Source organism: Crocodylus siamensis, chromosome 4 (assembly GCF_052110815.1).
Source record: "Crocodylus siamensis isolate JL-2025a chromosome 4, ASM5211081v1, whole genome shotgun sequence".
In the NCBI taxonomy this organism is placed as follows: Eukaryota; Metazoa; Chordata; order Crocodylia; family Crocodylidae; genus Crocodylus; species Crocodylus siamensis.
Window position 1 is genome coordinate 81305337 of NC_143398.1, and position 72089 is coordinate 81377425.

Here is a 72089-nt window from a genome sequence, read left to right on the forward strand (position 1 = left end):
ATTTACCGTACACAAACTGATTGAAAAGAGGCAATGTGTTCTAGTGAATGTAGTAACATACTGGTATCAGGAGGCCTGAATTCTAGTTTTAACATTGTCATTGTCACCTTTTTATGCTTCTGTGTACTTCTGACTCCTTGTCCACCTCATCCACTTATAACTTAAATTATATCTAGCAAAAACTATCCATCACTGTGTTTATTCAATGGCTACCATAGTGGTACCTCAATTTCACTTTAAAACATTTTGGCTCCAGTGAAATAATGATAATGACAACTATCCCCAGGCAAGAATTTTCAACATTTTTGCCAGAAAATGCTGATTCTTTCATGGGGATGTACCAGTTTTGACAAAGTTTTAGTGAAACAGATTCCTTAGATTCAGGGTTGCATTTCTGATCAAAGCTAGAGAAAGAAAGAAACTAACACAGCTAATAGCCTGGGGGTTAGGTTGCATTGAAGATGTAAGAAATCCAGATCCAAGGTCTTACTTTGCTCTTCTACCAAATCTCAAGTGAGTGCCCCAACCACCATGCAATTGACTATTCTGAGTTGCTTTTCCTTAATATTTCTGTTGGAGCTATTGCATCTTGTGTGAAAATTTAAATATTAATTGGATCTGGGATTTGCTTCTGATTATTCTACATCACAAATGAGTTTCCTAATTTATATCAAGTAAAGCAGCTCTAATAGGGGATACTCATCTGAAAAGGGTGAGGAAGAGGGGTTCAAACCTGAGACCACAAGATCAGTTGGCTACTGCAGGATGGGTCTCACTATTTTATTGGGAAACATTTTTGACAGTTTCCATTTTCATCTTCATGTAGAACAGGAACATGATTTAACAATTTAGAAGGACAGGAAAAGTGTTGCCTGCTCAGCTCCAATAATTTTTGTAACAGGGATTATACGTATTTGAGATGTAGGACAATTAAAGTACAAAGGATTCCCTTTTTGGACCTATTTGTAGTTGATTTGACCCAGCCTAACAATGTCCTCTATGGCATTTTTTGAAATTACTCAAAGGTTAATTTTGCCATCCTTCTATGACCAACTTCTCAGATCTTTTGTGGTAGGGCCCTGTGACAGGTGTGCCTCTTCGGGGTCTGTCCACTAGTGACCCCGCCCACCTGTTATGGGCCAACCACCTGCTTTCTCATCTGTCACGCCTTAATTGCTTAATTAGATGTTACGCTGGAGGCTGCCTATTTTACTGCCCCGATGCAAGGAGCACTATCTGAGGCTCCTTTCCTCCCCTTACACCACAGCCCAAGCCTTGCAGATGGTACTCACATTGGTAAATCTGGGCCTTGCTATATTCTGGCCCCCTTGTCCTCCCTGGGCTCTCTGTGGCCCTGCTCCACTGGGTGTTCATCAATGCTGCTCACCCTCTCTGTGTCTTCTCACTGCCCCTTTCTTGGGACTTCTCACTGTCAATACTGCCCATGTCTCTGGGGCTTCTCACTGTCCTCTCTCCAGGGCTTCCCAATGTCAATGCTGCCCCCTCTCCGGGGCTTCTCACTGTCAGTGCTGCCCCCACTCTGGGGCTTCTCACTGCCCTCTCTCTCTGGGGCTTCTCACTGTCAATGCTGCCCCCCTCTCTGGGGCTTTTCTCACTCAGGTGGGCTCAGGTGGCCATAGCTGTGCCTGGCCCTAACTCTCCTTCTTGGGGTCTTGAACCCTCGCCTGGCTCAGACAGCCTCAGCCTTACCTGGCCTCCAACTCTACACCCCTTCCCTGGACCTGGGGTCAGTACACTCAGAAGTGCTGGGCTCTCGCAGGCACTGGGGCCAGTGCACCTCAAATGCTGTGCCCTTGCAGGCACAGAGTCAGTGCACCCCCAAATGCTGCATCCTCACAGGCACCAGCCCCCCCCCCCCCAACCGCTACCAGGCTCATCTATGAGGCCTCCTCCAACCCCTAATAGCCTCACCCAAACCACCGGTTGTAAACAATAACAGAAAACTCGAGCCCCTAGGCTATAACATGAATCTCTGCCAATCAGCTACAATGTCATTCGAGCCCTCGCTGGTACCACATGGTTCAGCCATTCAGGCCCCTTCCTTTTCCTCACTCAGGCAGAACTCCTTCCCCTTCAGCTGCCATCAAGGAAATGCCTTCCTGGCCTCAGCCTGGGGTTATACGGGAGCCAGGCCCTGCCCCTTCCGGCCAACTGACTCCCATCGGTTACCCTGGCAACCCACAGCTGGATTCCTTCCATAAGTAACAGTCACCTCAGTGCCCTGCTACAGGCCCCTTGATTGTTCTACTTGCTCCCCTTTCACCTAATGCATATTTTAGACTAAAGCTTGTATTTCAGGTTGAAGCTTCTTGTCATTTCCAGAAATGTTTGCCATTCTCTGTTGTTGCTTTGGTTGGCCCTGCCTGAGCTGATGACAAACAAAGAACACACAGAGGGTTCTTCATGGTAGGAAACAGTCAGGGACCCCAAAACATGCAGACTTGGACCTGTTTGATCATTTCAACCAATATTTGAAACTGTGTGTCCCAGGAAAAAACGGGAGGAAGGACCCCAGATAAGAAAAGAAAGTTATGGGGAACAGAATAGATGAGAGGGAGAGGGTACAAACAAAAAAATTAAAACAAGAAAAAAACACTTACCTGCAGCAGGAGCCACAGCACAGTGGCAAGAAGGAGAGACACCCACACAGCTTGTCTGTCACTTCTTTATTCAGCTGAGGCTGGCCGTTGATGTCACCAGCAATCACTGGCCAACGAGAATAAAACTGGCGGACAACGAAATGAAAGGAGAGGGGAGAACAGACTAGAGGAGTGTGTGGCCTCAGGACCCACTCTGGGAAACCCTCAGGAGGGGAGGAGCATTGGATGAGGAGTCAGAAGAGGCTCCTGATCCTAGGCTCAGCAGCGGTGACAGGGAACATGTCACCAGTGCTGAGAGCAAACCAGAAGCAGCCCCTGTCAGCTGCAACAGCAGTAGCAGCAGGAACAGCAGAGGAGGACTTGCGAAGACCCACAGTACCACAGGTGGGAGTATTGGGAATGGTTGGGAGGAGGAGGAGGTGGCCCCAGTAGAGAGGTCCCAGCCAGAGCAACAGAGAGGACTGCGGACAAACAGGGCACCTACACTGTGTACAAAGAGTAACAAACCATACGTAAAGGGTCTACGAGGCTCTTGGACAGAGACCCTCCAGGAGGGAGAGAAGTGGGGTGGCCCAGGGCTCATGGAAGGAACTGATGAGGTGGAGAGAATGACCCAAGCAGGAGGACATGTGCATTCAACACCAACAGAAGAGGTTATTCCCTAGCTAGACTATAGGGGGACCAGGCTCCTGGTACCGTTACAAGGAATGAGGGAGGGAGACTATCTAATTTTCAGCAAAGCGACAGACGAGGTGCCTTGTGGTTTTCTTTTGTGTTTTTCCTTTTTGTTTCCCCAGGTGAAGGGGTTGAGATACAGGACAGACCTAGGTATATAGAGTAAGGGTAGCAGAGCCCTAGGGTATCTCATGGTGATTTGATCCTGGGGCCCGGATCACCGAACATAGAAGACCGATGAAGGGGTAAGCAAAGCAGGCTCCAGGGCTGATACTCCAGATGAGAAGAAGCCCAAGAGGCACCACAGCTACAGGAGAGAGGAGACGTGGCCAAGAATATGGAGGGATCCATCAAGTTGGCATGAGGTCAGGGTGTAGGGGTGGTGGAGCCCCACGAGTGACCATTGTGCAGACCGTGTGCCGCAGAGGGACCCCGGATAGTCAACCCCCCCGCCACTGGGAACATTCAAAGTCATGGCAGGTGAAATAAGGGAAGACTACTCCTGGAGTGAATAGGTACTTGGCCAATTACGGGAGTCTGTAAGACGTAAGTCGGCCCAAGGCTGCACGTGACTGGGTGTTGGAAACTCGGTGGTCACACTGTGATATCAGTCACTCCAGCCATTCTTCCGTTGGATTTAGGTTACTGTCACAAACCCATCAAATGTTGAGGTGTCTGTGGGGTGTCATGCATGTTTTCTTGAGTTTGTTTTATTGATGTCATGTGTGGTCTCAACACATAGGTGGCATTAAGCTGTGATCAACTGCAACACCCTTATTGTGGTATTCAATATAAAATGCATTTCTTATTTGTTATATAAGGCTAAGATTACATAATTTGATAACAATTTTCAAAGGTGTCATACCTTAAACAATTAATTTATTTTGCATCTGGGAAGGGTTTAAAGTCCAAATGTCTGAAGTGATCACCATAAATTAGCATCTGACCTGGGTATTAACTAGCTAACAATCAGACCCCTGTGGACAGCTTTTGGGCATATGAACCAGGCACCCTAGATAGCATTTTAAAGGGAGAGACCCTAGCAGGAGTATCACATTTCTCAGAGTGGGGAAATTAAGGGTGCAGACAGAAGTGACACATTTTGCTTGATCTGGCTACAGAAAGCAGTCTACAGCCATGCCAAACACAAGCGCATGGATTCAGACAGCTTAAAATCATCAATTGGGAGTGAGAATCGGAGGGGGGGAAAGGGAGGCAATGGAGTTTAGTCTGGGGGTTTTCCAGCCCCCCTTGAGGGTGAGGGGGATGTATTGGAGGCCCCCCCCCCCAGATGAGAAGGGTTCTAGTTCACCACCCCACTCTTCAACACCATCAGGGGAGTCCCCAAAATGAGCTTCCTCTGCTGCCTTTCCCCCCTTTCCCTTTCTGAAAACAACAAGCACTGGCAGAAAGTCATGGCTGTTGTTATGGGAACACAGCTGCAGGCTCCCAACCCACAATTAGATTTACCTCCCCCTGGAACTAACTGTGAACTTCTGTTTGGTCTGGGGTAATGTGGTAACTCAGAATGCTTTGCAGAAAGTGTTCCCAGTTACAGCTGCTGGGAGCTGCACTTCTGTCTGCACCCTAAGTGAGAAACTGTATGTTTTGGGTACAGCTAAAAAGTTGCAAATATTCTCCTCATCAGGAAAGTCTTCTAGTCTGGTAAACATACACACTGGAGAGGCAGGAAGTTATACGCATAATAGAGGTCCTCAAGAACCCAGCAGATGACAAAACATAAATGGTCAGATAAGAAACTATACTTAAGCCTTGCTAGTAGTGCAAGAGTTGTCTTTAGTTTCTTCAGGCAGTAGGTGGTACATTTTGCCTGATAGGAGAAGTGGTAAGAGGCCTTGGCAGAAAGGTCAGAGGCAGGAGCTTTGTAACCTCTGACTCTTCAGAAGTTGGACAGCAGCTGCATTCTTAAAAAGCAAAGAAAGATCAAATTAATGTTCTGATATTTTCTTTTGTTTGTTTATTCTTCTAACTATGTCTGTATCTCAACATATGGCTACTAATTTCTTGTTTTCTCTTGTTTTCATACTAAATCTTCTTCTTATCTTTTATGGCATATTTTTTGTCAGTGGTTAACTGTGAACTCAGAGCATTTGACCATATAAGTAGGCCTCTTCTAAGGAAGGCGGGAGCTATTTCTTTTGAGAAGACAAGGGTATGTTTCTTCTAGCTGGAAAAACACCTACTGCTAGGAGCTGACAAGACCTATGTGAGGCAGGTAAAACCGAGACACCATAGATCAAGAAGATGACCTTTGGAGCACCTCAGTCGGTTCTCAGTGATCAAACAGCAGACAGCAGAAAGGGGTTTGAGGCTGAAGGGCAACCCTGGAAGTGTGATAACACCCTGGAAATGTGTCTCAGAGGCACACCTAGCTGCATGTAGTCAGAGAGTGCCAGTTACTCTTTTTTCTTTAAAGACAGAACAGCAGTTAGAGACAAGTACTTATTGTCACAACTACAAACATCATAATGCAATTGCTTCTGCTATTACAAAGCAATTCCACAAAGGATTGTAAAGTACACAGCATAGCAGCATCATTTATAAAGATAAGTAAGCATTTGCTTTAGATAATGTGAAATTCATGCATACTGCAGTGCTTAGTCTGTCACTTCCTGATCATTCAGGAGTGGCAGCTATATAGTAGAGATCATATCCATATTCTTATGTGATGTACCTAAATGTATAACATACAGCAGAAGGATTGCAGTAGTGGAATACATATTTCAGTGATCCTTTTTCTGTCTTTCTAGCATTCAGTACGTACAGAAACTTACATTTCTCCACAAGTATACATATGAATTCAACATACTTGGATGTTTTACTCTTTAGACATTTAAATATTTCTTACATAGTTAAAAATAAGCTTATTTAATGAGGTCTAGATGCAAATTACCCTTTTGGAGCTTATGTCCCATCTACATAGAAAAATAGTTTCTTCAGTTCAATAAATCCCCTTTTGTAGGAAGAGAAATGTACATTATGCATTCATAGATTTAATCACAGTTCTTACCTAACATATATCTTTCAAAGAGATCTTGTTTCCTTCTTCCCCTCCAGCTGTCTATGTTTTATTCACAATGATTAGCTCCTTTTACCTTTTTTTCCCCCCCTCTTCTCCACCTCTGGAGAAACTTCACCCCATGGAAGGATGTTCCTTAGCATTACCATACTGTGGTGTCTTCCATGAATCTGTGATCATTTCCAAGTTCCATTTGAATGGCCCCCACTAGTTCTCTAACTGTTAAAAGATGTAAATCATTCTTTTAAAATGCCACTGTGCATTTAATTACTGCCTTGCTGTTATCATGTGTTTCATTATAAAACCAGTGTTAATCATGGTTTTATTGTTTATAAAGCGTTCATTACAAAGGGTTTTAGTGGGTATCTGTTAGCATTTAAAAATGGCATAGTGGTAATCATCTCTCAAAGGGCTGTATCTACCTAAGGTTAGCTAGGAAATGCAAGTCTAATTAGCATCCTAAATCACCATTCAGCCATCTGTTATCTGGAGGCAATGCTTGAATCTGAATCATCCAGAAAATAAAAGCACCATACAAGGAGTCCGGACACTTTTTTGTCACAGCCTTTTTAAGGATGATAGCAGTAATATGGCAAACAAACTACACGTTCAGGGTATGAAGATTTTTCATCTCCAAGTGCCTGTATATTGTGAAGGATGTACAGTTAAGAACTGTAATATGTCAGAACTATTGAATCATGGTACTGGTATTTCACATTTGTTTTTCCCCATGTGTAGTAAGAATGTGTAGTAAGAATAGGTAGAAAAGAAAACCAATAAGAAATTCAGATACAGTTCACAGAGGGTTTGAAAAAAAAAGTCTTTGTGACTTCAATTCACATGTGTTTGTAACTCCTGAGTTGTATATTACATTGAATGAATAAATACACTGGCAAACAACAAGTATGTGTTTTGACAGTTAATATTGCATCAAGACATATCCCACCCACATGAAAATAGATTAAGGTGAAAGACCTGTAAACTGTTTTTTATCTTCATGTTGTTCAGTATGGTATCATTCATACTAACACTCCAGGGGACTTTCATTTCCATCTTCTGCAGATACCACAATGTAATGCATATCCTTCTCATCAAATTTGCACTCTAAAATAAAATCTTAACCTTTAAAACTGCTGAAGTCACTGCTAAATTTTTGCTTTAGGGAAAAATGAAGCTGCACTGTTGACTATGTTGATATTCTTAAAGCAGATGTGTCAAACTCACCTCAGTCCCTGGGTCAGAACTGGACCATAGGACTCCTCCTATCCTGGTGCCATGGGGCAGTGGGTCCAACAGCAGGTCATGCAGCTGCAGGGCAATTGGGACTGCAGCAGCATAGCCCTCACTCACCCTCCTGATAATGACAACCATGTCCAGCAGGGCCCAGGTACCTTGAATTTTCCAGCAAGCTCCACCATCCCCTGGCTACACTCCCTACTTTCAGTAACCTGCTGGAAGTCCAGTGGGTTGGATGGAATAGCTCTATGGACCAGATATAGCACATGGATCATGTGTTTGAGACTCTTGTCTAAAATAATGTGAGAAACTGAGACATGTCAATAAATTTTTTGGGCTTATAATATTCCACTTTTGCATTTATATTATTTAAAAGGTGCTTATAGTAAGTACACCTAGAGAAATCTTCCATATTCCTCAATGATGACATAATTTGTCATCTGGCCTCTTCTCCAACTGCCTTATGTAGCTGGGGGTGATAACCTGAGATCCTAGAAACACCTACAAATAATCATGAGAAAAAAGGGAACAGATTTATTATGCATTAGCTACTGTATGATAAAGGTCTGCATGTCTGTTCTTACCAATAAATAAAAGCTAAAATTGTTAGCTTATCCCTCATTCACCACCTGGTAGGCATTATAAGATCATCTTTCATTTATCAGAAGGAAAACTGGGCCACAAAGGCTGATATAGAAGAGTAGCTGATGCATTGTGAAATTAGTCACTTGTTTGCCTTCTCCCTCTTAGGGTGCATGTAAGCCACTGAGCTGTGTGTGCAGTGTTGTACTGAGACACAGTGGACCCACTCTGCTCACACTACCCCCAAATGAGTAGTCGTAGAGGGGCGCATCTCCATGTACATTAAAGCACTTTTCCTAATGCACATTAAATTTAGTACTGATAGCCATAGGCTGAAACGTCCCCTGGCCTAGCTAATGGCAGCACATGCTCAGCGAGCCTGTAAGACAAAAGTCTGTGAATCTTTGAATCAACATGAGGTAATGATCTAGTTTTAGTCCTGAGCATGCCTGGCTTGTTCTACATTAGGTAACAGTTTTGGCACAGAAATGGCAGTGAGGTGACAGCTACCTTTTTTGAGGTGAGCAGTGGTTTGGTTAGTATGGTTGATGATTCACAGCACTTCTGTGAGGATGACTGCTCCAAAGTATGACTGACAGAGGTGGCATGATTGAAGGTTATAAAAGGTACCATGATCTGAGGGATCTGGATCTTCTGCAGAATGAATATGTTCCTTGCATGAAGGTACTGGTAAGCGCGTGTTGGTAATGCTGTGGCTGGAGGACCTGAGCAGCCAAAGGCTGACCTGCTCCAGCGCAATTGCACCTCATACATTTGGTGAGAGTGGCAGGAGATCATAGTTTTATACTTTCATAGTTTTTAGGATCAAAAGGGACCTGAACAGATCATCAAGTCCAACTCCCTGCCTTGGGGAGGAACAAATGCTGGGATCATAATACTCCATCATTGGACGGTTGAGCCAGACTGACTCTGAGAAGGGAGTCCATGGGCGCATCTACACAAAACGTTTACTGTGCATTAGCCTATCACAGCAAAAACCATGCTAACAGCCTACTGCACAGTGTTATTAGGCTAATGCGCAGTAAGCATCACTAAAAAACCATGAACCAGAGCAACTGTGCTGTAACTCTAGGTACCACACATTCAGTTAGGACTTCATTAAGGAAGTACTAAACTAAATGTGGAGTCTCTAAAATGCATTAATGAATGTGTAATGACCAGTATGTATGTAAATGTGTGTCTAAGGCTAAAGGGCCTGGAAGACCAAAGACACGGAGTGAGTGGCAACCCCATGGGAATGTGAGTGAAGGCCTGGGAGGCCAAACTCTTCTCCATGTGCTGGAGGTTGTGTATGTAGGGTGAAGGTCTGGTGACTGATATCCCTGTGGTATTCTGGTGGCTGGAGCAGCAGCCAGAATTGAGTGAATTTGTGTGCAAGTAGTGCTGCTGCAGCAACTGCTGGCTGCATATGAGAGACCGCTGATTCTCTCTAGCTCCCTCTCTTGTTTATATTGCATTGTCTTAGTTTATACTATTACGATTGTTGAATATAGTTCTTGTTGTTACCCCTTCTTTGTGTGACTGTCAATTTATTGCTAATTAATTACATTTCACTAATTAGAGCCCAGCAGTAGGCTTACAGTTAGTCAGAGATAAGACTCCACCCCTTTCGCAATGGGGTCCTTGCAAAGGATAGCAACCTGATTTGCTTAATTAAGGACTTTCCCATTCAGCAGCACCTCCAATGTGAGGTACTAAACAAGTGCGCATTAGGTTACTTTAAAAACCGCGCCGATTCATTACTACTCATTAAGTGATGGTTTAATACTCAGTATAATAGGCTACTGTGCATTAAAGCACATGTGTGGACATGCCCAAGCAATCTTAATGTGGTGCTGGGTACGTAGGCAAGCAAGCTGTAACCATTTTGCCCTATGGCCGAAAAGTTATAAAATGGGTTCTATCAACACTGGTGTAGAACTGATATTCTAGGAATCAGGACATGAGGAGCACCAATGTGGGTGGGAAACACATCCAAGACTGTTACAGATTGTTTGTAAAAGGGGTGTGAGGGGGAGCAAAGATAACTGAGATAACTGAGTGAAATATTACCAAGCAGAGTGATTTTTTAGCTCTTACAGTTCTGCCTGAATCAATCAATTTTTCATCAAGCTGTCATGAAAAAAATTCAAATAATGCTTCAAGTTTATATTACAGGTTTTTTCACCCAATTTCAGAGAGAAAATAAAAATCTTGTTAAACCAAAATCCGCAATGGGACTGCAGCTAGTACTTGTATCCCAATATCCAAAGTATTCAGCTATTCTGCTCATTCACTATAGGGTCCTGCAAGATCATAAAGGCAGAACACCCCTGTCAATTGAAATACTGCAGCACCATTGCCTCTCTGCTGCTTTGCAGCTTCAGTGAACCATTCTATGAAACCCCTGTCCAAGTGAAAATGGGGAATAAGGATAAGTAAAAAGCAGCCCAGCCTTTTTTTTTTTTTTTTTTTATTATGTGACAAAGGGTTTAGATATTACTAATAAAATTCTCTGCCCTGGAAAGGAGAAGGGTAAGCCTTCCAGCTGTTTCTTTAAGCTCAGTGCAGCACAGCAAGGAACTAAGAGGGAGACACAGAATAACTGAGAAGATGCTAGATGGGTGCTGATCCATGAATCAGTAGAGTGGGGAGCAGAATGATGACTCTTTACAGCCTGCTCTCAGAAAAGGGTGGGAGTGATTTGGACGGTAAGGGGTTGCAGATTTCATTAACTTCTTCCTCCCAAAATTTCAAATCATTCACCCTTGGCAAGAATAAATTGAAAATAAAAGAAGAATTAATAAAGAAGTAAGAAATGTAACAAAAAAACTGAAGAAAGAGAAAGTAAGCACAGAAAAATGAAGGCAGAGTAAAGGATAAAAGTAGAACAGAGAGAAGAAAGGATAATGATGATCACAAAATGCTTTTCATCCCCCCCTTTTACCACTCTTCCCAAACCATGGATGAAACTTAACTAGCTTACCTTAAAATATTTTCTCTCCTAAACCTTTGTGTCAGATTAACAACTGGAAAGTAGATCCTCTTATTCTGCTCTGTAAAACATCAGGAAAAAAAAGTTCTTCCAAATCTAATAAAGAAATTTTCTGCTTCTAAACCACAGATACAAAAAAGTTGTCTTCTGCACACCTTTCAAAATACACGTGAATATTCAAATGTTCCCAAAAATATTATTCTTCTATTCCCATTTGCACTGTTTTGTGGATCTATCATTTTTTCTAGTTGTAAAGATAAATGGTCTTGTTAGCATTACCTTTATATAATGCTATTTTAGCATGACATAACCCAGAAAGTAGTCATAAATGTGGATCCTGTTTCTTATACAAAGTTATTACCAAAGCATGTTAATTCTTGCTGTTATGTGGTATCTATTGTTTGTAAATGCCCAGAAAGTGACAATTTTTTACCAGGCTACTGCATTCTTTGCCCTCCTCTGCATAATTAAGTGAAATTAATGATGAATTTGGAATAGTAAAATACCCAAGGACAACTAATGTGTTTTAACCTGTGGCTGTGAGAAATTCAGAAGCAAGACACATTTTTTACTGCTTTAATCTTGTGTTAGTCCTTTGATAGAGCAATGAGGGCCTCTCAGTAACTGTCACCCATACCTATCTGTGACACTTCAAGATATACATGAATCTTCAACTCTGAAGCTTTCTAGCAGTATTACCAGGCAAGATAGTGCAGTGCCAGTAAATCAGTGTTTCCAGAACATTCCCGATAATATTATTTTATTATCCTTCTGAGAATGCCTGAGGAACACGGAAACATTCTTTGTTGGTAATTGTTGATCTGAGTTTCAAACTTTTACCCTGTATGCAAAGCAATAATATACACACACACACACACCCCAACCAGTGTCTTTGCCAAGGAATTTACAACTTCTTGAAAGTTATAAAGTTGGCAATTGCTGCAAGTTTTATAAATAAAAATTCCTCTCATGCTTCAGTTAATTTTCATAACTGTAATTTATAATACATGTAATACAGTGTGCGATTCCTAATAATGTAGATTCATGCTTTCCTGGTTGGGAATATTAACAAAAAAAAACCCAGAAGGCAGTAAGGGGTCATTTATTAAAACCATTTCTTAGAATTTAGAAATAGTTTTTACTAGTACTCGAAGTTCATTAGTAATTAAAGTATTTGAATAAATATGGAGTGGCAGAAAAGAAAAAAAAAAGGGATGTCAGTCTCAGCAGAAGAAAGGAAGGGTTGCCAGAGATTGCTAGGAAATGGAACACAACAATGTACGACTGATATACAGGGGAGTGTAGGAGAGAACAGGAGGATAATGAATTAAAGCTAGAAAGTCACACCAAAATAGTGAAAAAAAATGAAGGCTTAGAGTACAAAGGTGAGTGTATGAAAAATTAACGATAAGCAAACAACTCAAAAATTGAGGCTCTGAGGAAGGTTTCAGGAAGCTGGACAACTGAGAAGCATTCACACAAAGACTCCATCCAAGTACCTGAGTTATCGATTCCAGGATAAAGTCTGACATGATTCACAGGATATGGGAGCAGGTGGAAGATTAGAAGAGACTCATATGATCTCTATATATGGCCACAAAAATGACCCCTCAATACACTCTTCATGAGCCATCTGGAGGAAAAATATAGAAGACTGCACCATCAAACCTGCACTAGACCTGCATTACATAGATGATGATGACACAGCAATGTCTTCTTAACCTGTGCAAGAAATGTAATATCCTCCCAAAGGGACTCATCCTCTGCAACCCTATAACTAACACACACAACTCTATCTATGAACACAACTATGGAGAACTTTGGAAAAACTGAGAAACCATCTTTTTCATCTAACCTACTCCAAATGGATCAATTTAAATGGAAGATACCCATGCTACGAAGCGGAATGATATTAATTTGTAAAAATACCTGACTGCTATACAGCAGACTACCAAAAAAACCTGATGACAGCCATCCAGCATAGGAATCCACTCTGGAACTGGAAAATATTAAATCCTTCCCATGTCAGCTTTAGAAAAAACTGCTTCCACTTATCCCCCACACTGCCACCCCAGGATTTTTCTATATGCTCCCAAAGATCCACAACCAACGTAACCTTGACAGACTCATCAGGTCCAAGTGTAGTGCTCTCATTGAAGAGCTATAGAAACGATCCTGAAACCATTTGTCACAAAAACAGCAAGTTTTCTATGATGCAACCTATTTTCTCAACAGAATCCAGAACATCAACCACCTCCCTGAGTAGGCAATACTAGCCAGCATAGTTATCCACCAGCCTGTACACTAACATCCCAAACCATGAAAGCAGAGCTGCCTGCCTCACATACCTTGAAGTAGACTCTCATTTGCAACATGTTGTATAAATCATCCACTTTATCCTCACCCATAAAAACTTCACTTTCAACAATAGTTGCTTCCTCCAAACCATGGGCACAGCTATGGGCACAAAGATATGCCAACATCAATATGCCAACATCTTCATGAGCCACCTGTAGGGAAAATATCTAGAAAACATTACCCTCAAATCTGCACTATACCTGTATTACATAGATGACCCATCAGCATATCTCTGCTGCAACTACTAGCAATACTACCCCCATAAAAACCCAGCAGAATCCATGGTTCCTATACATGCCATTTCCAAAATGTGATATACATGATCCAATGTAACAAGTTCCCTTAAGGCAACTATGCAGGTGAAACTAAACAGCAAATGCACACCAGAATGAGCCCTCACAGAAAAAACAAAGCACATGCACACGCACACACACACCCCGTTAGGAGTGCATTTCTCACAGAACACCTACTTCTTCTCTGATCTCGCTATCCACATACTCAAGACAGACCTACCTAAACACCTTTAAAAGGTGGTACTCAGAAAGAAAAATTCCTAAGCTGACTGGGCACACAGAGCCATGGACTAAATGTTGATATTGGTTTCATGGCACATAATATTTTACCTAACTCCTGACTTTTTTCTACACAAGAAAGATTAGAATGACCCTCCTCCTTCTTGATAGGCTTTGATCTCCCAGTAATCAACTTCCTTTCTTCCATGAATGTTGTGACTACTACCCCTAGGATTTCTCTCACCCCCTCAACACCACTGTTTTTCACTATGTTGTGCCTAGCTCCTTGTGATCCAGTCTGAGGAAGCATGTCTTACTTTATCCCAACTACACAGTTGGTCCAGTAAAAGATACTACCAAAAAAATCCTTGCCTCTTGCATAATTTCTGGACCATCATGGCTGCAACATCATTCTTATACTATCTATATATTTAAAGCATAGGAAGAAAAAACTTAGTAAATGAGATACAGTAAGTACTCAAGGAATACCGTAATATGAGTATGGAAAGAAAGAAGAAAAGAATATTGATAAAAGCAGTAGTCAAGGAGGCAAAGAAGTCAGTGAAAAGGACTATACCTAATCTAGCAAATTAGGTGAGATCAGAAATAAATAAATAAGATTTAAGTATGCATGCAACAAAAAAGGCACTAGAATTTATTGGCTCAGGGGGTGAAAACGTCTATCATAGGGGTAGCAGACTTAGAAGAATAGCAACCACAACTGGAACACAGGTATTAAGGGATATGGCTACTCAGAAAAGGTAGAAATAATGGTAATGGGGAAGAGGTGATAAGCTGTAGAGAAATACATAATATTAGAATGGATAAAACAGAATTGATGTGGGTCAAGATTGCTTTGGAGAAGAAGTATAAGAATCTAAAATGCAGCAAAGAATCTTCTTTGGACTGTCAGGGTCAACTCTGTGTAAGAATATAGAGATCTCTGCAGTGTTATTAGTGCAAAAAATCATAATGGGAACTATTTCACTTTGGGAAACTTCCCAAAAGTTGCCTACAGAACAAATGCTTCTAACAATTGCAGGGATAACTTATTACTGACAGTAACAACTGAGAAATTTCTTCCCTAAATATTCTCTACAGGAAACACTGTTATTTACTTGATTTTAGTAAATAGTAGGGTGGCACAATCGAGCAGCTCATCATAGAAAATGACTTTGGATGAGGTGATTATAACCACATCCTGTTCAAATAAAATGGAAGGAAAAACAAAAACAGGTTTACAATTTGGAAATGGCACACTTTGAGAAAATAAATTGAATTAATTATTGAAGTTAACTGGACAAAAGTGACAGGGACTTAAATGTGAAGGTTTATAATTTCTTTACAAAGAGGTGCTAAGTTACCTGGAATTTGAATCCCAAACAAGGGTGGAAATATTCAGAATAATAAGTCCAGATCTAAGTGGATGAATAACCATTCAGAAAGAATGTCAGGAGTAAACATAGATCCTGCAAGGAATAGAAAAACAAAAGGACTGATTAGCAAGGAAAACTACATATTGAGTCAGAAAATGTACACGTAAAAAGCCAGATCCACCAAGGACCATAAAGCTCATCACTGTGATACCCAACTATTAGGTGCCTGACCTTTGTGGGAGAATCCACAGCCCCAGATTATAAACCTACATTCCATGTAAAATGCCTGGGCAGAGTTAGGCACTTTCAAATCATATCCACAAAAACTTTTCCTCAGACAGCCACTAAGAAGTACTTCTGCAGTGTTTAAGAACAGTGTTTTCTTACTGAAAATCCCTTCCTTCACTTAAAATTCTCAATCTCCCATCCTCTAGAAAATAAGTACCTCACATTTTTCCTTCAGGAACCAAAAAGGTTATTTCTTTGTATCAGGAAATGATTGGAGGAAGAGGTAATGGTGACTCTCCTTTCTTTTGAGGGGATTCAACTCTACATCACTATCATCTCAGGAGCAAAGCCAGACATCAGGCAATTAGACACTGTGTATGGGAGAGAACTTGAATTCCCACCTACTGAAAGTGTTTAATTTTACATAAAAGAGTTATACATTACTTGAACCAAGGGTCAGTGACTACCCGCAAATGCCGTCGGCACTGTCAGCACTGGGGTGGTGAGTGGCAACCACCTTGAGGTGCCACCGACAGTGTCCTCCGCCGACCTCTGTTTTTCAGGAGATGCACTGCCACGCTCAGGGGGTGCACGTGTGCCTGTGTACACCCCTTTTGCATTACCCCTGCTGAGCAGGGACCATCTGCAGGAGGCTGCGGCAGTGGCAGTGGCAGGGAGGGGCATGGCCAGACACAAAGCCTGGAACTGCCAGTGGCATGCCCGGAAATGCCAATGGCACTTCTTGGGGTGGGGGGCACCAGCACTCCATCTGACCCCCTCCCGCCCATTGCCTAAGCCAAGAGCACTCACTCTCAGGGGAGGCACCAGCACTCTCAGGGGCTGCAAATGCAGCCCTATGCACCCCCAATGCAGCGCCTATGGAAACAGTCATTGGATTTAAAAAAAAAAAAGTTTTTAGAATAGGAGCTGGAATGCAGACCCCTTCACATGCATTAGAGCTCTAACCAATGATCTATTGTGTTAAAGGATGTCACTGGCCTGGTTTTGAAGGACAACTGTGGTTGACACTGTATTTTGTGCAGTCATCATGTTCTGAGAATGCCTACTGGATCAAGTGAAGAAACAACTAGCTTGTGACTCTCAATAGGGTTTAGGCATGAGTTAGGTACCAGTATGCTCAGCACTGTCAAGACTTTGAAGTGCTTCTGGGCATGCTCCTAAGCTCCTAGTTCCCTGAAAAAAAATTAAAGTCAAAGCCTTAGTTGCCTCCTGGTATAGGACAAAAATGAGTGTTTGTGTGCTGAGGGAGGGGAGGAAGCAGGAAAAGGAACAAATGTTCATTATTTAAGTTTTGGATTTACATCCTTTGTGGACCTAGTCTAGGGCAACAACTTTGAAGTCAAGCTAAATTAGATCATGCAAAGGACATTAAACAAGAATATTAAAGGTTCATTAGCTTTATAAGTAACAAGAAAACAAAGAAGAATGGCGATACAGTAAGAACTGGATAGAGGTTCAGTACAACCTAGTAAGGATGGAAAAAAAAAGGAAGAGCATGCTTCAATTTTCAATAAGAACAAAGGTCTTGAATGTGGGTGCAAAGACAAGATGGCTAATAGGAATGAACATAATCAGAGATTACCATGACAGTAAAAGCAAAACTCAAAAAGTTTAATGTACTGAAGTTATGAGAACTGAATAATTTCCATCCTAAACTACAGAAAAAGGAAACTCTTTTGCTCAAAATTACCAATGCAATAGTAAGGCTTTTTGAAAAGTGTATTAGTGTGCATACATTTACCATATTCCTGGCAAATAGTAAACTAAATATTGATATTAAAGAAAGGGTAGTAAAAGTTATCTGAAGAAAGTGCACACCTGTTTGTTTAACTTCAGTACACATCATACAAGGCTCTAGAACAAATTTGGAAGGCAAGCATTGTTGTGGGCCGGTAGGGGGGTGTAGCAGGGCCCCTGCTACTAACAAGTAGTAATATGGGCTCAGCTGCCCATCACCAGGGCAGCACAGGTGTGGGTTGCCAAGACAACCAGTCTGGTCAGCTGACCAGAAGGGGGCAGGGCCTGGCCTATATAAACAGCGAGGCTGAGGCCAGAGTCAGTTCCCCTCTGGCAGCCAAGGAAAGTGGAGCTCTGCTGGAGCAAGCAGAGCAGGGAAATCTGATGGCCTGAGCTGCATTCTATGAGATAATATGGGGTGGAGGAAAACCTGATAGGGAGAGGAATGATGGATAGCCAGTTGGATGTGGAGTTTATGTTGTAACCCAGGAGTGGGAGTTTTCTGTTTTGTTGTTACACCAGAGGACTGGGCGAAGCTATAGGGGTTGGAGGAGGCCTCATGGGAGCTTCCCAGCAGTGGGGGGGTTCCTAGCACTGGAGAGGGCGCTGCGTTTTGGGGTGTCCCGACCCCAGCCCCAGTGGGGAGGACATCGGGAGGAGCCCTGTGTGGGCATAGGCAAGAAGACCCAGTGGGGTGTAGGACCTAGAAAGGGGGTCCGAGGGCCAGGTAAGGCTGAGGCTGCCTGAGCCCAATTGTGAGAAGCCCAGTGAGCGTAAGACCCGGGAAAGGGGTCTGGGGCCAGGTAAGGCTGAGCCCGCCTGAGCTCAGTTGTGAGGAGCCCAGCGGGTGTAAGACCCAAGAAGGGGGTCTGGGGGCCAGGTAAGGCCGAAGCCGCCTGAGCCCCGATTTGTGGGAAGCGTGAGCAAGGCCCCAGTGCGGGCCGGGAGCGCGAGGCACAGGCCCCGGTTGGGGGTGAGGGCCATGGGGAGACAGACCCCAGCGAGGGCTGTGAGGGCCGTGGGGAGACAGACCCCAGTGCAGATGGCAAGAGCTGTGAGGCCCGGCATGGGCGACCATATAGAGGCAGGCCCAGAGATGGTGACAGTATTGAGGCCCCAGTGCAGGCGACAGTGTGGAGGCCAGCCCAGGGAGGACGACGGTATAAGGGCAATTGTATAAAGGCACAGGCCCCGGTGAGGGCGGGAGTGCGAGACAGGCCCTGGTGGGGTGACAGTGTAAGGGTGAGGCCCTGGTGCGGGTTACAAGAGCCGCAGGAGACAGGCCCTGGTGCAGGCTACGAAAGCTGCGGGAGACGGGCCCCCCGGTGCGGTGAGGGCCATGAGGGAAGCATGAGGGTGCAGGCAGGCAATTGGACAGAGCCCCGGTACAGCAAGGTGCCATGCCAAGGAGAGCAGGAAGGCAGCCTCCCTTTAATGATATTTACCAGCAAGATGTGGCAGGTGAGATAGCAGGTGCGTTTGAGACCCAATTTGGCACAGTAGGTAGGGATACTAGGGGAGGTCACGGCACCCCCTAGGTCGGAGCTGCCACAGGGGGCTACTATGCTGACCCCCCTGCCTCACTGTGCCTGACTTAAACCCTGCTTCAGGTGTCTCCCCTGGGGTGCCTATGTCTAGCTGACCTTCTTCCTGGAGCACACCCACAAGATATCTTTATTGATCAAAGAGGGAAAGGGTAAGGAACGAGTACGAGACAAAGGTATATTAAAAGAAAATCACCTTGAGCAAACTAGAATGGGTGTGATGGCCCTTTTGATCTGCAACTAAAATTACTTAATCCTAAATTACTGGCTAAATTCCAGGTAAACTATTCACAAGTTCATCCAGACACGGAGAGAGAGAGCACCCGAGGAACATGCTTCTGTCTGTGTCTTTGTTCCCGATGGAGTGACCTTTTATAACCTTTTTGACCTCATCACTAAGTTCCAACCAGAAACAGGGACTATATGATGCAGACCAGTCCTTTTAAAAGTCATCAGCATCCCCAAGTGGAGGGACCAGGGTCTCACAGGTTGTTCAGCAGGAAACTCAGGATAAAGGAAAGGCAAGCTCCCCATTCCCAATGGATTTTTTACAACCCACTCACTTAAGTGACCAGGTGGTTCCTGAGTTTGAAAACAGTGGGGCTGGACAGACCCAAAGCAGGAAGCCTATTTTATAAAGAGGTATTTTGGACAATGGAAATTCAGGAGATCTAATCTATTCACCTTCAGCAAGGCATTTGATATAGTAGCATAATGTCATCCATGCAGACATAAACCAATGTGCATGCATATGCACACACACATTTTCTTTTACTGTTAACCTGGAGAAGATTAAGAGAATCGGTTCATATGAGGAAAGAAATAGCTAAATAAGAAACTACCACATATTCAGTTGAAAAGATAAACATCTGTCAGGAATACAGTTCATCAAGGACTGGTTATAGTATCAACCTTATCAATCCAGAGCTTATGGCTGCCAGGCGCATGGCTGCACATGCATTTGGGATCACTGCACATCACAGTTTCATAGTTTCTAGGGTTGGAATGGACCTGAGTAGATCATCAAGTCTGACCCCCTGCCATGGCAGGAAAGAGTACTGGGGTCAAATGACCCCAGCAAGGTGTACATCTAGTCTCCTCTTAAACACCCCCAGGGTAGGAGCCAGCATCACTTCTCTTGGAAGCTGGTTCCAGACCCTAGCCGCCCTGACTGTGAAGTAGCGCCTCCAGATATCTAGCCTAAATCTACCCTCTGCCAGCTTGTGACCGTTATTCCTGGTCACTCCTGGCAGTGCTCGGGGGAACAGGGACTCCCGCAGTGCCTGCTGGTCCCCTCTGACTAGTTTGTAACAGGCCACTAGATCCCCCCTCAGCCTTCTCTTATGGAGGCTGAACAGGTTCAGGTCTGGTAGCCTCTCCTTGTAGGGCCTGCCCTGCTGCACCCAATTATGCACGTAATCATGCCCCCTGATCACATTGAGCTGAGTCAGAGCATCCCCAACTAGCAGTTGGCCCCAGGGGTCAGCCTGTCAGCCCAAAGCTGCTTCCCCCAGCAAAATATACTGTGGAAGGGCTTGCTGAGGCACAAGGGTGCTTCAGTGCACTGAACATGGTTGTGTCCCAGCCAGTCCCTCCAGCATCTAAATGTGTGCAGCTGCAGTTTTTTACTCCAAAGTATTTACAAGTACTATCATGCTGCAGAGTAAATTAGTTTACTTTAGCTTAATAGGGGCGCACATGTAGATGCCAAGACATTTTCTGCCCAGCTAATTAGTCTAGTGTGCAGTAAACATTTCATGTAGATGTGGAGACAGAGAATATGCTTGCTCTCTATAAATGCAAAAGAGTACTGGTACAAAGGAGACAGGAAAGCATTTTAGGCAGAGGAATAATATTAGCACCAGCAGAAATAGATATAAAATAACCATGAATAGATTTAGGCTAGAAATTAGCTGCAAGTTTCTAACCACAAAAGTAATAATTTTCTGAAACAGCCTTCCAACAGAACTACTGATGGTAGAAATTTACTTCTGCTACTATAGAGTTTAATAAGTTTATGAAAGAAGTTTGTCTGATATGGTAGTCTGTGGGTACACATTTACACAAAATATTTACTGTAGAGTTACCCAATTAGCTCCGCAGTAAACATCTCGGCATCTACACATGTGGCCCTATTAGGCTGCAGGAAACTAATAAACTCCACAACAGGGTAGTACTTTTAAATACAAGTACTATGTTCCTATGGAGTTTTTTATTCCACCACAGCACACATGTGAATCCTGAGCTGGCTGGCCAGGGTGCTTCACTGTGGAGGCTGCCTGCTGGCACCCTTGTGCCCCAGACAGCCCTTCTGCAGCAGGTTAAGCTAGGTTGGAGCAGCCCCGGGCTGGCAGGCTGATACTGAGGGTCCCCTCACCACCAGGGCTGCTCCAATCCAGCTCAATATGTTGCAGTCCTGTTCACAAGTGCAAATGTGGTGCTTAGGAACAATAAACTCTGGCACAATATCTATCAGAGTTTATTGTGTAGCACTAATATGCATGTGTAGACACACCCTGTGATAACTTTGTCTAGATCATATAACCCAAGAGGCCCCTTTCAGTTCTGTAGTCTGTGATTCTATATTCATAAAATTCAGGAGAGTTTTAGGGGAACTATATTTAAGTTTCGATTAAGTTAAAATTGTTAGATACGAAATAAGTAAATACAATCTCTTTTTCTAATCATCTATTTCTGAGCTCAATTAAGAACACTTGAACTGTGATCACATCCTTAACTTTAGGAATATATTTAATCTCCTTTGATTTCAATGCTTAAATTCTCAGCTCAATGGCAATGCTCTCAGAATTGAAGTGCACGTGTATTCATCTGAAAACAGTAGCTGTAGACATGTAAATAAGGAATGGAGTACTAGAGACAGGTACTACAAAACATTTTCACTAATATTTTTGAGTAAATCATGAATTTACATCATTGGTATTTGTGTCCTTAATTAGCCGTCACCCATACAAGTACCATTTTGCCTAGGAAAGTGTACGTAGTAAAAAGAAAGTATCAGATACAAATCCTGGATGTTCATATGGCAGTCATAAAAGCTCTTTTTTACTGGGCTGACCAGACGTTCAAACAAACGCCAAAAATCTTAGCCCTTTTTTTCCAAGCCATTTTTTCACTATTAGCTTAATGGTCCAAATAAACACATTTGTAAAATCTTGAGTCAGTTTGTGGTTAGCAGAACAGAAACAGAGCCTATACTAGTCAAATAACTTTTTTGCTCCAATTCTAAATGTGATCCCAGGAAATTGTTTATTTTTCTTTGTCTGAGGATTATAATTATTTTTCTTCCATGATTCAAAGTGTCAAGGGCTGAAGGGTTATTTTATGTACAAGGTAGCATGTGTCACTGATATTCTAGGTTCAGCATTTTCTAGTTATAATAAATCAGTTCTATATAAATGTTAACTCAACTTGTCAATGCTCCTGCTTACCTTCTTTCACAGTTGCTGTATTCCCTCCTCTCTTTATCGTGGCTTGTTGTTCTGAGGTGTGCAGGTGTGGGGAGTGTTCCTGGCTGGCCTCCTGCCTGCTATTGCAGCTGATGGTAAGGCTTCTTGGGTCTGTGTGCTCTAAGGACCTTGCTTGTGACCAGTATTCTGGAGCCCAGATGCAACAACTGAAATTTGAGTTTGGTGGCAAAGGCACAGATAGGTTTATTGTCTCTTAGGAGAGTATACTAATGGGTCGGTATAGCAATCAGCCTAGCATAGAGAAACTGCAACTAACACCTCCTAAGTTGGTATAAGAGGGCAAGTCTCACAACCTTTGTATTTATAGCCAAGATGTCCTCACCCAATACTAATTCTTATTTTTCTCTCAGTTGAGATGTCCCTTTTTACTCATCTCTTTGCCAAGTACAGACACCTGCAGCTCATCCCCTGCCAACTGTAGTTTCCCCCTCCCCCCCGCACCAATTTTGGGCATCTAGAGCTCACTCCCTGCTGATTTCAGGCTTATCCAGCTCATGCCCTACTGAATTTGGGTAGCTCCAGCTCATTCGCTGCTGGGTGCAGCTCATCTCGTTATCTCAACTTTATTAATAGAGTTCAAAATTTTTATTCCTCATTTTGTTCAGCTACTGTTCCTTACTTTGAATTAGTATTTTTGCTCAGTGCATCTTTTATCCAGGGGCCAGTGAACCTGATACTCCCAAGGCCTATAGCAGTGCTTTAGCTTAACACAACTATAGCCTAGCATAACTTCAAAACTCCTGGGTTAGGGACAAAAGTTCCACATAAACTGGTTTAAGTGCTCAGCTTCTTGTGAACTAAGATCAACTGTAGTGACTGCACTGGTTTAGTACCAGAGCTGAACTGGATTTCAATGGCATTGTGTAGTCTGTTCAAATGCACTACAGATAGGACACCTTATGAGAGTCTTGTAATAGATGAACATGGGCCAGCAGTGTGGGGATGCAGTCAGGAAGGCCAACCGTACCTTGTCATGCATCCACAGATGCATCTCGAGCAGGTCCAAGGAAGTGATCCTCCCCCTCTATGTGGCACTGGTCAGGCTGCAGCTGGAGTACTGCATCCAGTTCTGGGCGCCGCACTTCAAGAGGGATGTGGACAACATGGAGAGGGTCAGAGGAGGGCTACTCACATGATCAGGGGGCAGCAGTGCAGGTCTTATGAGGAGAGGCTACGGGACCTGAACCTGTTCAGCATCCAGAAGCGAAGGCTGAGGGGGGATCTAGTGGCCTGTTACAAACTAGTCAGGGGGAACCAGCAGGCATTAGGGGAGTCCCTGTTTCCCCAAGCACTGCCAGGAGTAACTAGGAATAACTGTCACAAGCTGGCAGAGGGTAGATTCACACTAGATATCAGAAGGTGCTACTTCACTGTCAGGTCAGCTAGGGTCTGGAACCAAATTCTCAGAGAAGTGGTGCTGGCTCCTACCCTGGAGGTCTTTAAGATAAAGCTAGACAAACACCTCACTGGGGTCATTTGACACCAGTACTTTTTCCTGCCATGGCAGGGGGGCGGATCTGATGATCTGCTCAGGTCCCTTCCAACCCCACCAACTATGAAACTATAAACTATGTATTAGCTTCCCACTGGCCACCTTTCAGCAAGAGGATCTCAGCTACATGCTTACTCTGTGGAAATGAGGGACTCTTCCCTAGCTTGCTCCTGTGGCCATTGGCTGAGGGCAAGCAAGACTAGGGGTAATCAGAACACGGGTTTGTTGCGGGTAGGTCTTGTTTGACCAATCTCATTTCCTTCTATGACCAGGTGACCTATCACCTGAACAAGGGAGGAGAGATTGATGTCATATATCTTGACTTCAAAAAAGCTTTTGATCTGGTATCCCATGATCACCTCTTGGCCAAACTGCCTAGTTGTGGCCTTGGCTCCACCATGATCCGCTGGCTGGGAAACTGGCTCCGTGGTCGGACCCAGAGGGTTGTAATTGATGGAAGTAACTAATCGTGGTGCCCTGTGACCAGTGGGGTCCCTCAAGGCTCTGTCCTGGGACCCATACTGTTCAACATCTTCATTAACGATGTGGACATTAGAGTCAGGAGTGGACTGGCCAAGTTCGCCGATGACACCAAACTTTGGGGCAAAGCATCCACGCCAAAAGTTAAGCGGGTGATCCAGGCTGACCTGGACAAGCTCAGCAAATGGGCAGACGAGAACCTGATGGTGTTTAACACTGAAAAATGCAAGGTTCTCCACCTTGGGAGGAAAAACCTGCAGCCTTATAGGCTCGGCAGTGCTACATTGGATAGCACTACAGAAGAAAGAGACTTGGGGGTCATCATTGGCCACAAGATGAACATGAGCCTGCAATGCGATGCTGTGGCTAGTAAAACAACCAAAACGCTGGCTTGCATCCATAGACGCTTCTCGAGCAAATCCCGGGACGTCATTCTCCCCTTGTACTTGGCCTTGGTGAGGCCGCAGCTGGAGTACTGCGTCCAGTTTTGGGCTCCACAATTCAAAAAGGATGTGGAGAAACTTGAGAGAGTCCAGAGGAGAGCCACGCACATGATCAGAGGTCAGGAAAACAGATCTTACGATGACAGGCTGAGAACCATGGGACTCTTTACCCTGGAAAAGCGTAGGCTCAGGGGTGATCTGATGGCCACCTATAAGTTTATCAAGGGTGACCACCAGGATCTGGGGGAACATTTGTTCACCAGAGTGCCCCAAGGGATGACTAGGTCGAACGGTCAAACTCCTGCAAGACCGTTTCAGGCTGGACATAAGGAAGAATTTCTTTACTGTCTGAGCCCCCAAGGTCTGGAACAGTCTGCCAGCGGAGGTGGTTCAAGCACCTACATTGAACACCTTCAAGAGTAGATTGGATGCTTATCTTGCTGGGATCCTATGACCCCAGCTGACTTCCTGCCCTTTGGGCAGGGGGCTGGACTCGATGATCTCCCGAGGTCCCTTCCAGCCCTAATGTCTATGAAAAAATGTCTATGAAAAAAACACCAACCCTCCAGGCTTGGGCCTGCATGTAGGATGCCTGCTGATGGATTTGGAAGTATCTAAAGCCCCAGGCTGAAGAAGTCTGGGGCGGAGGACACTTGCTGGTGGCAGTGCCACGTACAGTGTTTGAATGATTGAATTTGATCAGTCAAAAAGATTCATAACTGATCTGGCTAATTTGACCTGGAACACGAAAAATTTTCCAAAATATATATATATTTTTAAAAGTGATCATGACCACACCCCCACCCCAGACCCTGGCTGGGTGCCTGTGGGAGGGGAAGCAGGGAGGTTTAATCCCTCCCTCTCACCCTTCATCTGAGTAGAGATATACACCTGAAGCTTCTGTAATACCTGCCTGCATCAAGCTTGCATTAAGAACAGGGAATTAAAATGATTCACAAGCAGATTAGAAAGAAAAAGAAAACAAGTGGGGCAAAAAAAGAAAGAATGAGGGTCTTGGACCCTGCAGTGACATGTTTATCTTCTTGAATCATACTGTCAAATGTTTTGGGCTGGAGTATGGTACAGGTGAGTCCATTGCATTACATTGCTACCTGCTTAGAAGGGAATAACTGGTCAGGAGGAAGGAGGGGGACAGGAAGAAGTTTATAAATAGCTTTGAAGTAAAAAAAAAAAAAAGGTTTTGCAGTTAAAAGCTTAAAAATGCTCATCTTCTTCCAGAAAGAGGGGGAGGAGGGAAGGGAAATCCCCACAATGGACCTGTTTTACAAGTTTCACTTTTTCTGTAAATAGATTGATTTGTTTGGTTTTTCACCTTCCAGAAAGTACTGATTGAATTGCTAGGCTTTGTTATCAGCCCTTTCCTGCTTAGCAATGTATTTTGAGTAGTTAAATAAAAGCCTATAATGCCAAATGTGTTTTAGATCATACTCTAAAGCACAGGTCAACAACATTTTTGGGCAGTGCCAGAAACACCCACAACTTCAACTTGTAAGATGTTGGCATGCCAGGGGCAGATGGCAGGGGAACCACAAGGGGCTCAACCCTTGTTGTGGCCATGTAGCTCTGGCCCAATCCCCACCCTTCATCCAGAGGCACGTGTACTAAGCAAAATCCCTTCAAGTGCCACACTCCGGCACCTGTGCCAGGGGTTGCCTACCCCTGGTCTCGAGTCACATTGAAAGCTGCTTTTGAAAAGCTTCTCTCTCTCTCTCTTCCTTCCTTTTTTAACTTTTTATGGCTGCCTGGGCCAGTGACTAGCCATGCTCCCTGGTGCTCTAACAGCCAGTGGGGGAAAAAGCTAGGCAGACCCCAGCTGGAGTTCAGTGCTGGTAGGAGGGGAGTCAGGGGGATTTACTCCCCTTTTCTTCTCCCCCTTGGCCTGAGGCATTGCCCAGGCCATTGGTTGTCCATGCCCCCCATTGAGCTTAGCTTCCCTCCAGCAGCCACTGCAGAAGGGAAGGGAGGGCTCACTCTAGCACCCCCCCCAGCTTGTGGCCTGAGCCACTGCAGGCATGTGGCTGCATTTCTGGAATCAAAAGTGAATGTGTATTCACTTGCTTATTGGTTTAATCTATGCAGGTTAGACTAACCTGCAAAAATTGAATCAATTCAGGCTCAAGATTTTTGATGATCTGTACTTAGCCCTGCAGTGCTCTTTGGAACCATCCAGTTTCAGTATTCTCTTTAAATCTCTTTGGAAAATGTGCATTACTAGGAACGTGCCTGCTTTTTTTTCTGTTTACCAGTCTCATTTTATCTTCCAACTCTCAGACAAACAAATATTAAATAATGACTGTAACAATGAAATGAATGAGAAACATAGAACCACTTGTAAAAATCACCTAAAAAAATTAGGAAAACAGGTCTTTCCCCAAACAGGTCTTCCCTTTCACTGTAACTCTCAAACAGGTTGTTTTTACTACTTACAACTGTTTGTCATTTTTCACTGTGCTGTCACTCTCATGACATCTGTATGCTCTCAGGGGCAGAGGTTCTTTTGAAAATGTTATCACTCTGTATCTTTCTATTTATATTTTATATGTCATCTGCACAGATGGTTTATAAAACAAATCATCTTCTAAAACAAAATATTTTAGTAAGCTTAGATTCCTGAATGCTGTAGGAATGATAGAGTTAAGAGAAGTATCCATATATCTTAAAGCAGGCTAATGTTCTGCAAAGGGCTAAGGTGTTTGAATGTATTAATTATAGCCTTGCCCTTGAGAGAATAAAGGAGATGTATTTAGATATGTATTGGTCTGCATGTGGATTTTTATAGCACTGCAGGCTAGTGTCTTAATAGCTTGCTGTAAAAAGTAACATTTAAGCCTGAATAGAATATAAAGAATAAGTACAGGATAAGTAAACAATTTAGAAATTCTATTTCATAAAGCAGAGGTAGTTGTCAAAGTTCTCCCTGTAAGGAAGTTTCTTTAACCTTGTTTGAGAAGTCAGAGGTTGATCAAAATGATCATTGGAAAGTTTGTAGTTACTCAAGTGAAAGTGCCTGATTACATAGGAACCAACATTCAGATTTCTCCAATTTCCAACATTCAGATTCTTCCTTTTTCATACAAATGATTTTAAGCAAATCTATTAAAACACTATTATGCATGGATCAATTTCACAATATTGACTGTATTGCCAGCACACTCATTGACATCAAGTGGGTTACAATTACACAGTAGAGTTTCAAAAACATGACTAAACCCCCCCCTTCAAATGTTTGAAATCATGAGATTTTAGATATAAAATAATTCATTGGGGGTGGGGGAGTAGAGATTTTAGGATATTTCTAAACATTTGGCTACAACCATTTCATTTTAAGAAAATGAAAGCTGATACTCTATCATTATCCCAAGCTCTAGAGCTGTCATTTCAAGAAAAACATCAGCCCTCAAAAGACTTAGCACTTTCTGGTTTCAGTGCTCAGTAAAATCTCCATGATTTACCCTATAAAAATTTTTACTTCTTCATAGGTAGAGGTCTCCAGTAGCATTTAGATTAGATTTTAAATTCCATCCATTTTAAAGCACTGTCCTTTTTTCATAATGCTTCTCTCTGGAACATTTTATCTATGTATGTACTTAAATATTAGATCTTTCAACTGAAACATTCTAAATAAGATAGAACTTTCTTTTGAAAAACTACATATTTCTGCCTGCCTTTTCCAAAAGGCCTTACTGGTATGCAGCTCTGTACCCAAGAGAATTCTCCCAAAATATTGCCAGGAGACAGTTTTATGTGATGCTGCTCTGGTCTGCAAAGCTACAAAGCTCACTAGAATATATCTATTAAATAGGTCATTGTATCAAGACTTATGTCTCTCTATTTCCCCACATTTAAACTGTAACCTTTTACCTCAGCTAATGAAGTTCCCAAATGTCATTTGGTGTGATTTTTTCCCCACATTGTGCTTCTTTCTGGATATTCTACATATGAATCATAACTCAGTTTTCAGCTTAAGTCCTCTTGACCTTTTGGCTAGGTACAGACATTTGAAAAGCCCAAAGCAGACTTGATCTAAATTACACAGTTTTCTGTAAGCAGTATAGTTTAGATTAGTAGCAAACAGAACATACATTCACGCTTTAGTGGGGGAGACAAATTTTACACAGGTTCTGACATTTTTAAAATAGTCTGTGTGCACCAGACTTCTGTTCTGTTACAGATATAAGCCAAGTTGTGTGCTAAACTTCTGTTCTATAATATGTATAGGCTGGATTCAGATCAATTACACCAGTAAAATTGTAATGTCTCTATGAGGACTTTGTCCTTTCAGCAGATAGTCTCCCACATTGCAAACTGGGATAAACACCTTCTGTGATATTTGTCACCACAGTAGATCTTTGTAGCTCCAGAGCTGAACAAAAAGGCTATTAAAATGTTGTTCTTGCTGGTACCCAAACTGAGCATCTCCTGTAACTGCACAGGGATAAAAGTTCTAATTATCTTCCTGTGCTGGTAACACATCAATGTGAACATATAAACATAGCACAGTTTCAGTGCTAACATCAGGTACTATCATAGCAAGGTATTACTTTGTTTTTCTTCATTTTCCAAAGATCCTTGTCGGTGTTCAATTCAGAATACAACTTTCTGTTTGTTTGGGTTTTTTTTTTTAATTTAAGAATACCTATTAATGATTTGCATTAAAAATTACTGGCCTGAGTATTAAGCAGACAACTTTCTATGGATCCTTAGGTTTAAATAAAGTATACTCAGCGTATGATTCTTCAAGGGGAGAGTTGGTTTTAGACTCCTATATACTGTATTTAAGTACAAAACAAGGTTTTTTTTCTCTAATTAGCATGGGGGGAATTCCCTTGCCTTATATTTGCATACAAAGAAATCTTTTTAAATACATTGGCTATTTTTTAAGTCATGGTGAGCCACTACAGTGAATATATTTTTACTTCCTCTTCAGTACCACAGCTGAGCTGTGCTTTTCTTTCCTATTTGTGATCATTCCTGTTTCTTCCCCAGCCTTAAGTGCCTGGCAAACATCACAAAATGGGGCCCCAAACAGTTTACCCAGAAGCCCTCTCTTGCCCCCTTTCTCAGCCCATTGCATTTGGTTAACATTGCCCCACCTTCCATGAGGTGAAGCCTGACCATGTTATCCTACACCTCATCTGCATATAATTTTTTGGAGCATCTCAAGACCCATGACAAGAACACCTGGTTCCAGTCATGAGTGTAGGGTTAATTAAGCACATGGATCCTTTGAGCAGTGCTGAGCTGTGGGGTCACAGCTTGAAATCTTGTTGACTCTGGTGGGACCCAGCCCAATGAATTATATGGTAAATCATGAGCCTTTTGGCTTTGGACATGCATACTTTGTATTATATATAAGTAGGTGCCAATGTGCTACTTAAAAGTGTGTTTATGGCATACCTGTGCTTAAACTTACAGCAGCTCAAAAATTGGTAACATACATAAATTCTGAATGAAATAAAGTCTATAGGCTCTACATGCAAGTTACTACAGCTATGTTTAATCCAAGGTCAGTGTTTTCAAATTTTCTCCTCACTTCCATGTGCTCAGGGAGAGCAGAGTATAACAGTAAGTGGGGAGGTAAGGGACTTCTGAAGATAAGAAGTTGGGGGAAAGAAGAGGACAAGGAGGTTATCTGACCTCCCAGATTTATTTTCCCTGCTCTAGCAGTGGGAGGGCAATAAATGGACAGCAAACTTCCAATAATTAGATTCTATACCTAGAAAATTATAATAAATGTATAGATTTTACATATAATAGAATCTAATTATTGGGTGAATCATCCTATATTTGAATAAACATGGTATTTCCATAACCAGTTTTTCAGGGATTTTGTTGTAGTTTTAGAAGCATAAATTCAAGATTTGCTGCAGACTTATGCCAAAGGCTTTCTTCAATCAGCTCTCCTATAAATGGATACCCATTCATTCAGGATAAGATGCTAGCTGCATGATGACTGTATTTGCCATAACCATGTTAGCCTGATGAATAACGACAGGCACAGGCACAAGCACAGGCATATTCTTAATTCTGAGTTGAGTATATGTTAACTAACTACATATGTGTCTATTTCACACAACCCTGTTATAAAATGCTCCACAATACATGAAGATGCTGATGGTACTAAGAGTGACTAAGTGGAAAAAGGGGTATGCAACCCAAGATTTCATGCACACGAGGGAAATCCAGCCTTATCCATATGGTAGGGCAATGTTATGGACATTTGGCACTGCCAGGGTAGTGCAAGGGTTATGCTGAGGGCCAGGCCAGCCCCCTGCCCAAATGTCCAGCAATACCAAAGCCAAAATTCTTCTAATGAAGATATTTCTTTTTATGTTTGTTTTTATAATTTAGTAACTACATGAAAGGATTATTAGAAAACAAAATCAAACATTAATTTTTTAATGACAAATAAAAATATTGTGGGGGAAAAAAGTTTGTCACAGCTAAAAAAATTTCAGACACTGCCGTTGAATCAAAATTCACTTGCTTGAATAAACATCCCAAATGAATGTCATATAAAACAAAATACTGCATTTGCTAAAATAAATACACGTTAAAATGAGTAGCTACAGATGGCTTCAATGCTTAGAGAAATAAATAGAGCTTAGACTAAAATAAATGTAAAATACTGAAAGAAGCATACAACTGTTTTACAGAACATGATAAAATGAATACTGCACCATTTAAAACTGATTGACAGGTAATGAACTATAAAATCTATATTGAAATGGAAATGAGAGAAAGAATAGCACAAGGCATCATCTCTACAGTCATAAGGTGGAAAGATGGGAAATTTTCTAAGACAACAGTTCACCAAAATTAAGCAAATTAAAGATTGATGAAAAATCTATGTGCTCTGATTGAATTAGCCAGTTGCTGAGAGACAGAACAGCACTGCAATTTAACATGATTATTAGACGGATGCTTCTGCTTATATGAGACTACTAGCATAGTTGAAAATGAGACATCAGGAAAATAAAATGCATTGTTGTGCATCTGGCCTTTTCATAGTTCTAATAATGTATGTTAGCCACCTAGTTTACAATCCAAGTTTAAATCTGGTAGGTACTTAATGTAGTAAACATTAATTTCTTCTGATTTCTAGGTTCAAGAGTTAATTTTGCTCAGCATCTGTTCTGAATTGCCTTACAAGCAAATCTTTCTCCCAGCCACTACAAACAGAATTCATAAAGTAATATTCAAATTCCTAGAATTCAAATTCCTAGAATTCAGCTCAATTAACACAGAAAAAAACTTCTTTGTACGTTTGATTTTTCTTGCAGTTTCTCACCAGGACAGCTCTCACTCACATGAGAGGACAGCTCACCCTCTCTCTCTTATGAGAACTTTTCTTTATCACTGGTGGATAAACAAGTTAACTCCTTTACGGAGGGTGGCAAAATCCACCAGAGTTTCTGACACAGAAACAACATTTATTGTCAAGTTGGGATGTTTCAGGAAAATACTGTCTCTTTGTTACCACAAAAGAACGTGGCATGTGTTTTGGTATCGACTGGACTTTCTTATGCTATTTAGAAAGAGCCTAATCCTTCTTATAGTGGCTTATCTGTTTCTTTCACTGCAAGAAAAATATTTGTGTAAGACCAGGGGTCATATTTAATACCCTGTCTATCTAGATGCTCAATAAAGCTGTAGTATCATTAAGAAAGAACTTGATAAACAACAGGCTGTCTATTAAGTGAGGAGGTACTGGACTCCCAAATTGTCATGAATCCATAGAGAATAAGACCAAAAGGGACCATTAGATCATCTGGTTTGAAGCGTTGTACATCACAGGCCATTACATTTTATCCAGTCAAACAGGTATTGAGTCCAATAACTTGTGTTTGGCCAAAGCATATCTTCAGGGAGGATATTCAGGATTGGCTTAAAGATTTCAGGAGACAGAATTGCCCACTTCCCATGTTAATTTGTTCTAATGATTGATTGCACTCACTGGTAATTTTTTTTTCTTATTTCAATTTGAATGTCTCTAGCTTCAAATTCTACCTATTGATTTTTACATATTTATAGGTGCTACGATATATAGACCTTTATTTCTAGTATTTTCTTTCCAGATATGTAATATAATCATACTGCCTCTCAACTAGGGATGTAATGACACCCCCAGACAACCAAGATAGATGCCAAACACCAGGGCAACACCAGCTTTTGGTTGCAATCATGCCACTGGCATAATTGTGCAGCTGTGGCAGCAGCTGTTTTTTTCTGCTCCCTCAAATTGACACCCAGGGCATTTGTCCCAGTCACCCCACCCTAGTTATGCTACTGTTCTAACCTTTGTGATAAGTTAAAATGATTGAGCCTTTTAAGTCTCTTACTTGAGCATTTTCACTAGACTTTCAATCATTTCTGAGCCTCCTTTCTGCAGTCTCTCCATTCTTTAACAATGTTAGCACAAAAACTGAATACACCATTTTCTTATTATTAGTCTCAGCAATTCCATATATAGAAATAGAAGCCACCTCCCTGTTTGTACATCCACAGGTTACATTAGCCCTTTTTGCTATATTTCGTTATTGTCCTTTGTTCCCCCCTAAATTGTTTATCAAGTAACTGCTTTTGAGAACATAATCCCCCTTTCTGTAGGTGTCTGATAGCAATAATGCATAACACAAGCCACTAGAAATGCATAAATGATGAATTCCTGTTGGGATAGAACATGCGACAAATATATTTACTTACAGCAACACTGCCATGTAAGATGCATTTTAAGCTAGGAAACAAAGCATATCTTACCACATGTGGGTCACATCTCAACTCCTCAGACCCTTGTATAGCGAGGGGATGAATATGTCTTTACGCATCTGTAACCCTGGGCATGACACTACACATGTCCTCACCTGAATGGTGGGATCCTGGGGTACCCAGTAGCCAGTAGCCCTGCCCAGACCCCCTGGGAAGCTGCTGCAGTGCCCCTGAGCAGAGAGCCTCCCCTTACAATCAAGCACCCTCACAGACAATTCTCAAACTATTTACAAGATTTAATTCTTTAAAACATAACAAATAACCATTAAATAAACGCATTGATATACCAACTAATATACCCTCAAGAAATTATTTACACAGTCTCTCACTTGCACACGGTGTCCTGGGCATCCCATGTGCACTGCCCCTGGCAGGGTGTCTCAGGGAGCAGAACCGTCCGTGTCCCTGCACATGGTCTGTGGATGCTCCCTGGTGCTGGTGTCCGTCTCTGTGCTCGTGGGGTCTCCAGGCATCAGGCAGCGGCTTCTCCTCTGCAGTCCCTGCAAAGACAGCCTTCCCCGGCCTTTCACCCCCTTCCCAGGCTCAACAGAGAGCAGTATCTGAACTGCAGGCTGTAGCAACTCTCCTGCCTCACAGCCTGGCAAATGCAGCCCCTCCCTGGGCTTTCCCTGCCCCTGGAGCCCCTCACCCCTCAGGGAAAACAGGGCAGATTCTGGCAGTACCCCCCCCCCCCCCGCTCTGTTGTGCTCACCCAGCCATTCACCAGGCTGCCGGCAGGTCTTTCCCGGGTTGGAGCCTCCACACAATCAGCCCCTCTCTGACCCTGCCTCCACAGGTTCCTGGGCTGGAGAGAGGAACTAAATACTGTCTCTCTCCCATAACAGCCTTTTCTGCTGCTCCTCACGTCACTCCTAGGGGCTCTTCGAGGAACCACTGTGTTGAGATTCTGTCTCCGGTCTCCAGCCTGTCCCTCAGCCCCACTCTCTCTCTCTTGTTCCCTCCTGCAGGAAAACTGCTCCCCACTTTTATCCAAGCCTCTCAGCCAATCCCAGCCCAGAGCCCTTCCCGGGCTTTTGCTAATGGCTCTCTTTCAAAACTTTGCTGGGGTTACAACAACCCTCCCACTTCCAACAGGGCTGCCTCTAAAGCAGCTTCACTTGCTCTCAAAGCCTACAGTGTCCCCACTGAAACAAACTCTGTCTCTCTGCCAGGCAGCCCTCTCCATTCTTTCAGGTGGGTCCATTTTTTAAATGTTGCTACACATCTGTCTGCAAAAATGAAAACTGCTGTCACAATTTGATACCTAGCAGCTGCATCTACACATGCTATTAATGAGCATATCTCTACATTGGGTCTTACTGCTCCAGAGTTTATTTATGCACAGCACATGGAGCCCAGTTGGAGTAGCCTTGGGCTGGCAAGGGACCCAGGGGGTCAGCTTGCCAGTCCAGGGCTGCTCCAACTGGGCTCCACATACTGAACAGGGGCTCGCTGAGGCATGAGGGTGCTTCAGCATGGGGATGCCTAACCCACTCTCATGCCCCACCCAGCATCTACCTGCGCACTGCAGTGTGTCAAATGACAGTGTGTCAAATGACACTGGCACAGGGTAGTTGTTGTGTTTATCCAGATTACCTTGTGGTGACATTTATTAATATACCACAACCTAATAAGGTCATACATGTAGATGGTGAATTATTGTGGAGCCAATTTGTCAGCTCTGCAGTAAATGGCTCATGTAGACACACCCAGTCTCTCAGACAAGTCTTAATCTGCAATGGAGGGTGGGTGTAGATAGAGTGTCTAGATTAGGGGTGGTCAACCTGCGGCACAGGTACGATCAGTGGCACAGGCAGTGTGTGTGTGTGGCATGCAATAGATTGGGAAGGGGACAGGCAGCACAGCAACAGACAGGACAGAAAGCAAAGCAACACGCTGGGCACAGAGCACCTGGAAGGAAGCAAAATTCAGAGCAGCAGATCAAGCGGGAAATGGGAGGGTGTGAGACTAATTTGTGGCATGCCTACTACAAAGATGACCACACACAGATGATCATGAAATAGTCAGTTTGCCGTGCATCAATACATGGGTGGATCTAGGATTCTGAAAAGCAAGGGTGCAGATATGTGCACAGAACATATATTTCTCTAGTTAAAATAAACTGGATGTTTTACTAATAAGCTAGAGGCCCAGGGCTATTGTTTGAGACTGAAGGAAAAACAAAATACAACATTACTGAATTGCGTATTACCTTGCCATATTATATATTATGAATAAGAAAACACAACAAACTAGGCAAAAATTTAGATTTTGTTTCATTAGTCATGTAAAATTAAACACACATCTACTTTAAGAATTGAAGATTAGTGGAATATCAAGACCATTAAGAAGGAGAGAGGGTCATTCACACCTGTGGAATGAAGGGTTTACAAGGAATCAGGTAGACTATACAAAGCCATGAAGCCAGGTGACTCACCCACTGCTGCCTGAATAGAAATGCTGCTGCCACTGATAAGTAGTTGGTTTTAAACTTTGGGTGGACCAGTAATCAAAGTGTGGGTACAACTGTACCTCCTTGGGATTGACCTCTGCAAAAAACAAATGCAATCTTTTAAAAGTCTTTTGAGTTTATAAAGAGCCCCAGTTTGACTCCTCAGGGGCCTTCCCAGCATATCCTGATGTAAATTAGCACTTGTTCATATGATGAGGAGGAAGAATATATATGCTATATCAAACCACCAGTTCAATTAAAAAAAACCCCAACAAACCTCTTCTTAAACAAGAATTCATACCACATCAAAGAGTACCAAATCCTGGCACAGAGGGATGTCTTACTGGGCCAGCAGCACCTTTCTCAACTTACATCACATTATTTTATTTATCCGCCGTTTAAACTACTCTTTTGTCTTTTTTCAAAGACTAAGTTTGTGAAGGCATTTGGATAGTATTCATCTCCAAATCCTCTGAGCCAGGCCTCATTATTTCTATTTTTTCTCCATAAATGAGTTATTGTGATTTATCTTTTTTAGTGTAGTTTACTACATTGTTCTGCATGTAGCTACATGCTGAATGTCATCAAATATTTTAATAAATGCTTTAAGTGAAAGAATATATTTTACCTACAATCTGTAATTCAAACCCAAACACCTCTTTTCAGATTAGTTTCTTTCTGATCAGTAGTTATTTCTAATATGTAAGAAATACCTATTAGAAATAATAGGTGAGAAGTGAGCTGTTTATGTATAATTACATAGATGGTTCAACACTAGCTATAATCATTTTCTTTTTTTAGAACATGTTAATATATTTCATTTTAAAAATACCTTAGATTGTTGTAAGAGTACATTTTCTCAGAGACTAAAAGGGCATGTCTCCAAGAAAGCATGGAATGAATAAAATCCATCTTTCTGTCACTGTGCAATGGATTATTTTTAACTACCTGTAGATTTTTCCCCTATCCAGTAATAGCCTACATGCATACACAGCAAATAAATCATGAAAAAGAAGGAAGGAAATGAACAAAGCTATTAAAATTGTATAGTGAAATACATTGTCCTTTCCAGTACAACTGAATGAATGTGGACTAATTTTACCCTGCTATTGTACTGGAGTAATAGTATGCAGAAGACTAGAGGCAATTTACAAAAATAACTGTGTAATATAGTGATAATATGCTGGGATTTTCAAAGACTTCCAACTTCAAGACTCTCTTCATGTTACCAAAGATCAGAATCTTCCACCAATGATAGAGGAATGAGATGATTTTGCAAACTGATAAAAAAAATGTTCCCTAGTGTGTTTGCATAATAAAAGCTTCATATAGATTGGCAGTTTTAATAGTATAGCTAAGGCCTAAATGAGGAAGAATGCTGGAGGTCAGTATTTCCTTTGGCACCACTGTGTGGTGAAGCTGCTTGCATTATGTCATGTACTAATATTGACTAGTCAAGTTTCAAATGGACTGGATTCACACTAAGCATGTTCAATAAGAGTGAAATATTGTTTTATGCTTGGTAAATGTAAGAAATATTCCAGCACAAGAAATAGGGATTAACAACTTCTTTCACAACTATACTGGATTTTATTGGGGTTTGCTGAAATATCAAGGTTGAAATTTATTTCCATGTTGGGATCATGCATTACTTAAGACTCCCACAGGAATTTTCCAAAAAGATGTGCATAGGACTGGAGTGCATACAGACATTTTGTACAAGGTTGAATTTCAAAGTAAAGGAGAATTGTGTTGATCTTTTCTAACACAGAGGTTCATAGCATTTTATGTTATGTGAAGGCCTCCATTTTTTATTGAATCTAGTCTTTAGAGGAAAAGAGACCTTGTGTATTCTCCCATTTGTAAGTGTAACAAACAAAACAAAGACACAAAAAGGAATAGGACTGATTCTATTCCACCTATTAGGCATATAAATTATAAGACTTATATAAGGGGTGTACTTGGTAGCCATGTTGGTCTGAGACAAAAAGACATACAAAAAACTAGAGCTCTTGGTTCCAAAATGACAACTTTTATTAGAACAACTGGAAAATGGCAAGAAAAGTTTCCTTTTCTGCAAGCTTGTACCATCTTGTTCCATCTACACTTTTCCCAGAACCTGAAAAAGAGACTTTGATCCTGAAAGCTTGCAGAAAAGGACACTTTTCTGCCAGGGGCAGCCTGACTGGTCTCAACAGAACCCATGCTGACGCGGGTTCCCCCCTAGGTAAGCAGGGGTTGACTGACCATGATCAAACCACACCAGTGGTACCCATCTGGTTGGTAAGTGGATGGGGTGTATGGGGAGGTGGAGCCCCATGGAACACCATGCCCAAACTGTGAATACTACTTTCCCCAGGGTCCCCAGAAAGAAGATCTCCACAGAACCCTCCCATTATCCAATTACACCAAGTCATGGCAGGCAAGTTGAGGGGAGATGCCCCATGCCAGATGGATAGTACGCCACTCAGGGAAGCCGCACTTAAGACGCCTTCCATCACAAATCCTTATTGGATTGTTTATTAGACATAGATCCAGCTTGACTGAAGTCTGGTGGGCTGATCAAAAAGAAAAAACTTATACGTAACTACACGGTAGGTATTAATTACAAAACGCTGTAAGTGTTTCAGAAGTTGGGGCCATGGGAATAAGTATTAGGGCGTTCAGTTCTTAAAGTTGCAGAAATGCCTGTCATGGAGGGCAGCACATATTGTGTCTAGTGAAAGACTGACAGAGTTTCCATTCCAACAGCCACTCATTGGAACAAGCACTGGAGGGAATGCTAGCTGAACTGGGCAGCATTTCTTCTGAATTCTTCCATAACAACATAGCTCCTCTTGTCCTGTCTACTGGCAATCCTGGTTAAACAAAAAAAATCACAATATACCCATACTACTATATATACAGATGTTATTCAGACTTAGAATGTTTTGTAAATACAACTGAAAAATATTAATCTCATAACTGGTGTTTTCAGACAATTCATGTTCTTAGGAACATGTAGCACTTGTTAGCATTATTAAAAAATGTTCTCCCACATCTGTAAATAAATGCAAAACTGTAGAACTGTTGGTTCAAAGATGATATTTTTATTAGACCAACTAAGAAATCACAGAAAAAAAGTGATTTCTTAGTTGGTCTAATAAAAGGTATCCTCTCTGAACCAAGAGTTCTAGAGTTTTGCATTTCTTTTTGTCTCAGACCAATATGGCTATCAAATACATCCCTCCTACATGTGTAGCTACTTCACAATGCTCTTCAAAAGGCATGCATAATAGGTGTACCAGGTACCAGGAGACCACCTTTCCTTGCAGAACCAAAAATAGTCTTCAGTAATGACATCATAGTCTTTTTGTTGTATAAGCTCACTGCCTCCTTCAGCACACAAAACAAATGGTGAATCAAAGTGCTGCAAGTTGAAACAGAATGGTCTCTTGTGGATTGGAACCTGTTCCACATTCTGCCACAAATTTCTTGTGTGACGGAAGTCCCAATTGTCTCAGAATGCACACTCACAAAAAAAAAAAAATAAGATTGCACGGACAATCTTAACGTTATAATTTTTTAAATGATCAATTTATTTTACAGCCTTACTTCTTTTGTGTGGAGGCATTTATTTTTAATGCAATTGTTATTTTTACTGTAGTAACACCTACTTACCCCAATCAGGACCCACACAAATAAAAATGCAGCCTGAGCCCTGAAGATTTCAATGTTTAATTCAGGGGCAAGGCTCAAATAAGTGGATGTGACAAAAGGATGGAAGGGGAAGAGATTATAAGGGTAAAAGTATAGGTTAACATTTTCAAAAAAGTATATACAAATAGCTGGGGTTAATCTAGAGCACCCTGTGAAGGCAACTTGCTTCTGAAGATTATTTCTAAATGCTTGATGCTTTAAATGCACATATATACAGGACCTTTAGTTTATGTAGCTAATTATCTCTATTAGCACTCAGCATGAATCAATTTGCAGTGCTTTTGGGAAAGGAAAAGATGAAATGTTTTGGCTGAAACACTGAAAACCTCATAGAACTCTAATATTTTGACTTTCTTAAAAGAAATCTTTGAATCACTTGGATGAATTGCTCCTGATATCCAAGTATTGTTCTCTCTGGTATTTTTGATATTGCCAGCATATTTCTGCAGCAATTTAACTGCATACATTTATTAAGTGCAACAAGATGGAGGCAAACTTGATCAAATACATTATGGTTCACCATGTCTGACAGAAAACCCCCTCTGAGATATATATACATTTCTTCTTGATCAGAGGACCATAAACTGTGTCAGGTCCTGGAAGCACTGACGCATATATGCTGAAATAATGTGAGAACATGGGTCAAAAGAAGACAGAACAAATCCTGTCTTATCATTACAGTCCTGCTGCTGTTAATGAAGTGGAGCATGATGTTCTTTTTTCAAAGCTACTTTCCTCTGTGCAAACAGATCAGAAGATAAACCCTGAACAACATGGAGCTAAAAAGCAACTGAGGTTTACACAGGGCAGGAGCTACTCTAAGTGGAAACTACCTGGAGTTAAACTCTGAAATCAATGCTGTTGATTAGACACCCCATCATATAATCCATTTCATGAATTTACCAAGCTCATCTTAAAGATATGTTTCTTGCTACCATTATTTCAACTGAAGGTTGATGCAACTTCACCCCTTTTACAGTTAAAAGCCTTCTAATTTCCAGTCTTAATTTTTTCATAGACAACTTGCACCTATTTAGCAACTTTGACCTGCAGCTTAAAAGCCTCTTTTCTCCCTGGTGTTTGCTGGTTTATGTATTTATAGACAGTAACCATATCTCCTCTCACTCTTTATCTTCTTAGTCTAAATAAATCAAGTTCTTTTAGGTTCTTTGGGTACATTTGTCCTATTCCTGCCTGTAATCAATGTAGTAGTCCTTCTCTAATCTTGTTCCTTTTGAGTTCATTTGTTTTGAACATGAATGGTATTGTATAGAATATACAAATAAGGTCTTAGTAGTACATTATACAAAGGCATTAATACTTCCCATCATTCCTGGAACTATTTTGACCTGAGCTATCCTACCACTGAACAAAACTGTATAACATTATGTAAACCTAGGTACTGATCCTGCATGTACATGTTCTTTTACATGAATGTAGACATATGTGTAAGAGTTTACAAATCAGAGCCTTGGGGTTATTTATAATGTACCTCAGCATCAGTTGAAACTGGCATGTGACAGTAACAGCCTTTCATAACTGATTGGTTACATGAATGACCAAGAAATAAAAACCAGTCTTATCAGTATCCTTGTGCATTACACCACCAGTCTACATTGTCACAAGAAAGTGAAGCACAACATACTGCTGCTTACATGTTTCCCACTTCTGCCCATCCAACCCTGTGGAGGGTAACTGCAACTGATTTAAGCCTAGGAACAGCTGTGCCTACTAGGATAAAAGAGCTACAGAGAGAAAAGGAAAAATGACATCAGCAAGAGACACATTTGCTTTTATAGTTCACAATACTGACATTTGATGACCTGGAAATAGTATATACTACATACTGAATATATATATTTTTTATTCCTATGAAAACAAAAGGAAGCTAAAATACAAGTATTGCATATTTATTGTAGCTAAAAAGTAATAAAGGAGGCATCATTTTCAATGACACAAACATATGCTATAGATTATGACCTACCTAGATGCTACTTCTGCACAATTTTTGATGAAACATATACTTCTTATGGAGAGACAGAGTTAGTTATATTAGTCTAAAGTCATCTAGAGGGCAGGGTAGGGCATGTTGGCACCTTAGAGACTAACCGGTTCAGAGAGGCATAAACTTTCATAGATGACAGCCTACTTTACCTAATAACTTTGGAACCAGTCAGTTACTAAGGTGTCTCCCTGCCTTTTTCCTCCCTACGGGGAGGACAGATGCTTACTGAACAACTGTATATATTCCTCTGTGGCCAGCTGACTACACAACTGGTGCTGTGAAGAAGGGTGAGGGCCTCACTTGGTCATTACATAGGTCAGCAATTGCTCAAAACAGCATATAGACTGCTGTCATAATGACCATGAATGGTACATGCAAGACTACACATGCATGCTTGTAGGGCATGCATTTGATGGCTAGAAAATGATATTTAGAGATTTGTTTTTAGGAATTGGCTTGTAGGTTGAGTAGATATGCATTAGAACAATGGTCCAGGGCAATGGCAAGGGTTAACTGGTTTGTAAAAACCTGTTTGTGACAAAGTTTCACAGCCTTCAAGGCAGACACTGTTTGAGGCCAGTGGACAAAAGGGGTGGGAAATTTGCAAGATTCCCTGAAAATCCATAACAAAAGATAGGCTTGTTGCATTGGAGCCAGGGACCAGCTGCATAGCCCCTGAGATTTCTGGTTTTGGTGGGAAGACCAAATTAGGAGGCCCAGCATTCCCAAATTAATGCTGGTAAATGACCAAATTAAGATGTATGCATGTGATGGATTTGTAGAAACAAAGCAATATACTTACAGGACAGAACATGGGCAGTATGATGACCACAGGGAAGCTAATCAAGGATGACCAGAAATTAAGAGTCACTGGGAAAAAAAGAATACTAAATACGGGATTTCAGAGTAGCAAAAGGGTCCCTAAGAGGGGAACCAAAGGCCATCATGGGCAGAGGGAACACCCCCAGCCCATCTCACCCACCCCATGCTGGGGTGGGCCTCTGCCCTTGACCTCCAAAGCTGCTGACACAGAGTCATAGAAAATTAGGGTTGTCAGGGACCTCAGGAGGTCATCTAGGCCAACCAGCTACTCAAAGCAGGACCATCTCCTACTAGATTATCCCAGCCAAAGCTTTGTCTAGCTGGGTCTTGAAAACTTTGAAGGATGGAGCTTCCACCATCACTCTGGGTAACTTGTTCCAGTGTTTTACTACTATCCTAGTGAGAAAATTCTTTGTGATATCTAACCTAAACTTCCTTTGCTGCTGTTGCTCCTTGTTCTGTTATCTGCCACTACTGAGAACAGTCTAGCTCCATCCTCTTTCAAACCTCCTTTCAGGTAGTTGGAGGCTGATATTAAATTCCCTCTCAATCTTCTCTTCTCCAAACTAAGTAAGCCCAGATCCCTCAGCCTCTCCTCAGAAGTCACATGCCTCAACACCCTCACCATTTTCCTTGCCATTCACTGGACTCTTTTTGTCCCGGGGACTGAGAAAGCAAGGGAAACTTACCGTGAGAGCAGGACAGGAAAGACGCCACGACGGAGGAAAAGCCCGCGCGGCTCGTTAGCCATTTCTATGTACACCTGTGGCCGGCAGATGACGGTTATGTCATCTGCCGGCCGGCGGATTTAAAAATGGTGGCCGGTCCTCCAGAGGTGACGGATAGCAAGGGGAGCAAATGGCTGTCAGGGCCATCCACGATGCTAGCCCCGCTGGACAGACGAAAAAGATCCAGTGTGCCGGAGAGAACTGTGGCTCAGAGGGGAAGAGTGACAACGAGAACACCGGCGGATCGACCCTGAAGCGACGGATCAGGTGAGCGAAGGAAGAATTGAGATGAGCCAGGAGGATTCAGAGGACCTCAAAGTAAGTGCCAAGGCAGTGGGTGAAGGCATTGCTGAAGAGGGTTGAGAGGCTGAAGGATCACCTGGTTGGTGAGAGATCGGGGCAGGATCGCCGCCAAGAATAGAGGATGCCGAGTAAGGGATCCTAGGCTTAAGGGTGCAACTCTAGAAATAGCCAAGAGGTGCTACTTCCGTGAATGATAATAGGGAGCTGGTGGTGGGTCAGCGAGGTAGCTGGTACGGTAGGACCCCTTTGAGGAGGCACGTAGCATGTGGTGTATAGGGTGACGGGTCTGTGGTGGGATATCTATTGTAGTAGAGGCTAAGGCACCGGTTCAGGCTGGTGTGAAGGAATCTACATCAGGGCAGGAGTAACCCAAGGGTTTTGAGGGAAACTCAAAGATGAGAACCATTATAGAAGCCTGCAGAACCATCACTGAGCGGGCATGGGGAAGTGGAGGCCACAGACGGCGTGAGGCCGGGGTGTAGGGGTGGCAGAGCCCCATGTGCTACCGATGAGCCAGACCCGGGCCACCGAGGGACCTGTGAACTAGCCCCGCCCCACTAGTGTAACAGCAAGTCGTGGCAGGAGAGAGCGGGGTTGGCGACACGGGAGGACAAATGACCATGGTAACACCCTAGCCCAGAAAAGGGAGTAGCCAATGACCCGGAGATCAAGACTCCCAGTAATGACTCACAAAGTCCCGTCGGGGACACTCTCCAATTTATCCACATCCTTTCTGTAGTAGGGGCCCAAAAGTGAACACAGTACTCCAGATGTGGCCTCACCAGTGCTGAACAAAGGAGAATAATCACTTCCCTTGAACTACTGGCAACACACCTACCAATTCAGTCCGGGATGTCATTAGACTTCTTCGCAACAAGGGCACACTGTTGGCTGCTGCCTAACTAGTCAGCTCCCAGGCTGTACTGGTGCATGGGATTCTTCTGTCCTAAGTGCAGGACTTTGCATTTGTCCTTTTTGAAGCTCATGACATTCCTTTTGGCCCAATCCTCCAATTTGTCTAGGTAACTCTGAATCCTAGCATTCCTCTCCAGCATATCTACTACTCCCCCCAGGTTGGTATCATCTGCAAACTTGCTGAGCATGCACTTCATGCCATTTTCCAGGTCATTGATGTAGACATTGAACAAAAGCAACATCTGACGTTCAAGAAAGAACCACAGTGTGTAGCTCATGTTCTAGCCAGATGTACCTTCTCTCTGTGAACCCTGGAACTAGTAGATATAGAATCTGGAGCAGTGTGGGGTTATTTTCTTTGCTTTGCCTGCATTACTCTTATCTGCTATCATTGTGTATCAGTAACATTTGCCTATTATCAAATGGAAGAAGTTGTGTTCCATCTGAGGGTTTGAGTCAGCTCAGAACAAGGTATCTGGGTCATAAATCCAGGGCCAACATGAAAAAAAAATCTTTATAGAATGTGTGCGTTAGATAAGTCAAGATCTGACAAGTTGTAAGTTGCACTGTAATTGTGTACAATGTGTTTTCTAGCATTTAAAGCTAGCCTGATAGTGTGTATAGTGTATCACTATACACTATACTAATTTAGTTTGTACTAATTGTCAAGGGATCCATGGCCTGTTAATATTTTACATATTTCTAATTTTTAATGGATGCATATATTTATTTTCAGTTTAATTGTATGGGGCTCTTTATCTAAAATACTAGCTTTAGAAATGCACCAATGTTTACACAAATGCATGCATGTCCACTCACACATGCACATGCATATATGCACATATCCACACATACACAAGCACATGTTCTGGCCTCACTGACACCCTAAGCCTTGTGGGCTAGATGCATTGTTCCAAAACTGCTCCTTTACCACTACCCATGGATCACAGGTTATATTTTAATGTTGTCTCTTTTGATGAGGCTGCAGTCTACTTCACCCTCCTGTCATTACTGGGCCTTTGGCTGTGCCCTCAGTTTCTGGGGTCTCTTCACCCCCTGTTGTGGTGCCCTCTGGCACTGGGGCTTTACATGGTGGTGTACCCCAATGAGGCCTCCTGCTCCCCAGTTAGCCTCACCCCAGTCCAGATAACAAGGTAATACAAGCCACTGGGCTATAACAACAACAACAACAACACTGAAGGTCATACTCTTCCCCTTTAAGGAGGCAAGCTTCTCTCTCAGCAATGTGTGTCTCCTAGTCCCAGATACTTTAGGAGCTCCTACAACCCATTAGTCTTACCATCGGCAGAACAGGCAACCAAACATTTCTGAGTAGAGTTTCTGCAAGAACTTCTTCCCCCTGGCTGCTGACAGAGAACTAACCCACTGCCAGCCCTAGCCCTGGGGCTTATATGTGCCCAGGGCCCTGTTTCCTTCTGGTACCAGATAATATCTTCATTAGACTGCTGCCAAGGCAACCTGAACCTGTGGAGTCCTACCTAATTCTCGGTGCTCTCTAGCTAAGCTGCCTCTGCTCTTGAAGGAGCAGGTACACCTTAGTACCCTGCAACACTCATTTTCAAAGATTTTCCCAGTACTACTCCCATTTGTAACTAAAAAATAAAATTACAGGAGGGAAAACCAACAAAAATTTCTCTGTACATAAAAAATACAAAGAAGTGTTTTGCTTTCATTGGGCACATGTACAAGACATTTCCTGCAGAGTCGACTAATTAACTCTGCAGTAAATGTCTTGCTGTCTACACATGCAGGGCTATTAGTCTGGAGTAGTAACTAATAACTAGTAAACTCCACAGTTAATAAATAATATGTTCCATAGAAAATACAAGTACTGTCCTGGTATGGAGATTTTTTCACTCTACAGCAGCACACATATAAACACTGTCCTGGCTGGTTAATGCATGAGGGTGCTTCAGGGATAGGGATGTCTGCTGGCCAGCTCTGCACTGGAGCATCCTCGTGTCCCAGTCAACCCCTCTGAAACGCATTGAGTCAGGTCAGAGCTGACCCTCCAGGGCTCCATGCCAGCCAGGTCTACTCTGACCCAACTCCTCAGTGTGCTATGATCCTGGGCATGAGTGAAAACTGGAACCCAGGAACAATAAACTCTGGCAGAATTAGTTTATCAAGTCGCATTAATATGCATGTGTAGACACTCCCATTAATATACATGTCAGAAGTAATGAAATTATAGTTTCTCTTATTTTGCAGAAATACATGCAGTACATGTGCTTACTTATGCCCAAAGCTATGGGATCAGATACTAAGTTAAAACTGACCTATTTAGCTAAAGAAAAAAAAAAAATCACATTTTTTCAAAGAGAAATTCCTGGAGGAAAAGAAAATATGGGTTCCTCCACATGAAACCCTTCAATGATTCTTTAATATACTTAGCCTTTTGCAGAAGTAGGTACCATTTTTTCAATATTTTACCTACTCTATTTTCTCTCTACTTTGGAAAACTATATTTGAATTATGCAAATCACTATCTGCTGATACAAAAATAGTCATCAAAAGTGCTTTGAAATAATATAAATCCTCAAAAATATATCAAAAGCAGCAGTGCAGAACTGTACAACTAAGCAAAACTTATTTTATTCCCTAGTTCTGTTTATGGGATAATATAGTTCAGCCTAGACAGTTGATTTCTTTGGTTCCTTATGCTTCTAACTATATAATGGGAAGAGATGGTTTTGTGCTGTGGAGTTGGGGAGGTAAGAAAAGCAACACTATTTGCTGTTACTCTTTAAAAATGATGAAAATTTTGTCTATGATATATTGGGAACACAAAGACATGATTATTTCTAGAAACAGCAGAAACAGGAGTAAGCACAAAAAATGAAGTAGACAACTGGCAGCCCAGCATTCAATTATTCAGCCTCCTTGAAACTGCTCTCAAGTTTGATATGTATTTTAAAGCTCTCTAGTTGTTAAAATAAATACTTAGATGCCTAACCTTGACTCAGTAAGGATAGGTACATGATAATGACAGCATTATTTCATTCGTAATCATAATCATAATAAACACTTTGAACAACTGGAAAGCAATGGTAGTGTGTAGGGAGTGTGCAATGCTTTTCTTTTTAGATAAGGGAATTTTTTTTAAGGCATGGGGGTGTGATATTTTTACACCCCTACCTGACATAGCTAAGCTAGCAACACTTTGCAGTGCAGAACAGGTCTTATTTTCACTGGTTTCAGATACATTGTTTCTAATGAAGAATACACCAGATGCAAAAAGACGGATCAATTCAAGATGACTTACAAGCCTACCCACAGCCCAGTCAAAACCCAAATCTCTTCTTCCAAAACAGAGTGTAGCCCTCAGTGTTGATCTTCCAGTCATAACAGTTATCCCACCAGCACTCTGAAGGCCCCTCTACATGTGCAGGTTAAGGCTCAATGGGATCTAATGACCAATCCACACAATCACAGTTCCCATCCCATAAAACAGCTCTCTCTGCACTGGCAAGAAGCAAGTTCCCATAGCTGACCCAGGCTCCCAGCCAGTAGCTGAAGTCTCCCAGGCATGAGGGTGCATGGGTCATCCCCACAACTGGGAGCTATGTCAGTTGGTCAGGACTGAGGCTGAAGCAGTTCACTGTGGGATACCTGGAAGACAGACTGACACACCAACCCAATAAGATTATCATAGAAGAACCATATTATAGACAACCATCATGAAAATGTGGCACAAACTGCTGGTAGGTCTCACTGAGGAAACATTTTTGGAGATTTGTCCCATAGTAAGCAGCAAGGAAGTCTATCTATATACTTGTGTTTAGTCTGTCACTGAGATTGTTTGCAGACTGTGATTATTATATTCAGGATGGGCATAAGGTCTATGAATGCTAATACAATTCAGAATTTCCTCTCTCACAACAGATCATCCAAATAACTTTTAAACTTCAGACTTATACACAGGATGAACCTCATCAAATTCCTCAAAAAAAAAAGTCAATAACAAAATGTTGTTTTACTTCAGTTTTGCAATATTGTCTTTAACGTATCTTCTCTCTCTCTTTTTTTTTTTCTAAAATATGACTATATCCAGCAGGGGTATAACCTTTGATTATTGTTACCTCCATTATTTCTAAAAGTAATCTATCATACATTCTATTATGTGAGCATTTGGAAAAGCTGTGATGTGAGGTGTGTAAATGTCTTCCATGCAGTATTTTTTATCATTTATTCTGATTTATGAAGTGCATACTGAATCTTGAAGTTTGAATTGATTTACATGTTATAAAACCAAATGAAAATCCACATAGTTCCACAGCTATAACAAATGTCCAGTCCACAAAAATAATTCTCTCTTTTTATTCATTCATATTTTATTCTGCCCCTTATCTATGGGAAAGCCAGGAAGTACTAATAGGTTTTGGAGAGTACCATGAAGGTCAATAAACATGAAGGTGCTAAAAAAAGTAGGCAAAAGTAGCTCAGAGGTAATTGTACTTCCTGCAGAATACCCCACCAGGCCTATTTAAGAGAAGAAGCTGTTAGGTCAAGCATTTCATCAGACTGTAAGCCCCATACCATTTTAGTACACTCTTCCTATATTACAGAATATGAAAATAACTATTGTGGAAATACACATTTCTTTTCCAAAATATAAATATTCCCAATATAATTTCCCCATATTATAACATCATATGAATGTCATTAAAATTGAACTTTGGACTTCTGTTAAAACCCTCTACTTGAATAAATTCTCTCAGCATAGACTATCCCCTACTAAAATAATTCAGTAGTACCCATTCTTGCAAAATAATCCATACTAATATAGCTCCTTTTACAGGCTACTCTCAATTATTCTATAGATATATCAAATAATTTGTAGTCTAGTAAGATGTCTTTTGGAAAGAAAAAGAAAAAGATAAAGTGAATATAGTAGAGGCTGTATGCAAATTATTTAAAGTGATCAGAGTACAAGAAAAATAATACTAATATAATACCTTAATACAAACCTACAATGCTTTTTATTAGTAGATCTTAAAGAATTAAGCAGAGGAGGTCAGTATTATAATCACTGTTAGGGGTGATACAAAATAATTACATCAATATCAAATGATACAGGTAACAGCTGTTATGATGCAAGTGCTCCACCTTTAACCCTGATTCATTCAGGTTTGAAGTATGAGCAATCTAGCTAACTTGTAGGCTACAGGATTATGAAGATGCAACAGACTGTAACAGCTGCTGTATGCTCCTAAGCAGCAACTCCCTATCCCCTTTTAAAGCGGCTAAAGTGAGGAAGGGGAAATTTAGGTACAGAGAACTGAAGGGACTTTTCAAGTTAATCCAGTAAACCAAAGGCTAAGCCAGAAGACAGCTGGTTTGCTTGATATCCCAGGACACTCTACAGGGTGCCCTAGAAGATCTCTCCTATGATGAATAGTAATGACTGAGAAATCTCATTAAAGTGAGAGTCTAAAGATTTCAAGGCCTAGTGAAAGTTAATCTGAATTTACCATGCAATACATTGAAGTTTGTCTGGAAATGTCTAATGTCCCAGTCTTTTGTTATTTTTTCTCTGAGTCAGAAACATGGTGATGGAATGGAGGGAGTTTAAAATCGTAGTATTTCATTGGTACTTCCAAACCTGAACAATTCAGACAACCCAAATTTGGTTCTGGCTTACACAGGGAAGCACAAATATACATGCAATTTTTATTTATGCTTCCCAAATCTTTGGCTTAAGATTCAGTTTTTGTGAAGGCTGAGGATGGTTCTTAATTCATCCAGTCACATCAATACCAAGAATTATAATTACTTTCCTTTTAGAAGCTAATAAAATGAACTCCATTCTACACAGATAATAATGCAGCAATTTTCTGTGATCTATCTACATATGCTCTCTCATTTAGTTGAGCAGAATAATGTCACATCTCTGAACCATCCAATAAGACGTTATCTAAAGACTGAAGTTTTTCTTTTGGAGAAAGAAACACACAAATAGATTTCAATAACCACTTAAGTTGCAAACTATGTGTAACTGACATCAAAAGGTTGCGTACCTGACCAGAGGGTGTCCCATGACAAGGCTTGTCCCTTCAGAGATACTGTATTAGGGCAAAGGAAATTCATCTCAACAGGGACCCAGTACTGAGGGCAAAATAAAGCTGTCCCAGACAGGGACATCTTGATAAAGGAAAAGATTGGAATAACCACCGTTAGGGGGTGGCAATCAGAGGGGGACGGTTAGGGAGAGCCCACAAAAATTCCAACCTCTAGATTGGCTGAGAGGTTTATTTAAAAGTGGGGGAGTTTTTCCCCACCCGGAGAGGAGGAGAGAAGGGTGCATACTGCAGGAAGAAGGGCATGCAAGCCTGGTCTCAGTGACTTGACACCCCAGAGCCATGGTAAGCTGCTGACAGGTAACAGGAGCACTCACTGCCCAGGACCCGAGCTGGGGTTTGGAGGGAGCTGCCTGAGAAGTACGTGAGCTTCCTTGTGGGGAATCAAGCCCCCCGGTTAGTGTTTGTGTGTGTAATTCAAGCAAGGGGGGGGTGTGTGTAATTCGTGGCCGCAGAAGCCAGGCCCAGCTCATCCAAGGGCTCAGACAAGGGAAGGCAAGACTCGGCGAACTAGCCCTAGTTCATTTGCATGCATGACCTAAAAGAAGGACATGGGCTGCGGGAGTGACACCCAGTGCACCTGTGTGTTCACCCATGGGAGAAGTGTATCTGCTTTAGGCTGCAGCCCAAGTTGTGCAGCCCATTGTGCAGGGACCATGGCCTGGCTCAGTGAACATTGTGAGTTGCAGGGACCCAGGTGTGGGAGCAGCTGCCAGCAGCACAGCAATGCCTGGGCCGATGTGGAAGGACCCCTGCCATGAAATGTCTGCTATGGTGTTGGGGGAGGAGCTGGGAATTGTTTATTTCCCCACCCCGCCTCCAATCCTTGACTCAGTGTACAAGTCTATATATGTAAATTCATTGTACCTAAAGGTCATTAGTAGTGTTTGTTAATAAGTATCTAATAGCTCATGTAAATATTAGGCAACTTATTTACTAGGGCTTTAACACTTAATTATTGTTTATAATTCTCCTTTAACTTACATCACACTTGAAAAGTTACCAGTTTGTGAACCCCATAGGAACCCAAGTAATTATCCCCATACCACTAGTGCTCCTTCTGAATACTGTATATAGAGTTACTTTGGTAGTAATTTGTCATTTGTATCTGCTGTAGTTATAGCTTATTCTGTATATAATTAAATATTTGTAAATAATTATATCGGTGGTTGCAAAGGGTGTGTAAATGTAAAAGGGCCTTCCCTGCCAGAAAGCCGTGTTTCGGCTCCCAGGAGAGCCAAGTGAAGCTTATGCTACTAGGCACCCAAGGATCCCAACACTTGGACGTGGCACGTGGGTAGCACCATGTGCTAGGGTTACATATACAATTCATCCGGGGTGAGAGAGGGGGTGTATTGTAACAGCTTACAGGAGAAAGGTATCAAAGGAACTAAATCACAAATAATAAACTCCAGCTCCACTACAGGATGAGGAGTTACAGCTTCATTTTAAAGGGATTGTCAGTCACTATTTGGTTTATTTGCAATACCAAACTGAAACGAGCCCTATTTGTAAACAGCAGGTCTGTGATACAAATTCAGAACCAAACATGGGTTACTCTGAAGTTTAAAAGATGGAGCAGATCCAATTTGTGGTATGGAGCTTGTTTTAATAAACTATTATACTGAATCCTATGTTAAGACTTATAAAATGCACTATAAAAAAATAGTTATATTTTGTGTGTACACCTCTGAATTCAAATGCTCTTGGTTTCTTACTACAGCATGCAAGCCAGTGAGTGTTGTCTACAATGTACTGTGAATATTCATGTTTTTAAAATTTAAACTCTGTCAGGTATTTCATACTAATATCTAAACAGCATGAATTATATTCCAGCATTCAGTGCATCACTGTGGGGTGTTCTGCTGCCAATGTAACACAGCATAATATGGTTTGAAGGTGAAGGATGCCTGCAGAAGCATAGCCATGTTGATTTATCTCTGTTTTGAACTGTAAATGATGCTTTACAGAATGAGAGGCAATCCATGCAAAAAGATGAATCAGAGTCCCACCTCCTGCCGATAACTCTCTGTGGTGACATATTTTTAAATGGATCACTGGAGTTGATGTTTTTGTGTTCTATAAAAAAATCCTTTCTCCAAAAATAATATCTTAAAGATATAATAGGATGGGGTCTTTCTCTAGGCAATTATCTAATTCTTGAGCAGGTAAACCACCAAACTGAGAGTTAAATATAATATTTTGTCTTGAAAAAAGGACTGGGTTATTGCCAAGGACTGGGAGCACCAAAAATGAGAAATGCCTTTATTTTATTTTTAAATCTAGCCGTTTATATTAAATTAGTTGGCCAGCTTGGTTTTACATAGCAGCAATACTAGATCATTCAGATCAAGATTCAAGAAAACCCCAAACTGTAGAGAAATGAGCCTTCAAGAGAAAGTTGCTTCCTAACTTAAGCTAATTAGCAATTGTTTGTGCCTGCAGAGTGAGGTTTTACATTATTACTTAATATTTGCAATGCAGGGGTGCTTAGGAGCTCTAGACTCAAACCAAGGACTGACTCATGCTAGGTTTTGTACAGACAGGGTGCATCCACATGTGCTATTACCATGGAGCAATTGATTCTGGCACATATTGTGCTGGAGTTTTTTGCTCTTGGGTACCACGTTTACATATGTGCCTGGGACTGCAGCACAATGAGCCAGGTTGGAGCAGCCCCAGCTGGTAAGGAGTCTGGGGAGTTGGCCTGCCAGTCCAGGGCTGCTCTGACTAGACTCAACATGCTGCAGAGAGGCTGGCTAGGGCCCAAGAATTCTCCAGTGTGGTGCTAGCCAGCAGGCAGCCCCTGCACAGAAGCACCCACATGCCCCAGCCAGCCCCATCAGCAGCTACACACGTATTACTGTGCACTAAAGAACTCCACCACAGAATAGTACTTGATTTATTAGTTTCCTGCAGCCTAATAGGGCCACACATATAGATGTTGAGACTTTACTGGAGGGGCTACTTAAGCAGCTCCACAGTAAGCATCTCATACAGATGCATCCACAGAGAGCAAAAGGATAGCCGCTGCCCTAGAAGCTTACAATATAAGCAGGGACATGAGAGAGAAGCTGGAGAACCAGGGCAGTGATGACACATGGTGCTACCAGTATGACTCTGCAGCTGTGGCAAGAGCTACTTGCTTTTTAAAATTATTTTTCCATCTTTCCACTAGCCCCATCAAGTCAGCACCCAAAGTCGCTGCCCCTACCTTAAGTTACGCTACTGAATTTAAGTTTCAGCTGATAATGTTAGGGCTTTGTTCCTTTTTATATTTTAATATTAATGTGGAGGTTTCTATGGTCCATGCAGTCTTCTATATGACTTGGAATCCAACTAACTTCTTAGCTTCTATGTTTTACAGCAATGAATTTCTCAGAATGGGCTATGTTGAAAAACATTGTTTAGGCAGCTTTGAGTTTGATACCTTTCAATCTAATTGGTTTTCTCTTGTCATTGTTCTACAAAATGAAAATGGAATACCTACATGATTTTTTTCTATATTTATTATTTTATATGCCTCTGGTTTCCTCTCTCATTCATTCCTTCTCTCAATGTTTTCTTTATTTTTCAATCTGTCCTCACCTTTTTATGCTACATCTTTATATTTAAATGCAGTCATGACTGACTTGCATATTCCTTGTGAGAGTAGAGCACTGACTGATTTATGAACAATATGGTGCCTAATTCTGAACAGTTGCCACAAAAATGAGCCAAGTTAGGAAAAAAAATGCCACAAGTATATGAAGCCATAGTATGTCCTCAGTTATATTCAACCTTTATGATATCACTAGCCCGAGAGGATTCATAAAGTGTTTTTTTGATTCACGACAGAGATGGAGATGTGCCTATTTTTCCTGTGGCTGGCTTACTTCAATACATTTAATACAGGCATGGCTTTCCAATATTCAGAGTCCTATTTCAGCAGATAAAGGAAAAAGTAGTACTAGTACTTGAATACTAGAATGAGGGGACACCCACTAAAATTAGTAGATGACAGGTTTAAAACTAACAAGAGAAAGCACTTTTTACATAATGTGTAGTTAACTTGTGGCATCCATTGCCACAAAAGTTCATAGAGGCAGATAGCACAGCCAAATTTAAAAAGGGACTAGATAAATTCATGAATAATAGACCTATTAATAGCTATTAAACAGAACAGTTGGAGATGTTTCCTCTGGCATCTCTAAATCTATCATGGTGCACGCCAGAGAGAGTACTAAATAGGGGATGGATCACTTGAGAGATATTGAGTTCAATGTTCTCACTCTACAGCATCCACTTCTGTTGCTGTCAGAGACTGGGCTAGATGGACCACTGGTTTCCCTCACTATGACACTTCTGTTCTAATGTTCTTTATTTTTAACTAATTCTAGCTAGCAAACTCTATTTATATATCACTTATTAAGCCCAGTGGGCACATCTACACATGAAATTAATGTAACACAACAAACTCAGGAGCAGTCTGAGCCAGAGTAAACTACTCCTGGGTGCAGTATCTACACGTGTGCCTGGGACAGCAGCAATTTGAGCTGGGGTGGAGCAAGCCTCCCAGGAACAATTTTTGCCTACGGTCATCATCTTCATGTGTATTTCAGTGCAGTAAATCACTCCATCATAAAATAGTCCTACCGTATGGTGGAGTTAATTAGTTTCCTGTGCTCTAACGTTGGCACACATATAGATGGTGACACTTTACTGTGGAGCTAATTATTCTACTGCATAGTAAAGTGCATATGTAGATGCACCCAGTGAGTTGCACTTTGCTTCCCTTGAAGTTCATGGTGAAATTCTGAATGACTTCAGCAGGTTCAGTGTTTCACAGAGATTATAGATGCTCATTTGAAGCAGATTAGAGGGCTGACATTGAAGTCAATGGAATTTTCCTGTTCATAGCAGCTGAGAATATGACCCATCTATATTTCTACTTGGCCTATGTCTGGATTCAATTAAATCTGAGCTCAGAATCAAACTTGAAAACTATTAAATAATGGCCAGTCCAAAAACAGTACTATATCCCCAAACAGTGCTTTTTATGTTATATTCCAAAGACAGAAGTATGTGTAAATATATAGATATATAATGTTATTGTTACATAGTAACAATATAAAAGTGCACATGCACATATAAAAGTAAGGCTGTTGAATTAGTTCTACTTGGGTCTGAGGTAAATTAGCTTTTAGTTCATAACTGCTGTGGATTTTGACACAGCATTTATAACAGAAGATTTATGAACTATACCCAGCCAGTTAATATGCCTTAAAGAAAAATTATTCCTACTATATACTTATGCAATCAGCCTAGGAGCAAAATTGAATATTTGTTTCTCCATGCTTTTCACTTGGTTCAATCATTTGGACCCCAAAATCTAAAGAACTTCATTCTTTGTCTCCACTACTTTTAGAATTCATAGATAGCAAGGCTCTCTGGCATTCATGTTTTAGTAAAAGGGGAAGGATTTTAAGGAAGAGACTACATAATAGAATGTTTTTAAAGTATAATGTAAAGATCTAGGACAATGATATGTCATCAGACAACAGAAACAAAACAAGAACTAGAATGCTATAATGTAGCTTTAAGTTTTGAACTCATAAAGGAACACCTTATTGTAGGTATTTACCTCTTTGCAGAATTTAACATTTACTTTGCATAAGTATAGGATATATTTCATAGAAAATTATATTTCTGAAACTCTTGAGAGTTTACTAGCATGAAAGCAGCTTGATTCAGATAGCTTTGCTTCACACATGAAAAAAATCTTTATTGAGCCACATGCTCCTTATTTAACTAAAAAATGGATATGGGATTAGTTGCATTAATGGTTTATGTTGCAGCCAGCATCAGTGATGTTATTGTTCTGTCTTATCCAGCACCATACAGAGATTCCTGGTGGCTCCAGACATACTTTTAGTATCGGGTCCCCCTTTGCCAGAGATAATGATGATAATAATAAAAAAAATTACCATTGTCGGCCCCCCTTTCTGTGTGGGCCTCAGGTGGCTGCCTGGTACTCCCATGCCTGTGTCCGGCCCTCATCTTATCTCTTTTCAGCACTTGGGTGCATCTACACAAGATGCTTTACTGCTCAGTAGTCTAGTTTACTGTGCTGTAAGCATGCACATCTATACATGAACATGCTTACCACACAGTAAAAACTGATACCCATGAGTAAATTTGCTACCTGACCATGCAAATAGAAAACTTACTCATGAGTACTTACGGTGAAGTAATGCTCATGTAGACACCATCAGGGAGCACACAGGGGACCAACCTAATCTCATCTCCAGGGCCCTGGGGCTGGGAGCCTCTCTTGCCCCACGGCTGGCCTGCCTTGGTGGCCGCCCCAGCCTGACAACAGAGAGCCTGGATCACTCTTGACTACTTCTGCCCCTGCACAGGCCATAGCATGAGTGACTGGTATTTCTTGACTCAGGGGAGTGGGGGGCATTTGCCCCCACAGCGACAACCCAGAAGTGCCAGCAGTATACCTGGAAGGGCCAGGGGCACGCCTGGAAGTACCAGGAGTGCTTCTGCTGGCACCCCCCACTTCTCGGCCAATGCTTTCAGGGGGGGAATCAGTGCTTTCACCTGTCCCACCTAAGTGGAGAGTGCTGGTTGTCAGGGGGTGCACGTGCACCCCTATGCACACCCTACACATCACCACTGGACTATGAGCTACCTGTGCTGGCCTGCCTGGCACCAGAGTGTTGCACAGCTGCCAGGCTCACGTCACCCAGCTCTGCAGGCTGCTGCAGGCTCTTGCCAGAACTGCCAGCCCTCAGATGCAGCTGCAACCAGCTCCTGGCCACTGGTACCAGCACCAGCTGCCTTCCCAGAGTCTGCAGGAGCTTCAGGGCATTGCCTCACCACACAGCTCCCAGTCTCATGCTATGACCTTGCATTGCACACTGCAGACAGCCGCCCATGTCCAGCACCACATGGACAGCCACGTAGAGGCTCAGACATATGGCATGGGAGCCCCAATGGCATCCTTGCTGATGCCAGATGCCATTACCCAGGGCCCCAACTGGTTGCAGGAGGAGACTGGTAACCTCATGGTGCTGTGGGGCTAAATGGAGGTGCAACAGCAGTTCTCATAGGGTGGACACTCCAATGCCCACATCTCTGAGGGGCTGGCAGGCCAGATGTGGGAGCATGGGCAAAATTGGTTGGTGTGCCAGTGCCACATAAAAGTCAAGGTCTTGTGGGCACAGTGGGTCACCATCACCAACTGCAATATTCAGTCAGGGAGTTCCTGCAATTCCATGTCCTTTATGCAGCAGCTGACTAAGATCCTTGCACCCCAGAACCCATGCCACAGCTGTGCTGTGAACAGAACCATGGGGAACCTGCCCAAGACCCCAACCTGGCCTGGCCTCTACAGTGATGTGTCACTGGGGGAGGGTTTTTTGGGGGTTCCAGCAGTTCGTCCCACTGAGCTTCCCACCCCCAGCCTCCACCAGCAGCTCAGGAAGCCCAGGCCAGTGCATGCCACACCAGCTCCACAGCCTCAGACCCACAACAAGGTGTGACTGGCCATGTCACCACTGGCCATTAGCAGTGCCAGCTTCTCTCCAGGTGGGGCCCTGGCCAGGCACCTAAAGATGGCATCCTGGTGCCCAAGGACACAGCCAGGAGCTACAAGCCATTGTACCAGCCCTACTCACCTGGTAAGCTCTGTACTGAGGGGAGGGCCCTCCCCTCCCAACCCCTGTCCTGGTCCTTCTCTCTGCCCCCTCCCCCACTTAGGCCTTACATGTTCTCTTGGCCCCCATATTCTCCCCACCACAGCATGCAGGGAGGCGGGAAGCAGTGCCCCCACCCCAGCAGGAGAGGACCCTTGGTGCCCCATGGCACTGGCAGGTAGGGACACAATCCCCAAGCTGCCCTCACACTACTCCTCCTACCTCCACACACACACACACACACACACACGATTGAATTCTGGTGGCTTTTTGCAGCCAGCCGGCAGGTGGGGAAGGGGGAGCAGCAGTTGAGCTGGCTGGCTTCCACAGCAGGCTACAGGTCTCCTTGCCTCCTGGCCTCAGCCAATGCATGGAGGCACACAGCCCCCACCAAATGCTGAACATCTGGTATCTTTGATAACACTAACTTTAAGCACTTTGTGTAAAGCACAAAAAGTTACAGAATGATTAATGCGTCTTTCTATAACTTCTGTAAACACTTATTGTCTTCCTGCTTAATATAAACTTTCTGTATTAGCTGAAATGTATATTAAAGATGTGTAGGGTGGCAGCTTTCATGGTCGAGGCTCACTGGTGGTATAAAAGTAGTTATTGAAGTACTGGACATCTACTCCACTTCTTATTCTCTTTATCTCTTACACACTGGACATGTCTATAGTCTTCTACCTTTGTCACATAGCTTACTTATGTGAAGTATAGATAGTCAATGTGCAGACAGTAAAATTGGACTTAGTCACATTTTTTTTAGAATAATGGGGAATAGAGTGCAGCCCTAATATCCATACATGAAAGTGAAGGAAACACTAGAAAAAATAAAGGCTGGGGTTACCCTATCCTGGAACATTGCTCATAAAATTTAATATTTTGGACAATCTGGTTCATTTCAAGGCTAATAAATAAATATGTGTGTGGCAGGCTTGCTGGTGGCAGCTCGGCTTGATGGTTTGAGCCAAATAGCTCAGGATAATTGGTGGGGGCATTCCCCTTCTCCGCCAATCAGAAGGAGAGAGAGGCTTGCCTTGCCCTGACCTAGGGGTGAGGTGAAAAAAAAGACCTGAGAGGGAACCCTCTCAGCTTTCCATTGGTCCATTCCCAATCTGCAGGAAGAGCCTTCAGAGGGAATAAAAGCCCACATGCCAAGCAGACAGACAGCTTCAACAAAGGACAATGAAGAGGGTTGCAGAAGAGCTAGCAAGAGCAATTGCCCCAGAAGCAGCCTGAAGATACCTCTGGTAAGTGGGAGGCAGCAGTTGGCTGCATCCCATCCCCACCATGGGAAGAGCAGTGGCATCTGTGCACAGGAGCAGATGGGACCTTGGTGGCTGCATGAGGCAGTGCAGGTCCCCAACCCTGAAAGAGGCAGGATCCCTCAGTGCACAGGTTGATGTACTGGGCTGGAGAGTTGAAGGAACCCCATGGCTGCATGAGGCAGCATGGGTCGCCACCCCTGCAAGAGGCAGGAGCTCTCAGTGCATGGGTCAGTGCACAGGGATGGAGAAGGTCTAAAAAGTGGATGGGACCTTGGTGGCTGCACAAGGCAGCACAGGTCCCCAACCCTGCATGAGGAAGGAGCCCTCAGTCTATGGGTTGGTGCACAGAGCTGGAGAGCTGAAGAGTCTCCACAGCTGCATGAGACACCATGGGTCCCAACCCCTGTGAGAGGCAGGAGCCCCTCATTGCACAGGTCAGTGCACAGGACTGGAAGTGATGGCACCCCATGGCTGTATGAGGTAGCGCAGGCCCCCATTCCTGTGAGAGGCAGGGGCCCCTCAGTGCACAGAGCAGTGCACAGGGGCTGGGAAACCTGAAGGGACTCCAGGACTCCATACAACAGCTCAGGTCCCTGACCCTGAAAGTGGCAGGGGTACAACTGTGCATGGAAAGGTGTACAGGCCCAAGAAAGAGCTGAAGGGGCTCCATGGCTGCATGAGGCAGTGTGGGTCGCTGACCCTGCAAGTAGCAGAGGTACCACAGTGAATGGATCAGTGCACGGGGCTTGGAAAGAGCAAAAGAAAACCCCACTGCTGTATGAGGCAGCACAGGCCCACATCCCTGCTGGTGGCAGATGCCCTGGGGCACTGGAGTGTGCACGGAAAGTCCCAGAGAGTGGGGAGGCCCTGGTAGCTGCACAAGGCAGCTTGGGCCTTTTCACTGTGAACAGCAACCAGATGAAGCCACAGCCCCAGCGAGATGAGAACTTCGACCAGCCCCACTGACAGAGAAGAGAGAGGTGAGCCAAGGCCCACCAGAGTGCTAGGGAGCTGTGAGTGCTTGAGTAGGGGGGATTTGGGGTCCCCACAGCAGGAGAGGCCAAAGTCTCCACAGGGGAGGAGGGGCCTCAGTATCTAGGGGAGGTTTTATGCCCCCCGAATTCTATCTAATCAGAGGAACTAGGGGTAGTTAGCATTGTCCTTTAGGGGTTACCTGTTTACCCTTGGCATTACTCCTTTATGTGTGTGTATTGCTGGTGATGGATGTAACTGTTAAGGTTCAGGTAAACGTTTAAGATTGCCCTGGGTCCATATATATGTGGGGTGGGCCATACGTTGTATTGTCACTGTGAATTTATTCAATTTGATATTGTATTATAAGATGTTTATGTATTGCTTTGTTTGGTCTGATAAGTCTTTTGCTGCTAAAATGCTGTGGAGAGCCTGGTGATTATCATTTTGGTTTCAAGTGGTTGCTATGCCTGTGGGGGGTGGGGGGAGGAGGGTATTGAGTTATTGTAACCTTGTTTATGAATGCTCTAACCATTGTTGTTGTGTCTGATTTAGTGAACCACTGCTTAACCTGGTGCCACCATTGTTTGTTCCCATGCTAGGCCTGCAGGGCCTGGGAATGTAGGGACTACACCCTAATAAGACAACCACTGGGAGTCAAGGGTCACACCAATAAAGCGCCTTTGTCCATCATATCCACTTAGTTTCTGCCCGTGTATATGGGTAAGACAATTTACTGCTTTAGTAATATAAATGTGTAAATAGTTCTTGAATATAAGTATATGTTTACTAAGTGTATTGGTCCTGTAAATAAAGTTCTGTAAATAGTTAAAGCCTACTGTGTAAGCACAGTCTCTGCCCTGCTCTGCTCTGCAGGGGGGACAGTGAATTGACCTACGCTAAGCGGTTATGCTTTCATGGCGCACACACCTCCAGACAGCTCTTCAATTGCAGAGGGGATACCAGACGCATACCACCTGGGCTACACATTTCCCAGATTAATGGCAAAGTAGGCTGTAAGGACTTATAAGCATCCTTATACTTGGATCATTTCCTCTCTATATAAAAATGTTGAGTTTTCAACACTAGTGCACATAATATGCATCACAAACACATGAGCATATTTTGTTCTTAAGGAGAGGTATCTTTTCACATCATAAATTAATAACAGGTTTTTGACAGATAAAAAATTTCAACCTCTGCTGGTGCCTTAGTTATAGAACTCAGTTTATACACTTTTTTGGAGAAGGAGAGAGATAGGTTCTTTATGAGATAAGGCAGTTCTTGTAAATCTAGATGTTGATGACAAATGCAAGAGCAGTGGAGCAGGGCTGACTTGTTACAACATACATCACATACTTCTATAAGTTTTTCTCAATTCATTGGTCAATGAAATATATCAACTTTGCATTTTTTAATTCAGTTTTCTTTAAGCCAAAACTGCAGAAAATAGTAATAAATATTTTACTGCCTGACTCAGGCTGCCTGGAACAGATTTTAATAAATTACATTTTATGCTGCAATCCAAGCATTAAACTGCCAGAGTTATGATTAATAAACTTGCATTCTAATAAAAGAATAAAGGGGCTCTAAGAGAAGAGAGTTGTATTCTACATTACTGTGACAATGCTATGACGATGGTACTATAAATGGCGCAAATATTGTTACAATAAAATAATGGAAGGAAAAATGAAAATAGGTAACATATCCTTCAGCAGTAATAGTAACGATGACTAAATTAATTACTGTAACCACAATAAAATGTTAGAGATGGGAAACAAGCATCATTTATATTAGTCTAATAAAAGTGCTACTTCTGAACAACATAGATTCATAGAAAATTAGGGTTAGAAGGGACCTCATGAAATCTAGCTGAAAGTGGGACCATCCCCAATTTTATTATCCCAGCCAATGCTTTGTCTAGCTGGGTCTTAAAAACCTCCAAGGATGGAGATTCCACAACCTCTCTGGATAGTGTGACCATAATAATTTATGGGAAATTCAGGATGGAGTAAGGAAATCTGGGATGGGGAGCACACATGCACATAGCCCTGATCCCACAGTTCCCCGTGTGCACCCCTCTCCCAACCCCAACTCTACTTCACAAGACACTCTGCTTGCTGCCCAGTGGGGTCCAGACCATAAGCCAGCACATTGGCTAGGCTCCCTGGAGAAAACTGAAGCAAAATTCCTGGATTGGCAAGAACCTGCCCACACATGCCCAGCTCCTAACTCAGGACCTGCATGTGTGTGTGGGTTCCTGTCAATGCAGGACTTCAATTTTCACCAATGAAACAGGACACTGAGACTGACCATATGATCCCAATTTGCTGGGATAATCCAGGATTATCCCAGCAAATGGGGATCATATGGTCACCCTATCCCTGGGTAACCCGTTCCAGCACCTTACTAGTAAGAAAGTTTCTTAGTAGTAAGAAAGTTTTTTTCCTAATATCCAACTGTGACAGGCCCTTGCCCTGCCACCTAGGGAGGACCACGCCTGAGCCTACTCACCCACCGTGACTTCATTGTTCCTGGTATCTCTGGGAGTATTGCCAGTGGTTCCTACATGGGCTCAAAAATGCCTTCCTTGGTGAGTTTTCCTTCTCTATACCACACCTCTTTCCACTTGGGTGTTACTGTAGATCCAGGCCACACCCTGAAGTAGTCTCAGTTTTTTTTATGACTCAATGTCTAGATGGACCAAAGGTGCTACAAAGATCTCCTCACAATTCTGCTGCTTTCCAAGAAAAATATCAAAACAAGATAAACAAAAAGAGCTCAGTCTGGAGGGGTGGGTAGGACACCATTGCCCACCATGCTGAGCTGCTCAATCTTGAGTGCTGGGGATTGAGGGTCTGTTCCCCTAACACTTCATCCCCTTCAAGCTACCTGGCCCTTTTTCCTTGGGTCCTTCCCAGTCAGCCAGTTGGCCAAATGTACTAGGGCCTCAGATTGTTTCCTGCCACGTTAAATATCATCACTGTCCCCCATTGGCACACTTTGGGCATGCAGCCACAATGCAGGGGTGTGAGAGATTCATGGGCTGTCCCTCCAGGGCTTACCCTTGGGTGCCACAGGCCCACTAGGCAGCACTCTCCCATCTCAATCTGACCTTTGATACTCTGGGTGGTCCTTCTGTTGTAATGGTGTATGAGTTCCTCAGCATGCCAGCCTGTCTCTGAGTGCGATTAAGAGGTTCATTTTTCCCCCTAGACCTCATTACTCCACGGGCTGGTGGAACCCACTGGCTCAGTCTGGATTGCTCACTCCTGGTACGTAAAGGTGGCTCCCAGCTGGCTACAGGAGCTGTGCCTGATTTTCCCCCGCCTGCCTCCTGACTGAGCAGGGTGTAACCTGTCCCAACTGCCTCCTGGCTAAGACATGCCTGTGCTGCTTTTCTGGGCTTATGAGCCAGCAGGGGAAGAATCAGGTTGCTTCCGGGTATGGGGAGTGCATCCGGCTCCATCTCTGGTGTCAAGACACATCCCCCGCTTCCTCCTGGGCTCTGGGCAAGTTGGAAACATGTGGCCTTTGGGACCCACACCAGTAGGGAGTGGGAGTGGGCTGTCTGGCTGAAGAGTGCCGGATGCACTGTTTGTAGCCTGGTCACCTGAGCTGCTGTGCCGAGATAATCCAGGAAGGGGTGTGTTACACTAACCTGAACTTAACTTGCTGCAATTTGACAACATTGTTCCTTGTTCTGTAATCTACCACCACTGAAAATAGTTTAGCTCCATCCTCTCAATAATCACCATTCAGGTAGCTGAAGGCTTCTATTAAAGTCCCCCTTAGGCTTCTTTTCTCCACACTAAATAAGCCCAGTTTCCTCAGTTTCTCCTCATAAATTATGTGCCCCAGGCCCCTAACCATTTTCACTGCCATCCACTAAACTTTCTCCAATTTGTCTTCATCCTTTCTGTAGTGGGGGGCCCAAAACTGGACACAGTACTCAAGATTTGGCCTCAACAATGCCAAATATAGGGAAGGAATCACTTCCCTTGATTTGCTGGCAACACTCCTACTAATGCAGCTCAGTATGCTGCTGTCTTCTTTGCAACAAGGGCACACTGTTGGCTCATATTCCGCTTGATGTCCACTGTAACCTCAAGGTCCTTTTCTGCAGAGCTGCTACTTAGCTAGTCAGTCCCCAGCCTGTACTTGTGCATGGCATTGTTCTGTCCTAAGTGCAGGGCTTTGCACTTGTCCTTGTTGAACCTCATGAGATTTCTTTTGGCCCAATCCTCCAATTTGTTAAAGTCTTTCTGAATCCTAGCCATACTCTCTATCATATATACTACTCCCCCCAGCTTGGTGTCGTGTGCAAACTTGCTGAGGGTGAACTCCATCCCATCTTCCAAGTTGTTGATGAAGATATTGAATAGAACCAGCCCAAGGACCAACCCCTAGTGGTCAACTAGACACTGAACCATTGATTCTTTGAGCCAGATAATCCAACCAAGTTTCTATCCACCTTACCATCATTTATCCAATCCGTACTTCCTTTGCTTACCTGTGAGAATGTTGTGGGAGGCTGTATCAAAAGCCTTGATAAAATCAAGGTATATCATGTCTATTGATTTCCCCATATCCACAGAACCATTCATCTCATCATAGAAGGCAACCAGGTTGGTCAGGCATGACTTGCCCTTGTTAAATCCAAGCTGACTGTTCCTAACCACTTTTCCTCCAAGTACTTATAAATGGATTCCTTGAGGACCTGCTCCACGATTTTTCTGGGAATGAGGTGAGGCTGACCTGTCTGTAATTCCCTGGATCCTCTTTCTTATAGAAGGAGCCTAATATAGAAAGACACTATATTTGGCCTTTTTCAATTGTCCAGGACTTCTCCCACTCACTGAGTTTTCAAAAATAATGGCCAGCAGCTCTGCAATCACATCAGCTTATTCTCTCAGCACCCATGGGTACATTGCATCTAACCCCCTGAACTTGTATATATCCAGCTTTTCTAAATAGTCCCCAACCTGTTCTTTTGCCATTGTCAGCTGCTCATCTGTTCCCCAAACTGTGTTGCCAGGTGCAGTAGCCTGGGATCTCACTCTCCCTGTGAAGACTGAGGTAAAAAAGGCAGTGAGGCATTTTCCACATCATCCGTCACTAGGTTGCTTCCCCATTCAGTAAAGGAGCCACACTTTCCCTGTTCTTCCTCTTGCTTCTGACATACTTTTAGAAACCTTTATTGTTACCCTTCGTGTCCCTTGCTAGTTGCAATGCCAAGTATGCTTGGGCCTTCCTGATTTCATCCATGCATACCTGAGTAATAATCTTACACTCCCTATTTATTTGTCCAAATTTCTATTTCTTGTTAGCTTCCTTTTTGTGTTTTAGTTTACTGAAGAGTTCCCTGCTAAGCCAAGCTGGTCTTCTGGCATACATGAAAGTCTTCCATTTAATTGGGATGGTTCATTATTGTGCCCTCATTAAGGTTTCTTTAAAATACAACCAGATCTCCTGGACTCCTTTCTCCTTCAGACTGGCCTCACAAGGAATCCTGCTCCTCAATTCCTTGATTGAGTCAAAGTCTGCTTTTCTGAAGTCCAGCATCTTTACTTTGTTGTTCTCCTTCCTTCCTTTCCTCAAGAGCCTAAATTCCGTCATCTCATTGTTGCTCCTGCCCAAGTTGCCATCCACTTCTACGTTTCCCACCAATTCTTCCCTGTTTGTGAGCAGTAGATCAATAAGAGCACAGCTGCTTGTTGGCATCTCCAACACCTTCACCAAGAAGTTTTCCCCAACCCTATCCAAAAACTTCTTAGATTGCCCTCCCAACAGATGTTTAGGGTGATGAGAACCAGGGCCTGTGAACACAAAACTTCCACTATTAGAAGAAAGCCTCATCCACCTCATCCTCCTGGTCTGATGTTCTATGGCAGACACTCAACATGACTTTACCCATTGATGTCCCTTTTGACCCTAACCTAGAGACTTTCAACACAACTATCTTCAGTTTCAAGCTGGAGCTCTAAGTGATCATACAGCTCTTTTACATAAAGAACACCTCCTCTTCCTCCTCTTCCCTTCCTGTTCTTCCTGAACAGCTTATACCCATCCATGACAGTACTCCAATCACGCAAACTATTCCACCAATTCTGTTTGTCCAATCACAAGCCAGCTTTGTGACTGTGGGAAGACTTCCAATTCTTCCTGCTTGTTTTTTGGGCTCTGTGCATTAACGTACAGATACCCAAGGTAACTAGTCAATTGTCCTACTTTCTTAGCAAGAATAAGAAGGCCTCCCCTCCTGCATGTGTTTCCTCCCAGTCACATGTTTCCCCACTTATCTCAGGGCTTTGGTTTCCATTCCCATGTGAAACCAATTTAAAGCCATCCTCACCAGCTGAGCGAGCCTGTCTGCAAAGATGCTCCTTCCTCTTTTTGTCAGGTGAATCCTGTTTCTTCCTAGCAATCCTTCCTCTTGGAACAAAATCCATAGCTGAAGAAGCCAAAGCCCTGCTGGCCACACTCTCTACACAGCCATACGTTGATTTGCAGGATGTGTCCACTCTTGCCCAGGCCCTTGACTGTAAGGATCAAGGAGAAAATAAGATAAGCCCTATCCCCTTCACCCTTGCACGCAGAGCTCTGTAGTCACTTTTAATTTGCTCAGGGTTGCTCCTGTCAGTACGATGGGTGCCCATGTGGATAAGCAGCATGGGATAGTAGTCTGAAGGCTGGATGAATCTTGGTAACCCTTCTTTGACATATTGGACTCTGGACAAACAGCAGACCTCCCAAGACAACAGGTCAGGCCAGTAGATGGATGCCTCCATCCCCTGCAGAAGAGTCTCCAACCACCATCAATTGTCACTTCCTCTTGGTGGCCTCAATCCTCCCAGCCTTTGAGGTGCTTGGCCTGGCATCTTCCACCAAAAGAACATGCTCCTCCTCCTCTGTTGCTACAGCTCCATATCTGTTCTCCAGGCAAACCACTGGAGGGGGAGATAAAGACTTCTACTTGCTGCCACCTTCCTGGGAATCCACCAAACCAGGACATGGGTAGAAGCTTTGATAGTGAGTGGTTGTGCCTGGAAAGACATTTCACAGGCACAAGCAGAAGAGTTGGCAGTGGCAGTTGCTCTGGCATTACAACATCCTCCACGCATTTCTCTGGGTCTTTTAATCCTCTGCCTCTCTCTTCCTTCCCCTTTGTCCAAGCAGACCTTCTTTAGCGAACTACTTTGTAAGCTGGCTTGTTCACTGCTTTGTGGCCTCAAAAGGTTCCCTTTTCCCAGACTAACCTGCTTCCTCTCACCAAGCTTAGAATGAAGGAAGATGAGAGAGTTTCAAGGGAAATACTCTAGCAAACTCCCCCTTGCTCTGGACTTTAGTTAAACATAGGGCTTAAGTCTAATTGCTGAGTTTTAGCTACTTATGCTAAATATATGTTAGTTACTCATCCTTAAAGAAAGAATTTACCTTAAAGGCTTTCATTCAAAAAGGGGTGCAGCAAACTGACTTGCAATTTGTTGCCCCTGTTTGCTCACTCCCTAGTTACTCAGGAAGTCTCCACCCCCCCCCCCCAATTAAGGCTTTTCTCAGACACAGGCAGCAATCACCCAGGAATCACTCAGCTAGCAGCACTCCCAGCTGCTCAGAGCACATGCTTACACACTGCCTACCAAACAAACACTTAGCAGCCAAACATAGACAGCCCTGGCTCACTTACCTTCACAGAGCAGAATCTGAGCCTGGTGCTAGGTGCTTGGCTCTCTTCTCCTTCCCCTTCCTCCTCTTACTCTCTGCAAACTGCTTTTGAAATGTTCTATTTAGTACTCCTTCTCACTCTTTACATAACAAATTGTAAATGTAATAAGTATTTAAGGTCTAATGTATAAATTAATTAGATATTTCAGTAGCATCAGATCTTTTAAGGGTTCCACCTTTTACTTTTTCCACAATTGTACCTTGGACCTTTCTTTCCAACCAGTGCTTTTATTACCCCTTAGAAATATACTGGGTCTAATTTTATTCAAGAGAGTAGCAATACTCAAGTCTTTGGTGACATTAGACTCCTCCCTTTCATTAGCCTCTCTCAAATAGTCTGTGGGCTTGATGTAAGGCTGATCTTCCTTTTTTACTTTTCTTTCCACACAAAAAAGAAAGAAAGAAAATAGTGCAGGATAGGATGACCTGAAATAATTTCCTTTTTTCAGGTTCTTTGTTTAGCTGGTGAACCAAAAAAAGTCAATTATTTACACAGCTCTAGCCTGTTAGGGCCTAGTCTTAGGGAGAATGAGCAGCATAATAATTCTGGGAGTGCTCTGCTACTGAACACAGGTGAGACAAAAAAGGGTTCAAGCTGGGTTAAATTAAAAACAGATTAGTGGGACCAGGCTACCTGTACCTCAGATGAGATATGGAAGTAACTGCCTAAAAATATGAGGCTGAATGGTAGAGGCAAATCTATTAATTCTTTTTCCTTTCATGAGTTCTAGACTGTTTCAAGGTGTCAAACATGATTCAAGGTATATGCCAGTGGATGTGTTTTTATTTTTTTCCCAGATGTTGCATCTCTAGGCTTGGCTTACCAAAATCTTCATGGCTAAGTACAGACACTGAAAAAGCCAGAGGCTGAATTGATTCAGTCTTTGCAGGTTAGTCAACTGTGTAGATTGAACTGAGAAGCAAGTGAACAGAGAGTTGCTTCTGATTCTAGAAATGCAGCCACATGCCTCCAGTGGCAGATGCCAGAAGTTGGGGAGGTGCTAGAGCACACCTCCCATCCACTGCCAAAGGCAAGGGAACAGAGAAACCCTCCAAGGCTTCCTCCCCTTCCCTGGTTGAGTGGAAGGGGTATGGCCAGGCCCCAGCCTGGGGCCAGAATGCTGAGGCCAGGGCGAGGTGGGCAGCCTGAGTCTGTCTGTGGCAGTGGGGGAGGATGAGGGCTACCTGTCTTATACCCCACTACACGCCCTGTTCTGGGCACAGATCACCATGCTGAAAGGGGAGGAAGAGGAGTTTAAACCACATTCCTGGCCACAGGGGACCCCAACTGGGGTCTGCCTGGTGGCGGGGTGGGCAGCCCACGCCAGGCTTTTGCCCTGCTACACCCTGCTGGGATGGGGCAGTCCCCACCAGGCTTTTGTTCCTCCACATCAAGGAGGAATATACTTCCTCGTCAATTTAGCACTCTACATCAAGGAGGAATATACTTCCTCGTCAATTAGCAAGGGGGTAGAGGGGGGGCACTCTGAGGTGCTCTGGGTTAGAGTAAAAGGCAGTCCAGGGGATAGAGACTTAACGGTGGGAGTCTACTACAGACCTCCCAACCAGGGAGAAGACCTCGACCAGGAATTCTTAGGTCAGCTCACAGAGGCAGTGAGGGCTAAGGATGTGGTCATCATGGGGGACCTGAACTTCCCAGACATCTGCTGGGAAGAGCAGTCAGCCAAGTCTGACCGCTCACGTCGGTTCTTAGCCAGAGTGCAGGACCTCCATCTAACCCAGAAGGTGCACAGCCCCACCAGGGGAGACGCCTTGTTGGACCTGGTGCTGGCCACGGGTGATGACCTGGTGAGGGGGCTGCGGGTGATGGGCCACCTGGGAGACAGTGATCATCGCTTGCTGGAATTCACCATCCAGCGTAAGGTGGCAAAGGGCTGCAGCAAGGCAACAGCCCTAGACTTTAGGAGGGCTGACTTCAACAAGCTAAGGAGGATCGTTGGGGAAGCGCTGAGGACCCAGAGGGGAAGGGAGCCAGATGTCCAAGGTGAGTGGTTGCTCCTTAAGGAGACAATCCTCCATGCCCAAAGGGAGGTAATCCCAACAAGGGTCAAAGGGAGCAGGAGGGCACATAAACCCCCATGGCTCACTAGGAGCATCTGGGAATGTCTCCTTGCTAAAAGGGAGGCATACACCCAATGGAGGGATGGGGTCATCACCAAGAAGGACTATGTTACAGTCGCCCGAGGATGTAGGGGGGCAGTCAGGAAGGCCAAGGCAGAGATGGAGATAGGACTAGCTTCCCGGATTAAGGACAATAAGAAGTCCTTCTTCAAATACATAGGGGGTAAAAAGAGGGTCCCGGGTAATGTGGGGCCCCTGCAGGACACGATGGGCAACTTAGTCATCATGCCAGATGACAAAGCTAACATATTTAACGATTTCTTTGCCTCTGTCTTCCTAAGTAGGGACCAGTTCAGCCACCTCCCTGCTGGGCCCCCCTCGGGCCCCGGGAGAGACACGCCTGGGCCAGGGGTTAGCGAGGAGTTAGTTAGGGTACTTCTGGAGAGGCTGGACGTGTTCAAGTCCGCTGGTCCGGACGATTTTCACCCTAGGGTTCTACAGGAACTGGCCGAGGTCATTGCGGGACCCCTGGCGCGGCTCTATGAGCACTCGTGGTGCTCTGGTGAGGTGCCGGAGGACTGGAAGAGGGCCAATGTGGTCCCTATCTTCAAAAAGGGAAAAAAAGAGGACCCGGGAAATTACAGGCCAGTTAGTCTTACCTCAATCCCGGGTAAGCTGTTTGAAAAAATTATCCTGGCACACATCCAGGAGGGCCTTGCGGGGGAATGCATGCTCAGGGGCAACCGACATGGGTTCATCAGTGGCAGGTCTTGTCAGACCAACCTGGTGGCCTTTTACGATCAGGTCACCAAATCATTAGACGCAGGGGTTGCTGTGGATGTAGTCTTTCTGGACTTCCGGAAGGCTTTCGACACTGTCTCTCACCCTGTCCTCATCAAAAAGCTGGGAGACTGTGGTGTTGATGCCCACACGGTCAAATGAGTAGCCAACTGGTTAGAGGGCTGCACCCAGAGGGTGGTAGTGGATGGGTTCTTCTCGACCTGGAAGGACGTGGGCAGTGGGGTTCCGCAGGGCTCGGTCCTCGGGCCCGCACTGTTCAACATCTTCATCAGTGACTTGGATGAGGGGGTAGAAAGCACCCTGTTCAAGTTTGCTGATGACACTAAGATGTGGGGGGATGTGGGTGCACTAGAAGGGTGCAATAGGCTACAAGCTGACCTTGACAGGTTGCAACCGTGGGTGGATGAGAATAGGATGGGGTTTAACACTGATAAGTGCAAGGTGTTGCACATGGGGAGGAAGAACCGGCACCACACTTACAGGTTGGGGAACTCCCCTCTTGCCAGCATGGAGATGGAAAAGGATCTTGGAGTCATCATTGACTCCACGATGAACATGGGCCGGCAGTGTGGGGAGGCAGTCAAGAAGGCCAACCGTACCCTGTCATGCATCCACAGATGCATCTCGAGCAGGTCCAAAGAGGTGATCCTCCCCCTCTATGCAGCACTGGTCAGGCTGCAGCTGGAGTACTGCGGCCAGTTCTCGGCGCCACACTTCAAGAGGGACGTGGACGATATGGAAAGAGTCCAGAGGAGGGCCACTCGTATGATCAGGGGTCAGCAGGGCAGGCCTTATGAGGAGAGGCTACGGGACCTGAACCTGTTTAGCCTCCACAAGAGAAGGTTAAGGGGGGACCTTGTGGCCTGATACAAACTGGTCAGGGGGGATCAGCAGGTATTGGGGGAGT

The 72089-nt window shown here is 43.3% G+C and overlaps 1 long non-coding RNA gene across 1 annotated transcript; it reads right to left on the minus strand.

Annotated features, from left to right (window-relative positions):
- Positions 1–10832: 10832 nt before the first annotated feature.
- LOC149865903 (uncharacterized) lies at positions 10833–34202 on the minus strand. Its single transcript, XR_016441563.1, has 4 exons — positions 33948–34202; positions 15384–15488; positions 11141–11210; positions 10833–10921 (listed from the first exon to the last, which is right to left on the minus strand). It is a non-coding gene; the product is annotated as an uncharacterized LOC149865903 (long non-coding RNA).
- Positions 34203–72089: the final 37887 nt, after the last annotated feature.